Genomic DNA, 72,089 nt, shown 5'->3' on the forward strand with positions numbered 1-72,089 from the left:
ATTGAGTCTTACTTAATTTGGTTAGATCAAAAATCTAATTAGAAATGAATATAAACTTGAATTTGAATGGAACAAGAACATCCCATGCACAACCTTTCACTGCACCCTACTTTTTTCCATGCGTGAAATTGATTTTCATATAGAATTTTTTGCACCCAGAAGGTGTGTGACACCTTCTTCTAATTCTCTTTGGATTAAGATTTGGTTTGTTTAAGTTTGACTTTGAATTGGTTTGAAATCAAGCTTAAACTAAGAGTCTAAGTTTTGTGGGACTCTTCATTGCCACCGACCAGCCTTATTTCTCACATGCAAATAAATTTTTGCATGATGTTTTTTGCATCAATCTAAGTTGTGTCATTCTTTTTTTTAAGTCACTTATGTGTAAATTAAATTTGATTTAAAATAGAATTCAAATTTGATATGAATTTGTGATAAGATCAAAAGCTGTTTGAAGCTGAACTAGATTATCCAAACTCTACATGGGACGCCACCTTTAAGAAGGGTTGGTTTTTGTGTGCCAAATAACTTCAAATTTGGTGTGAGAAATTCTCAGAGAGGGTGTGAGAGATCTGAGAAAGAGGGATGGGCATCCGTGTGTGAGAAAAGAGGAAGAAGATCCTCTTTGGGGCGTGAGATCTAGGGTGAAGGTTCTAGGGTTTCCTAATTTCTATTTTGTGAGAGAGAAAAATAAAAAAAAAATTATTTTTATTTTTCCACACCATCTCCTCCTTGAAAAGTTCTTTCTTCTGATCTAGAGATATTTATTTGATCTGAAGAAAGGAGTCTCCATCAACCATCTAGATCCTTCATCGTGAGTTAGCACTACCAAGAAGGACGATCTACTCGGAGCTTCGAGTGGATTATCTGTAGAAGTTGGACACGTTATGTGGCTAATCGATATTAGAAAAGATCTTCTATCACATCCATCAGTAGTACTGATCGTCGATCCATGATCAGATAATGGGTTCTGAACTCATTGGATCAGATCTAAGCGTTAGATCTGATTCAGGGTATCGATATGATCGATGCAGTATTTTCTTTCGGATCAAATTTTTTTATGCAATATTTTCATATCATAGATCTTAGAAAGGTAGTTTAGATCTAATATAAATCATGTGTAGGAGATTAAATAGTTTAATCCACTGCTTTCACTATAAAAAAAAAATACATGCTTTGAACTGTCAGTTTTTCAACAATGATATTAGAGCCATGGTTCTATATGACATGATATTATATACATTTAGATCTATAATTTAATTTTAATTAAATTTGATATATGATATTTTAGATCTAAAATTAATTATAGATCAGATCGCATAAACTAAAATAAAATTATCCTGCTGTAAGGTTTATCCCTTACAGTACAAAGGTTGTCCTAGTTTGTGCTGATCTTTATAAAATCTGATTTTAAATTGAAGTATATGATATTTATTTATGGTGATTATTATCTAATTTTGATATAATCAAAATATAATAATCAGATTTGAAATAATTTAGATTAGATTTAAATTATTTAAATTAGATAATCTGAGTAGCGAAGTAATCGGATCGAGTTTGTCACTAGACTGTCCAATTATAGGAGGTAATATAGATTAGATCTCTCTTTTTTTCATTCAATTTGATCCTCTTATGATATGTAGGGGTACCATTGTGACTATATCCCATAAAGATGAATACGATAAGAAAATTTTACTTTTCTACAAAATCTTAAGATTGTGTATGTGATATATTGTATGAAAAATAGTTGCATCTAATTATTATAAATAAAATTTAAAATTATAAATATATTTAAAATAATTTTAAAATAATTTATGATTAATTTTATTATTATTTATGCAAAATTATTTTGATCTAAAATTATTGTAATTATTGTAGTTCGCCTGTTGAGTCGACTCAATTTTATTTAGATTGACTCAGGATCTTGGTTAGTTAGCTATATTTTTGTTGAACTGACTTAATAAAATAGACTGAAAATATGATTTATAATTTATCATCGATGAGTCAACTAAATCTTGAAACTTAGTCGATCCATTGTGATGAGTCAGCTTAATCCAAGAGTGAGATGATTCAAGTTTCAGATCTAAATAATCATGCATAAAAATTAATTATAAAAATATTTTATAAAATTTAAAATTATTTTCAAATATCAAATCTCTATCTACAGTTCCTAACTTAATTAAGAATTAAGTTGAATATATGAGATCTAGAATTATGAATTAAAGATCTAATGTCAATCGTATAAAATATAGGTGATGGGTTTATGGGTTAGCTTGATCAGGTCCTTCTAATTGGGTTAGACTCTAGGATTAGAATCAAAGTTTAAATAGACTAAATAGAGAAATTGATTAAGTTTAATCAAAAATTAAATTAGATTAAATCAAGATTTTTTTAGAGTCAATATAATAGTTGTAGTTGGTCGAGTCTATGTCTTTGATTAGACCTAAATAAACTTTGATCTCAAGCTCAGCAGTCGAACCCAAATCCATAAGTTGATCTAGTTAAAATTGATTAACCAGTTGATGTCTAAAATAAGTTTGACTATCTTGATCGATGATTTTTAATTGAGAGCTACTCATATAGATTGAGTCTATGATGAGTTAATGGCATATCACTCCCATCGATCTCACTTATCTGACCAATATGGTGAACTAAATTTTGATCGGATCACTTAATTATTAGGGTTGATCCATGCTTACTAGAAAATCAGTTCGATTGATTTAGATGCCCCTAGTTTGACTTATTTTTATTCTCGACATGACTTGATGAAGTCAGTGGAAGGATTGATGACTTGTCAGTTGGATCGGATTATTTCTAGTTTATCCTAATCTAACTTCGTGAAGTCAGTGGGAGGATTGAGATTAGCTGATCTGTGTATTTAATTTTATAAAATTATATTAATTAATTTTTTTAAATTATTAGATTCATAAAATAAGTTGGTTATGGTGATTACTAGATCATAGCCTCTCATTAAGGTAAATGATAATAGGTCCATTATTTTTTATTGACATTGCAGACGCCATCCATCTAGTATTTCTCTGAATGATAGAATTATCATTCATCATATGATGACTCTGTTATATTATCTGATGAATGGTTGGATTGGTCGAGCCATACTCGGACCTGATCATTCATTAGTTAGAATCACTGAGTAAGTTTATATTAATAGTTGGATCTAATCAGGACTTTCAATGGAGGCCCATTGCTTACTGAAATAAAATCTGGGATGAAATTAATTACTAAAAATTATTTAAAAAAATAATTGATTGAGAACCTACCCACAGATGTACATGGATTGATCGAGCTATACTCGGATCTGTATGCAATCTGTATGGATTCTAGTACCCACTAAAGAATTAAAGTAATTTCTTGAAGGTAGAGGCTAACAATTCGTATAAAATAGTGAAAGAGTCTTTAGACTAAAATTCATATCTTTAAGCTTAATTAATTTATATACTAATTAAGTATGTATTTTTTATTCTTTTCATAAATGACCAATATTGTGTCGCTCCACTCACTGTTTGATAATGATGAGTTTATTGGATCTAACTTTGATAGCCAATATCAGAAGTTGAATATTGGTCTTAAGCCCAATGCAGCTAAAAAATTTAAAGCTAAACCGAGTCAGGCAGACTATGATCTAAATAGGTTAAAAAAAATGAATAACTAATTGTTGGTCAAGGTGCTTATATGATAACACCTTATAATTTCTCTACATGTGATACTACTATTTAGATATTAGATATCGAAAGTCTAGTTCATATATGCAATTTATTACAAGGACTTCAAATTAGTAGAAAATTTGAGAATAGAATGATGAGAGATTCTTAAATATAGAAGATGGAAGCCAAGTTTCAATTCTGGCTTTAGAAATTGTCGAGCTTGTTTTTAAATATAATAGTATCATTTTAAGTGATTATCACTATTGTCCATCTTTCTTAATGAATATAATCTCTGTTGGTCTTTTAACCAAAGATAGTTATAATTTATCAATAAAGAATTATTATTGTGATATCATTATGAATGATATTATAATAATGTAAGGATAATTAAGAAATGATATCTATATTTTATCACAATCTGTGAGTGTAATGTATATTCTAAATAAATATCTTAAGTTAGATAATATCATGGATGCCTATTTTTGGCATTGTAGGCTCGGTCACATTAACAAGAACAGGATAAACAAGTTAGTACAAGAAGATATCCTCAATATCAATGATTGTGAATCATTGTCGATTTAAATTTTTGCATGATATTTTTTGCACAAATCTGAGTTATGTCACCCTCCTTTTTGAGTCCCTTATGTATAGATTAAATTTAATTTAAAATGAAACTCAAATTTGATTTGAATTCATGATAAGATCAAAGGTGGTTTGAAGCTGAACCAAATTATTCAAACTCTACATGGGACGCCACCTTTAAGAAGGGTTGGTTTTTGTGCGCCAAATAACTTCAGATTTGGTGTGAGAAATCCTCAGAGAGGGTGTGAGAGATCTGAGAAAAAGGGATGGGCATCCGTGCATGAGAAAAAGAGGAAGAAAATCCTCTTTGGGGCGTGAGATCTAGGGTGGAGGTTCTACGGTTTTCTAATTCCTATTTTGTGAGAGAAAAAAATAAAAAAAAATATTTTTCTTCTTCTATGCCATCTCCTCCTTGAAATGCTCCTTCTTCTGATCTAGAGGTGTCTATTTGATTTGAAGAAAGGAGTCTCCATCAGCCATCCAGATCCTTCATCGCGAGCTAGTACTCTCAGGAAAGATGATCTACTCAGGGCTTCAAGTGGATTATCTGTAGAAGTCGGATACTCTGTGTGGCTGCTCGACATCAAGAAGGATCTCCTACCACATCCATCAGCAACGGTGATCGTCAATCCACGATCAGGTAATGGGTTCTGAACTCATCGGATCAAATCTAGGCGTTAGATCTGATTTAGGGCATCGATATGATCGATGCAGTATTTTCTTTCAGATCAAATTTTTTTGTATAATACTTTCATATCATAGATCCTTAGAAAGATAGTTTAGATCTAATCTAAAATATATGTAGGAGATTAAAATAGTTTAATCTACTGCTTCTGCTATAAAAAAATACATACTTTGAACTGCTTGTTTCTCAATAATTTCTACCTCGATCGCCATCGAATTTTTTAAGAACCCAACGAGAGGAGTACCGACCCGCTTAAGCTGTCTGACCAGATTTATTTTTTAGAAAGTATCATAGAACAACACATCAGCAGAGCTTTCATTATCAATAAGAACTCTTTTTACATCGTACTTTACTATTATCATAGAGACGACAACATTATTGTTTGAGGGGTTTGGATCTCCTTAATATTATTCGCAGAAAATAAAATAACATCTTCAGTTTTCTACCTCTTAGGAGATGAGTTATCAGTACCAGATAGGACGTTAGATATCATGTTGCTAACACCAGCAGTTGATCGATTATGGTCCTCAAAAGTTTCTTCTACTGGAAGCCTATACTCTATGGTTTTGGCCGATCTGATATATTTATCAAGATAATCTTGGTGGACCAAGGTCTCTATCTTATCTCATAGCTACTTGCATTCCTCTGTGTCATACCCATAGTCTCAATGAAAGCGACAGTATTTCTGCTTGTCTCTCTTCTCTGGAGGAGCCTTCAAAGGATCAAGCCTTCGAAGATACCTTTCTCCTTCTATTTTCATCAAAATCTAACCTCAGAGAGTGGATAAAGGGGCATAAGAGTCAAAACATCGAGGTGGACTTCTTGACCACGTATTTTTTCAAGGTCGATTTGAGTTTTCAGCCTGCTGTACTTTATTATTCTCTCTCGATCATTTTTTTCTATTTTTATCCTTCTTTGCCTGCCTTAAGATGGCCTCCTCCTACTCGATTTGAGCATACTTACACATCCGATCAAGCATCTCATCATAGGTATCCGAGAAGTTCTTATTTAGAAAAAAGATCAGACAGTTGCTTCGGAGTCTCCTTTTCAAAGCAGACATGACAACTGATTCATTGAAATTTTTTACTTTCAAGATATCCGCATTGAAACGAGCCACATACTTCCGAAAGTCCTCTCCCTCCTATTGCTGATCAGAGAAAAGACTATCCACATACCTCAAATGAGATCAATTAGTACCAAAGTAAGTAACGAACAGTCTCCCGAGCTGCTCAAAAAAATAGATGGACCCTTGTGGGAGTTCGAAAAACTACACCCTCACTGCCTTCTTGAGGGTTGCAGAAAAAGTAATACATAATAGGACATCGGAAGCCCCTTGTAAAATCATGAGGGCTCTATAACCCTCGATATGATCCATTGGATCAGCAGAGCCATCAAAAGACTCGAAGGCAGACATTTTGAACCAATTTAAAATCGATTCATTCAAGATCTCATGAGAGAAAGGAGATCGGAGATTGAAACTATCTTTATTCTGAGATCGACCTTCTATCTGGCTCTCCATCAGACATCTTTCAAAATCTAGGATCTTATGCTCTAGATCACTCCCTCTTTAAACTTTGAGAGTACTAGGGGCAAATTCACTGTCAGCCTCATCAATGTGGTGTTTATCTTATTGGGCTGGTTGGGGGCTGTGCCGAGACAAAGCATTTAGAGGAGGAGCTTCCTTCGACTGTTGCTCCTCCTTCTTTTGAAGCTGTTGAATGGTTGTTGTAAGGGCTTGGACTTGCTGAATAAGAAAGCTGAACTGTTGATGATCAACAGTAATTGGTTGTTGTGGTGGCGCCTTAGGTGCTCCTTCTTCTGGAGCTGAGGGAGAGAGATGTTGAGCTCGTGCCTTAACCATCTTTTCCACAAAAAAAAATCAGAAAAATTTCTTCCTTTAGCGCCAATCTGTTGCTGCAAGGCTCAAAATCTGAAATAGGATGGATCGAACTGAATAAAGTTGGGCTGGAGCAATCCTTACGATCCGATGCGAATTACTCCAATCTACAAAATCAATCAAGAAATCGGATGGAGATTCTTCGATTCTTAACCTTCCGATGCTTAAGTCAGTTCGAGTCTTGAGAACATGAGTGGAAAAAAATGGGAGAGCAAGAAAGATCGAACGAAACTGGAGGAGGACTGGATAGGTGCCAAGATTCTGGTCTAGTTTCTTATCGACAGAGTCTCCACTAGTTTCAGAGAGCAGAATTTACCGATGGAGGATCTCTGACTCTCTATTTATAGAGGGATCGAGATGGCCATTCTAGAGTTTGTTAGACCGTTAGAGGAGTTTGTTAGGCGATTTAAAAATCACCTATAAATGAGCTGACGTACAGCTATGCATATGAGCTGGATATGAGATCATACATGACTGTATCTACCAATTGTATATGAGATCGTGGCCAGCTGTGGCTTGGTTGTAGAAGCCATCGTGGGCACTCGCAGAACAATTAAGTTCGTCAATATACTAGCTCACTTCGATAGATGACCGAAGTGAAATAGAGACTAGTCATAATAACCATCTCGGATATAAGAGACACCGCGATTTAGATCGATAAATATCTGATCTGAATATTCCTTTATCAGCTGAGACTTGTCATCCCAGAGAAAGAATACAGGGTATCTTTTATTCAGGTCGGTAAAATACCGACCTGAATCTGCTTATCGGTAAGTTGATCTATTGTAACTTGGTGCTTTGAGATTGATATCTCTTTAATCTTATATGATGATGCCACGTGTCTTAGGGCTGATTTAGTGCACCAACATCGATCAAGCCCGACATGCTGCCAATATCTAGCTAAACACTTAGATTTTTTTCGACTATCTCGATCCTGAGGAAATAGAAGCTGAACGACAGTTACCCAACGTGGACATGAATCACCCATATTCTAAGGATCGTGGGGCGTAATAATTTCCCACTGATTGTCTGTTACTTAGTTTTAAGGACAGTTAAGAAGGTAACCACCCACTAAAGATGATAATACCTACGTTCCAGATTCTAAGGAGCAAAAGCTGCATGATAATGCTACTTTCTACCCCATATAAAATGGTAAATAAGGGGACTGGGTAAGATTTTCTGGCTACTAAATATTCTGCTCTCATATTTTAGTTTTTTTGATCATTCTCTTTCTTCGATTGATTTAAGTATCGAAAGATCTTCTGCTGATCAACTTTCGATAAATGGATTTGGTTTTGTAGGTTTTCTGCCATCTAACAAATTAGGTACAATATCTCAGCTCCTGGCCAACCATCTCACCGGAGATTTGCGGCAACAGGGTTCTTGGGCATGCAAAGGGCCACCTGGTGACCAACCTTGAGGGGCGCCTCTTGAACCACTCTGTGGGGTGCGCCATGTTCCTTGAAGCGCACAAGGCCAAGACGCTTGGGGCCGGAAGACGCTTGGGTCTGGCGGTCAGGGAAGGCAATGCAAGACTCGATCAAGTTTCGGCCTTTGATCAGCTCTTCTTGGGGTTGGATGTGGGCCCGGGCGGCCGATTCCTCGGGTGAATCAGGACAGGGTACTTTGTTTAGATCGATGTTTAGAAGTTTGGCCATGGCTGGAGAGCAGGGAAGAAGAAGGCAAGCCAAGAAGACAAGCCGAAGAGAGAAACGTCAAACGAAGAAGCCGGAAGATGGTCGGCGAGGAATCAAAATGAACAGATTAAACAAACTCCTTATTCTATTTTTGTACTCCTTTTGTTTCACGGCCTAGAAATGAATGGGGGTGTATCGCTATCACTGTTGGAACGCGTTCACAAAGTCGGCAACCACCGTCGAAAATTTAACTGAATTCACCATCTCTTTGTCATATCACAAGCATAAGGTGCGATGTGAAGTTTACTTTTGTTAGTGGGTACCTCTTGGGACTCGTTTGATTGAAAAGGAGGGAAAAAATATAACCAATGAAAAAATTGAGAAAAATTTTATATTTGATTGAAATTTACAGGAAAAAAAAAACTAAAAAATAATATTTTTATGAAAATAAGATTTTCATTTGTCATAAAAAAAAAAATATATATTGGATTGAAATTAGATTGGATATGGATCATATACCGATATATTCATATTTATATTTATTTTATCTAATGAATAAAAATTTAGATACAGATATTATTTGAATGTCAAAATTTATATTCATATTTATTTTAAATAGATATGGATACAATTTAGATATTAAAAATATAGATATAATTATAGATATATCTTAAATAATTAAATTTTATAAATACAGAATCAAAGATATTATGAAATAAATGATAAATTAAATTAATAACATGCTTATATGATTATTTATTTTTTTAAAAAAATTAATAAATATTATATAAAATTATATAATATTATATGTAGATTCGAATATTTGGATATGGATTGGATAGTTGTCTATTCATATTCATATTATATCTTTTTTTTTTTTACGGATATGGATACGAATATTTGTCGGATCCTCAAATTTTTGTCCATATTCGAATTTATTCAAATACGAAAATAGATCCGAATGAATAATATTCATACCACTTTCACTCCTAATATATATACACACACACAAGGAATATCGAAAAGTCTAATTCTAGTGTTTGAGAATTGGGATAATTTTTTTTCAAGCATATCTTAAATTTTTAGATAGAATGAGGTAAGATATTTTTTTATAGAAAAAATAAATAAATATATATTTTTTTAAAATAATATTTAATTAAATATAAATTATTCTAAAATATATTATTTATTTATGGCCAATCAAATATTTAAAAATCATATATCTATGCATCATATACTTTAAATATCAGCTTCTGTAAAAAAATATTTTTAAAAGACTTTTTTTTTCCCGTAAGCTAAGTAAGTCTTTAAAGATTGAGATCGTAAGGGACTCACAATATAATGAGATAGGGCGCGAGCAAGCTTTCATCTGCCAGGTGGAAGCTTTCTAATTTTGAGGGAAGCGTTAGGGAAGTGATGTTAATCAAATCTTTATTCAAGACCAGCTACTGGAACGACTATAAATTACCACCCGAAGGCTACGTGCCCATGCGTTTCTACCCATCGCCTAACGGGGCGGAGGTTTTTTTTAAAAAAAAAGCCATGGCTTTTGTAACAGAGAACCTACCACGGGACACCTGGCGAGCAACAAAGTGCTTAATTAAATTAATCGGAGTCCCTTTCGAGGAAAACTTTGTTTTGTTGCTCTTCCCCGTTGGCGCAGGAGCGAAGGCCGGCGGAGGCCACACAGCGTGCGGCGTCTCCCATCCAAATATTTCTCTCCTCCCTCTCCCCCTACCCAAAAAACCCTCGGACGGTGGCGCGTCGGCGGAGGATCTGCGGATCCGTGACCTAATTTCATACGCTTATCCCCTTCCGTGCTCACTTTCCTCTCTGCCCGATCGGAAATCCTACTCAATTGGCCGCCCTGGAGACGCTAATCGGTCCCTGAACTAGCTCTGATAACGCTTCCTTGGAGCTGGTGCGTTTCATTGCCTCATAGATATTTCAATTTCTTCTTCTTCCTTTTTTTCAAAAAGAATTCCCTCAAAATATGCTCATGATTTGATGTCATGTTGATCTTCTAGCTGATTTGATGCGTGAAAACTACGCAATCAAGTTACTGATTACTGAAATTTTTTTAAATGGTTGGCTGAAATTGTTCGGAGAGACACGTCGTTACTGATTCTACTTTCATAGATCTCCTTCTCTGTTTTGGTGACATTGTGTCGTAAAACAGTTTTTTTTTTCTTTTAATGTAATGGTAAATATAGTCGATCCAGAGCTCAGAGGTTTTTTTTTTTTTTAATAATTTTTAGATGGTTGTTCATGGATGAATCTTTAAGCTGATTTGAGCATCATTTCATTCATGAGAAGTATGATTCAACGTGCTTATTTTCATATTGGCAAGCGAGTTGATTTGATTGCAGTACGTTATTTATATGACCATCAGATGTCGTATGGGGCAAGGGTAACTCTTAAGCAGATTAGTTAGGGAAAGTGTTAAGAAACTGCTGCTAGATAGTACTAGGTGGTAATGTTATTATAGTGTATAGACTGTATTCTAATCTTTTTGGAATTAGTACGAATCTCATTTAACTTTCCGGCTTCAACATTGTACATGAGAAGCCTCCATCTGTGCCCTAGTGAAGGGATGAGAGAGCGAAGGGGCTACATGTCCAGACCCTCTCTGTTTTCCTCTATTCCATTATACATTGTGTGGCTTTACCCCAGCTACAGTCCGGAGTCTCCTGACCCGTTCCTATTACATTTAGCTTAACCCGATTTAGCTGGGCTGAGCTGTGCAAGCACTCATCTGAAATAGGCAAGATGGGTGATGCCTAACTGCCTAGACTGATGCCAAATTGACTGGGCGAGCATACACAAATCATGCCATTCAGGTGGCGGTTGCCAAGGTGTTGAAGGGCAGCCTGGGATTCTAGGTGGTTGCCTGTGACAACTAAGTTGAGTGAGTTCTTGAGATAAATATCAAGTCTTAAACAAGTTCAAGAGGGTAGGGAAAAATTTTCGTTGCAGTTTTCTGATCTGTCTTGACCTTGAAGACGAGGATGTCTGGTGTCATCAACAAATTATAAGAGGCTGATATTGTTAGAAACCCATAATGGTGCCTATGTCACCAGGTCAGTAGAGTGTCTTGCTGAGATCATCAGTCACCAAAATGCATAGGAAAGGGGAAAAGGATCTCCTTGCTTAAGTCTACAGTGACCATTAGAACTACCGATTTGTTGTTAGAGAGAATAAAGTGAATCCATGAGTAAATCCTCTTCTTTGTGGAGCAAGAGTGTTGTTTAATCTCACAGGCAGTAGAGGAATTACCATCTTTGGAAGGAAGGCCTATCGATAGGATCCAATTAAATCCAGTGGGAAATATTTCGGCCTCGGAGCTAGGTCTTGGCTTGCATTCACTCACTGACTCACTCATTTTCATTAATCGTTATCTCCTGCGCTTCTCCCTTCTAATTTCCCCTTCACCTGGCTTTGTCTCTCTTGTTCATTCATTTTCATCTCTATAAAATCACATCTAAATCATGTTTTCGTTTCTATTGCATGAACACTAACCAGTAAAGTTCTGTTTTGCAGCTTTGAAATAGACACATCAGAGTGTGAAATACAGAAGCTGGATCGTGGAGATTTATCAAATAAATATAAAGAGTATTGGACATAAAAATTAGGAATGGCACCTTTAAGCAAAGCAGATAGGAAAGCAGCATTAGATGTTGCAGCATGGATGTTCAATATAGTGACTTCTGTGGGACTTATTATGGTTAATAAAGCTTTAATGGCCACACATGGATTCAGTTTTGGTAAATTTATTAAACTTCTTGATACCTCATTTCATAAGCTGTATATCTTGTTTTATTATGTTCATAAGACTGCATCACATTTGAAATTGTTAGTTAATCTTACCTGAGGATTTCAGTCTTGAAATTTCAAGCACTCAACTGTATTATTTGTCGTAAAGTTAACTGTTGGTTGTTTTTTAATTCTATAATCATATATACTATTAAACAGAGCATAAAGGAAGCTATGCAAAAATGTGTTTCTTCTGAAGGAAGTTAATAATTTCTTATATTGAATTAGTATAATTAATTATTACATTTGATTTTTGTGCTATGAAGTTATTGTTTTTTGTCCCAATGTTAGCATGCAGCGTTTAAATTGCTAGCTGTTTCTATATGGCCCATATCTAGAACGATCCCCACCATGCTGTGAGTTTACTTTGCTCCAACTAGTATACATTTTCATTTACAACTTATGTTTTCAGTATGTTGTTTTTCATGGCACGTGGATTTATATGAACTTATGTTGTTTTCTAGAAGTTAATTACAGGTTTATGGACTATTCACGTGGAAGAGATTTTTTTTTCCCCCGTTATCTCTGTTTTGCTTTTTAAATGTAACATTCCAACTCTCCATAGCCTTGGCTCAGCTGGTTAGAATCCCTCTTCACCTGTGATTCATGTAGGTTCAGACCCTAGTGGTATCATCCACAGTTTCACACCCTCAAAAAACAACAATCGCTGATGATGTCTAGGATGATTAAAATATGTTTATTTGTTGAAAACGTAACTTTGCATTAGTATAAGGTAGTTAACATTGACCTGTAAAAACACTGAGTTGTTGTATATCTCAATGTAGTGATTGTAACTCTTTTTATAGGTTATTATATTACTAATTCTTGGTGTGTGACCAGTGCAAAGGGTTGGTGCGACAGTAAAATTTCTCCATTGTGGCTTGAAGGTTACGAATTTGAAACATCGAAACAGCCTCTCTGCATGTGGGGGTGAGGTTGTGTACATGTGAACCTCCCTAGACCCCAAAGTAGTGAGACCCTCCTGCCCTAGGCCGCGCTTTTTTTGTTTGTGACAAGTGTCAAGACAATAAAGCATGCTACATGATAGGGCATGCTACAGCTAGTTCTGGACAGGGGCTGACATGTGCATGATATGTTATATCCTTGCTATTAGTTTCACTTTGTTGTGGGACTTCAGCCCTGCTTTGCACTGTTTTATTGTGGTACATGGTGCAAGGTGCGGTGGAAGTCATGGTGCTGGCAAAGGCATGCAGGTGATGCCAACATCCCTTGTCTTCCATAATGCTGGCTTGTTTCACCTTCTGGATTTCTTGCATTTGGTCTTAATTACCGACGTGTGTTGCTACCATACTAGCCAATAAGGTCCTTAAAAGAGTTAAACCATGTAACGTGGACCCTTTGGTTCCACTATCGCTCCTCCACCTGATGTTGAGACATGGGTATGGTTGTTCAAGAGAAAATTCTTAGAGATTAAATAGATCAGATGCTTAGGCACATGCCTAGTGCCAACACATGTACCTGACTCTAACGTAGCATAGAAGGTAAAAGGCATAGAGAATGCTGCGGTCATGTACCCAGTATTCCTATTGCCGACATAACTTCCAGGATAAGCTGTGTGTAAAACTATATAACTTGCAGAATACACCGTGGAAGGTCTTGTATGAGCTGCATTTGTCCCGTTCTTTCATTTTTTTGGGATCTATACTCCTCTGTCAGACTATAAAATTTTCTCTGTGTTGATGTTATTCTAATCCTCCATTCATCATTTCAATATTTTGATTTTGCTATTGGATTGGTCCGAATGATGCTGCTTTTTATATCTAACAATGGTGTTAGTAGCAATTAGGAAAATCATAAAATCAGAGAATGAAGCTAAGCTGTGCGAATCTTGTAAGAGCTGCTGTTGAACTACTACTCTTCTTCCTTATGTTTATTTTTTATGCTTCTGTTATATAAAAAGAGATTTCCAAAATTTCTTTTGGATATGCTATAGCCTCAGATTTGGATATGTTCATTCGTTCTAACTGATATTCTGTTGTTGTGTCATGATTATCTTTTGCAGCTACAACTTTAACTGGCTTGCATTTTGCTACCACAACACTCACGACAGTTGTTCTTAGGTGGTTGGGACTTGTTCAGGCCTCCCATTTACCTTTGCCTGAACTTTTGAAATTTGTCCTTTTTGCAAACTTGTCAATTGTTGGGATGAATGTGAGCTTGATGTGGAATTCTGTGGGATTCTATCAGGTCAGTAATGGTTGCATCAGCTATGCTTGAGCTACAGGAATTTGTAAGAAATCAACAGTGTGACATTTTCTTTCCTTCTGTTGCATGATCATCAGATAGCAAAGCTGTGTATGATACCAGTATCATGTCTTCTAGAAGTCTTGTTGGATAAGATTCATTACTCCCGAGACACCAAGCTCAGTATAGTGGTGGTTCTCGTAGGTGTTGCTGTATGTACTGTTACTGATGTGAGTGTCAATACTAAGGGTCTGATAGCAGCCACTATTGCAGTTTGCAGCACCTCATTGCAACAATATGTAAGTGCCCTGGTGTATCAGATAATATTGTGTCTTTGTAGGATAGCATGGTTTTTTTGATGCTTTTGCTGAAGCTTTAATCATTCTTTGTGCGGCTTTGCTAAAATGTTTTGAATTTCTCTGGATGTTGCAGGAAACAAAGATGTCCTATAAACATTTTTATTCTTTCCATTGAATTTTTACGATCAGTTTCTTATATGAATTTATCAAACTATTCCTGCTCACCACTGACTACTGCTTGTTTTTGTTATCTGTCTTTGGTGTAGTCACAGTTCTTCTTTAAACAGCCGTGCATTCAGAAATGATTATATGCAACTCATCAATAAAGACATACCAGTGTTATATTTTGATTTGATGATGGAACCGGATAGAATAAAGTTTTTTAAGACTGTGTTTGCTATACTGAAGTATAAGTTCTTTTTGTGACTGATGCATTTTCTTATATGTTTTTTTTGGTTGAAGGACACAATTCTGAAAGTAAATTCATCTTTTACAGAAATTTATAATATAAATTTCTTTTCCTTCTCATGTAGTATGTTCATTTTCTTCAACGGAAATATTCACTTGGATCATTCAACCTCTTGGGTCACACTGCTCCTGCCCAGGCAGGATCACTGCTGCTGTTAGGGCCTTTTCTGGATTTTTGGTTGACTAATAAAAGAGTGGATGCATTTGCTTACAGTGCAGCTGCTGTGGTAAGTACTGAAATGTGTTTAAATCCTCTTAATATTTCATATAATGTAATGCCTTCATGTTCTTAATTTAAAGGGTGGATCTTTTGCTTCTGTACAAGTCCTTTTGTTAAGTAAAAGAACCATGTCTATGGTAATCTATGTTTTAAGCTCTTGAAGCAGATAGACATTCAACAACCAACAGGCATCCTAACATGTTGCAACTCTATGGTTGTGTATATGGTGCATTCCACATTTAAATTCTGTTCATGCAAGCAAGCAGCTAAAAAGGCAACATTTGCTGTAGAGAGGCACCAAAATCTAAAATAGAAGATTGAACAAGAAATTGCTTTTTTTTTTTTTTATTGTCTGTGAGGAAATCAGGCAGAAAAGGACTGTTGTCAGTGCTGGTGAGCAGAAAAGGATGGCTGTTGGTGCTGGTGATTGTTGTGGTGACGGCAGTTACGAAGGTTTGCTCGCTAGTGGTGAACGTTGTGGCACTGGCAAAGGTGGTTTAATTGGTGATTGGTGGTTGATGGCAGCATTAGCAGTGAGCATGATTGTGATGGCGGGGGCATTCTTGTGATCTTAAATGGCAGTAGTGATGGCAGTGATGGATACAGTGAAGTTGGTTCTAGTGATTCCAGTGGTAATGATAGTGGTTTATGGCTGTGGTTGGACAAGATCAGAGCCTGATAAACTCTCTAATAGTATATTCCTTGCATAAGCATCTTGTCTTTTTTCCTGGTATGTGAAAGGAGATAACACAAATAGCATATATTTGATTTTATTTTCTAGATGCTTTCTTTTCCATTTTCTCTCATAATTAACAGAGGAAACAAGCTCCTATCTGCCCTTTTCTCTTTTTCTTTTTTTTCCACAATCAGCCATAGTTGAGAACGCAGATTTTTTGGTTCTTGCTTTATGTATGTCTGATAGTTACACAGTTGCTGCGGTAGGTGTGCTATATGTATGCAATGCTATTTCTATAATTGGTTATGGTCCTGATTATCTCTATCATGTACCCTCCTGTGCCTCTGTTCACCTCTTTTGCACATACGTGGACTCTGCTGCTTCACTAACAGTGTGCACTTTTTCTCTTTATGCAGTTTTTCATCATCTTGTCATGCTTGATTGCAGTTGGAACGAACCTTAGCCAATTCATCTGCATTGGCCGATTCTCAGCAGTGTCTTTCCAAGTCCTTGGTCACATGAAGACCATTCTTGTCTTAATCTTGGGATTCATCTTCTTCGGAAAGGAGGGTCTCAATCTTCATGTGATTCTTGGCATGATCTTAGCAGTGACAGGGATGATCTGGTATGGAAATGCGTCATCAAAGCCAGGTGGGAAAGAGCGTCGAAGTTATTTGATGCCAGCTGACAAGTCTCAGAGGCATGGAGTGCTGTCTGAACGAGGAGAGCATGATGAGAAAGTATGAAACGTGGCAAGCAGGCACTTTCATTCTCCACCCTAGCGCGCCCTCTTTTTGAGGGCTCAATAGAGGAAGCATAGCTGGAGCAATAGATTGCCTCCTAAAAATTTGACCAGGTGGGGATTTTCTTTCCCCTTTATTTTTTTTTCATATTATTTTTTCCTTGATTTCTGATACAAATGCTGGTTGTTTCAGCAATGATTCCCCCATGGAAGTTTACTTTATTTTCATTTACACTTATAGCTTTTTTTTTTTTATGAGGAAATACATATATGGTACTCTTCGTTATTTTTACCCCAACATATTTAAGAATTCTGGGCTATATTAACAGTTTGTTTAACTTGTCACAAGGCCTTTTCAGACATCATTTTATTTAGTCAAGTGCAATTTATTTGAGAATGCATTCTTCGCCGGGTGGATCAGTACTCTTGTCCAAAAACATACATGATTAACTTCAATAGTCATTAGAGTGATCTGTGATAATTAAGCCAGGAATCACACATAAAGACCATAATTCTATCCATTCACCAATAACCAGAATAACGGCTACGCTGTCAATGTTTCACCTGATGATGGTTAGAATTTTATTCAGCAGTCTTGTAATTCAAAAGTACGTGCTGTCTGCAAAGCATGGAAATGCAATTCCTACAGTTTATGACAGTCGTATGGTCATCCCTTCAATGCTGGCTTTTTTTTTTTTTTAAAGTCGGAAGATTATTATCAGATCATAACAGTGATTTCTCTCTGCCGTTCACATAGCCCCTCATTAATTGCTCTCTAGTCTTTGCTCGGCCCTCTTGGATCAGAAGGAGGCACTCGGCTGGAACCAACAATAAATCTTCAGGTTCTCCAGGTTGGTCTCTGGTCATAGCTTTCATGGTCTTGGGATGGTCCCGGTGCCACGTGGCCTTGGGCGGCGATAAAATCGGCATATCACAGTATCCGTCTGCAAAAGAAAATAAAAACATTGAGGAATTAAGGTGTTGAGAACTTAAGAAAATCAGCATAACATATGATGGTGTGCAGCTAACCAGCTTCGGATCGCTTTGAGGGTTAACAGGTTGCTGCGACTCCAGGGTACTGCTGTACTCCTTCAGCAGCCACTCGGTTCTCTTCCCCTCGCTGAAATATTCAAGTGATCTCTTGTAGCCAATAAGGCCTTCGTTTTCCACCACAATCTCCTTCTCTTTACCGACAGGCCTCCATGAACCATTTCCCGTTTCACGTTTGAATATGTTCTCTCCTTCACGTTCTCTCTGAGTAAAGAAGTACCACCCATCGTTCACATTTCTGTGTTGTGTTCCTGTAAAACTTAAGGTATGCCAACAGATGAGAAACCCCTTTCAATACACCCAAGTTAGCGAACGAATTTCGTCACAAGCGGGGAGAGAGGATTACTTGTAAGTAGGGGTGCAAATAGGTTAGATCGGGTCACGAATGATCCAAAATCTAATGTGGTTCTTTGATTGGGTCCTAATATTGGATTTAAATCCAACCTAATAAAAGATCAAGCTGAGTTGGATTAGATCCGTGGCCAAAATCTTTAACTCAAAATTTTCGATCCGACGAGTTATTCGTATCAGGATTGAATCCATGTATAATCTGACTCTGACTCAAACCCAAATCAAGTTCGGATCGGGACAAGATCAAATATAGCTAAATACATCTTAATTAGCATAAACTCAACTATTATTAATCATACTAAACAGGCAATAAATGATACTACTCTCAAAACAATTTAGATTATAAAAAAATAAATAAACGTATCCTTATGTTAAAAGTATTGCTTATATAAACCTTAAATCACAACTCAAAGACTTAAACGGATTTGGATCCTAACAGTATACCAAGTTCGTGTAGGATTGAGTCGGATCAAAATTTAATAAATTTAGACTCAATCCAGAAATCAAACAGTCTAATTTTAAAAGCTGATCCGGCCCCATAGATCCTTTAAAGCGAACAAGATTGGGTCTAAGCGGGTTAAGTTGGGCGGGTTCATGTATCAATTCAGGCTGCAGCGTTACCTGTAAGCTCCTCTGGGTTGTGCTTATAAAACTCTACTTCCCGGATGAGGTCGAGAACAAAACTTTGCATGGGTAAAAGAACCGTACAACAACTTAGAATGTCAGATCATCACAGGTGTTTATCAGGGAAAGGAAGTGGTCAAATGGATGATCCAACTTTGATCAAAGTCCAAGCAGAACCGGTTGCATGGGAGTTAAAAGAACACACCAACAACCACCTTCAGATGAGTTAAGAATTATAATTAATGAAATCCATGCATTCTACTAAAAAAGCCAGATGAAACCAAAAAAGAAACACCAATATCACCAGAACAATGACAAGAACCAAGAAAAAAAAATAAATAAATAAATCAGAAGCTGTTTACCCACAAAAGGATCTAGAGAATGATGATCAAACCATGTCTATGTGCATGCGGATAAATAATTATGATCTCAAGAGAAAGGACTTGTGCTTGACATGCATAAAGAACTCATCACAAAAAATTAGGTGTTGGGTATAAAATACCCCTAGTCGAAGTTTACGAAAGGCCGACCCTTTCAGGACTTTTTCGTCTTCCGACCTTGTGTGGCGTCTCTCTGAAACCCCTCGACCGTCCGGACTTCTCCGACAATGAGCTTCAGCATTCATCTACCGGGTCGCCTCAAAGGCTCTCTGGGCCTCACTATCAACCGACCTTCTACAGTAATCAACTATCCTCCGAATCCCTTCTGGACTTCTTCCAGCCGTGGACGACCCTACTCCGAACTTCTTCCGGACTTCGTCAATATCCGAGCTCCTCCGACAACGAGATTTCTACGGTAACCAGACTCCATCTAAGTTTCTACGGCGGTCGACCGCCTTCCGGATTCCAACCGAGCTCCTGCGAGAGCCGAACTCCCACTGCAGACGGTCTACTCTGGATATCTACTGTAAGCGAATTCCATTCGAGCCTCTACCATAAACGAATTTCTTCCGAACTTCTATTACAGGTAGACTCCGACCGAGCTTCTCCATAGCGGGTGGATTCTGGACGAACTTCTGCAACGGGACTGGCTCCACCAGTCGGGACACTACTTCGAGCTTCCACGACAACTGATCTTCATCCGAGCTCCTACAATAAACGGCCTCCTTTCGGCCTTCTGCAAGAACCGAACTCCATCCGAACTTCTACAGCGGATGGATTCCGGACGAGCTTCTGCAAGAACCGGACTCCGTCCGAACTTCCACAGCGGATGGATTCTGGACGAGCTTTTGCAACGGACGGGCTCCAGCAGCTAGATTTCTACAATGGTCGATCGCCTCCGGATCCCCCAGACTCTTCCAGCAGACGAGCCTCCCCAACGCCATCCGAAGTCCACCACCGGCCTACCTTCCGCCAGATTCTTCATGAAATCGGACTCCTCCGGTGGATAATCTTCAGACGAGCTTTCGAATCAGGCAAATTTCAGATGGATTTTTCTAGCAATCGGACTCCTACCAGACTTCGCCAACAGAAAGTCTTCATCCGAGCCTCTACAGCAGATGGTTCTCACCTGTAGCCTCAGCGCCCAAGGCCTCCGACAACAGTAGACTCGTCAGCAACCTCAAAAGCATCCGAGCTTCTCCTAGATCGACGAGATAGAGAGCCATTCCACTCCATCAGACATCCCAGTCGAGCTTCAGCTGATAGATCCGAACTCTCTGGCAAGCCACGACAAGGGCCACTACCTTACTCCACTCTCTGCAACGGATTCCACGCGGCTCCACCACTCTCTGGCAAGCCACGACGAGGGCCGCTACCCTGCTCCACTCTCTGACAAGTCACGATAAAGGACACCACTCCTCATAACAAACTCCACGTGGCCCTGAACGGCTTCCGACGCCACTACTCTCCGTAACAAACTCCGCACGGCTCTGAACGGCCCACTACCAGACGGTTATAGACGTCGCTGTCAATCAGTTACGCTCTCCGTCTATAAATAAGGACCCTCAGATACGTTCTTCTCTAAGTTCAAAACTCTATCTCGAAACTCTACTAAAATTCTCACTCGAACACTCTATTTTTGTTGAAGCAGAGTACTGACTTGAGCGTCAGAGGGTTTTGTCGGAGCACCCCCACTTCCAGTTTAGACTTTCCTTGCAGGTTCCGACAGCGGCCGCGGTCATCCTAGCTCCAGCTTCTCCGACTTCGGTGAAATTCTGCACCAACATTAGGCAAGGTTGAGAAATCAAAAGCTTCAAAGAAAAAAAAAAAGAAAAGAAAACCCTCCCATCAACTGAGAAAGATGATGATAAAAAGACCTAAGAATATCGAGAAACCCAAAATCTCTAGCAAAACCCTTTTAATAAATGATGATAACCTACCATCCACGAGAGAGGGGATGATAAAAAGACTCCATAATGCCAAGAAAACAGAAAAAGCTCAAGCAAAATCCTACATACCATTAACAAAAACAGATGATGATAAAGAGACTAATTGAACTAGAAAAGATCTATAAATTAGAAGAAATTGGACCAAGCTTCGAACTCGTCGTCCATGGAGGTGGGTGGGTTCTCACTCGTAGTTCCGGCCTGGTTGTCTGGTAGGAGCTGGTTCTTCTGGTCTACCTCCGTTGACGATGCCTGCTTCTCCTCCATTTTCTTTCTTGAAACCTCTTTCTCAGGGTGTATGAGTTACAAGTTCTCTTGGAGTGGAGTTAGATGGAAATGGGTTCTCTGTCTTAGATTCTGGCATGGGTTTTATATACTCTCATATTATCACTTGGTTATCTTTGAAGAAAATCTCACTTGGTAAGTGGGACCCGCCTGCATGCCTATGGTACGCACATAGCTGGACTTTCGGCCGCCCCTCATGTGCTCCCAGGGTGCTACGAAAAGCTATCATGAATTCTACGAATCTCAAAGATATTGTTGTTCATTTTTGCAGATAACTAGGTTCAAATCATAAAATGAAAATTTAATAGGGGTGACAAAAATTGACTCAATCCACCAATTAGATCCATATTTGATCCACCTTAAATAGATTTGGATTTAAATTAAACAGGTTTGGTTCATAAACAGGTCAATTTGTTTAACCTGTTTAATAGTCGGATCAGGTTCAAGTTTCACATATCTAACCTGCTTAACCCGTTTAATCCGTATAAATTTTAAGTTGGACCAAATTAGGTAGCACATTGTTAATTGGGCCAGATTGATTAATGAGCCTTTCTGCGACGCATAATGTATTTTTTCTCTTTTCGAATAAGCTCATGCGGCCGTGACCCCTACCTCCATATTGGACCGTGTCAAATCTCACGGTTGATAATGCGCCATGTAGCCCACGCTACCCCTTGGATTAATATTACCTCACCTCCTTCATTTCCACTCCCCGACAGCGGTCTCAAAGCACCCAAAAACCCTAGCCTTGAATCAAGCTCATCCCATGCCCGATTCGCATCTCTTCCTTCACCGGCATCAGACTCCTTTTGCCTTCATCGGCCTCCAGAACGACCAGGGCATTAGCCTCATCGGCTACTTCTCATTGATGCTCGTCACCCTCGTTGTCTGTCCTCGCGACGCCTGCACCTCTCTCGCACCTGTGCGCTCCTTCTCCCATGGCACTGTCGAGCTCATCCCCGGTGGCACCATCTTCGGTGACATCCTCTGCCTTGATGGCCGCATGGAGAGCCTCGCCTTCTGGCTCACCATTATTGACATCATCTTCATCACCACCATCTCCTGATTCTGTGGCACCGCCATAACCCAGTCACCGCCTTCCCCAACATCCCCTCCGGCAATGACTCATACAACTACTTCAAGGGTGGAGCCAAAGGCCGGGAGGCAGCCGAGAGCTCCGATCGGGAGGAGGGGTGAGAGCTCCAGTTGGGAGGAAGGGTGAGAGTGCAGCCAAGGCAGAGGGGCAATTGGGTGGAGATGCGGTTGCCGACAAGGGTAGAACCACAGAGAAGAGAGCAGGTTTTATTTTTTTTTATTTTTTTAATGGGTTATAAATGGGTTAGGTTTTATTTTTTTAACAGGTTATAAATGGATAGTAAACAGATCGGGTCGGATGATCTGTTTATTAAGTAGGTCGGATTTAGATTTTAAAACCTGATGTGTCTAAATAAATAGGTCAGGTTCGAGTTCAGAATTTTTTGACTCGATCTATATCTGACCTGGCCCGTTTAGACTTGATCCAACCCAATTGCCACCCCTAGAATTTAGTTGGTGTAATTAGGGGTTGCTTTACAAGTTGACTTCTATTTTATGTTTGGCTACCATTCTATTCAATCACCAAACTCAATTTAGGTAGAAGTTTAGAATCCCCACCAAGAAAATCCATCTGTAACTCCCAAGTTTTGTAATGAGTAATGTAGCTTAATTAAATTTTTTTTTTAGTGCCTACAATTTGCTCTTGTGTATAGCTTTTATTGCATAGCTAACCGACCTCTAGCCACATGGCATCATCAGAAGGGCCAGTATATCTTTGATCTGGAAATTATATTGACTAAGTCTATTTCAAGCCCAGGTCAGTGAAATGCCGATATGATTTAACCTTCAATTTGGCTACATACCAATCTGACTTGATCTAGATTGACTCTTGATGGAATGTTGTGTTCAGCTCAGCCCTCTACCGATCTACAGACAAGAACGTCAGTCCTGAATCGATGTAACTTAGAATCAGATATACTGAATTGGTTACTATACAGCTTTGCTATAGCTGTCTTCTAACCATATTACAACTACTCTTCGTATGGGGTAAACAACTTAAGATCTCTATACAGCTGGTCATTTCGTTATAACAAACTAACAGCCTAATAAATTCTTAATAACCTAACAAACTTTTCTAGTGGCCTAATCACCTAAGTAAAGCCCCTCTATACAAAGAGGGGTAGAGTACTCTTCGAGGGAAGGTCATAACACATAGAGGCCAGACTCTACAGAACTCTTTTTCTCCACCGAAGAGAACTTTGAATCCTCACCCTTTCTACTCAAAATTATTCTTTCTACCTTCCATTTCTCTATTTTCTACTATTTGTTCTCAAGGCCCCAACTAATTTAAGCATCGAAAGATTCTAAATTGAAGGATTACCAATCGATTTTATGAATTTTTTTGCAGGATCTTTTGTGGTCTTTACCAACTCAACCCTTGGCGTCTCTCCAGCTCAATTTTAGGCCAATCTCATCATCTTTTTTCTAGAGCCTCGCCGCAACAGATTGGTACTAGATGAAGAATCCCTTTTTGTCCAAATTTTTTTTTTAAATGGTGAATAGGAAGGCACACCCGCACCATCTTCTCCAGGAGGTGCATCGGAGACTACTCAACCCCCAATTGTAGTTGATCTATAATAATTTAGTCTTCTAATTCAGCAAGTTCAGGATCTTATTACTGCAGTATAACAGCTCCAACATATCACAGAGTAGTAACAAGAGGCAGTTCCTCAAGAAGCTCAGTCTCAGCATACTCAATAACCAATCCATCAAAATCCTCATCATGATCATTATTTTACACATACTAATCAATCTTTTCAAGGAGAATCTACTCCACATAGTAGGAAGCCATATTGGAAAGAACGTTTTGAACAAAAGATTTCATATCTTAAAAAGAAATTGATGGAAGTGCAGCTTGGGGCCTGCTTCTAGAGTGGGAGAGATTTTAATCTGCGATCCCTTTTCTCCTAAGAAATCCTGAATGAGTCGGTTCCTTCCCAAGTCAAGATGCCAATGATGGAATCATTTGATAGTTCTCTGATCCTCTGGATCATCTTGAAAGCTATAGAGCTATTATGAGGCTGCAAGAGGTATCTGATGCCCTATTTTGTGTTACCTTCCCTATCACCCTCAAAAGATTTGTGAGGATCTGATTTTCTGAACTCCAATCAGGATCTATTTCCTCCTTTGAACACTTGGCGAGGCTGTTCGTCACTTATTTCGAAAATAACCAGATTTAGTTAAAGAATACAAATAATCTTTCTACTATTAAGCAATAGGAAAGTGAATCTCTCCTAGAATATGCAGCGCACTTTAACATCGCCACATTGGAAGTAAAATACTTCAATGAGTCTATTACAATGGTTGCTTTAAAGTAAAGACTCTGAAGTAATCGTCTGATCTTCTCTCTCAATAAAAATTATCTAGACACCTACGAGCAAATGCTAGTTCGAGTTCAGAAATATGTTCAAACTAAAGAAGAAGAAAGCATACTTCGATAGATGAAAAAGAAAAAGAATGAAAAAGAATGATCCCGTGAAGAGGATCTATGGGGATCGACAGGGGAATAACTTTGGCCGACCTCAAAAAAATTTGAGGTCAAGAGGCCCACATCTATGTTTTGATACCTACACCCTTTATCTACTCCTCATGCTTAGATTCTGATAGAAATTGAGGACCAAGGATATCTTCATCAGTCCAACCCTATAAAGGCTCCATCGATGAAGAGAGATAAAAGAAAATACTGATGCTTTTATTGAGACCATGGTCATGATACTGAAGAATGTCAGTAGCTTAAGGATGAAATTGAAGTCCTAATTCATCGAGGTCACCTTGGCAAGTATGTCCAAGATCAAGCAAGTCAAGTCATTGGACAATGTCAGAAGTCCAATGATGATGCTAAACACAACCGACCTACTGCAGGGTCATCAACATGATTTCAGATCTTGGCAGGCTTCAAGAGGCATCTGAAAATCCTTCCCCAAAGAGGTAGTGTACTGAAAATGTTATTTTATTTTCTGATGAAGATGTTCTAAGAGTTCAAACTCCTTATCATGATGTTGTTGTCGTCTCTATGACAATAGCAAAATATACTATAAAGAAGATATTGTAGATAATGGAAGCTTTGCCAGCATGTTTGTTGCCCAGAAATATAGCAACCTAAGAAGGAGAGTGAATTCGGTTATTTAAAAATTTTAACTAAATTCTAAAATCTAAACAAATATATGCTTCAAGTTAATCCAACTAATATATTTGTGAAGTATTTGATATATGCAGCAATGGATTTAAAATATAAAAAAAGTAATGTAACAATTAAAATAATGTAAGATAGGAATAAAAAGCAAGAAAGACAAGCATAAGAAGCACAATACAAACACATAAATTTTATAGTTATTCAATACAACACCGCACCTATGTCTACTTTTTAAGCTCTCCTTGAGAGTTCTACAATAATCAATCTGATTACAGTATGTTTGTTTTATCCGAGATTACAAACAAATTTAGTTAATTTTTTGAGATTACCAACCACAACCTATACACTCATTATTTTTCAGATTCATAATCAATCCAGTTGATTTTATAAGCTCAACAACCAAAACCTAGCAAGTCCAATTTCAGACTTGGACAGGCCTAATCCTCAAATTTTTTCTCCTAAAGAAACTTATAAAGAAATAAATTACAAAAATAAAAATTTTAGCATAAAAAAAAACTTAAAAAAAAACTCTTTGAAGCATTGAGAAGTGGCTAAGAATTTGCTCTTTAGATGCTTCAACTTTCTTTGAATAATGCTTGAAAGGATGTTAAAGAAGTTGGAGAAGATTGCTCTTGAAAGCCCCCTGAATTCTGAGCATAAATCCTTCTCTTTTCTTTCTTTTCAATGATATGCAATAAAGCTCTCACAAAAAGATGTATTTCTTACTTCAATCTCCTTCCTCTTACTTTCCAATTTGATTCTCTACCTTTTAACATGCAGATCTAATCTAAATCACTTAAGGATTGATTAATATGCATAAATAAATTTCATAAATAGATATAAAATTTGAAGGAAAAATAATTATTTTAATCACTTTCCTATGATCTTACTAAGATCGGATCCGATGAATGTCCGAAGTTTCTATTGGAGCTGCGTAAGTATTTGACCTCTACTAGTATCCACACGAAGATAACTTGATCGAAGCATCGAGGCCATCGAAGTGCTAGCACCTTGCAGACCTCGCTCTTTGATTTGAATCTGAATCTAGTCTTATAGATCTCGAAGAACAGGACTGCAGCACGAACCTTTTGTGCTGATCTGACGGGATCTCTTCAGAATACCTAAAAGAGAAAGAAAAACTCTTCTTCTTCTCTTTCTCTCTCTCTCTCTCTCAAGCTCTTTCTCTCTCAAATCTAATCTGAAGGTGGGGCGTGGCGAAGAAGAAAGGAGGAGAAGGGGCGTGGAGAAGAACTTGCAGCAAGAAGGAAAAATTCTGATTCCTCTCTCACAAAATCAACTCCAAACATCCCAACCTGATAAGATTTGATCCAAATCCATTCAAATTCAAAATAGAATTTGTTTGAATTAATTCTTATCAAGAATGAGTCCCAACCCAGAAGGAGAGGCACCAACTTGCGCCTCCTCTTCTCTTCATGCGCACAAAGAGAAGGGGTGCGACTTTCAGTGCCCCTCTCTCCTCTTGGTCATCCAAATAGAGAGAGAATCTCAAAGAATTAAGAGCTTAGGTAGTCTACTTTGATTGAATTTCAAATTGAATTCAATTCGAATCTAATTCAAGTCCGATTCAAATTAAATTCGAAAAGACTGTCAATCATAATCTAATCATGATTGTAATCCCAGTCCAATTTGGATAATTAAACTCAATAAGTCTTAAATTAATTTAAATATAATTAAATTAAATTTGATTTAAATTAATTAAGACTTGATCCATAATTTGATTAACCCCAACTACATTGCAATACTTACAATTAAGTCCCTTTGCTAATAATTAGCAATTACTAAATATATAATCCTTACATAATTAGTGGTTTCTTAATTCAAACTATCAATCTAATTGATAATTTGATTATGATCTAAGTTATTTATCAGATCATACTCCTTTTGTATATGACTCCTCAGATTTTATTCTATCTGGTAATGAGATATATCGTGGTCTCCATCACAATATCATCGAAACTCCTTTCGATAGGTTAGAACGATTCCAACTTAATTCAACAAGGATCATTGATCCAAAAATAATCTTAGTGAGTTCTCACAATCCATCAGTGATGCCTGACAGCATATAGTGATAATCCAGCAGAACAGAAAGATAAACCCTTAAGTATAATTATCGTGTGATCAAGTTCTTATATTGAGAATTTCGACAGGACGCAGGTCATGAAAACTCATCAAATCCTAAACATCCGTCATATGTAAGACTTAATTAGCTTGAGTCCAATCGTGATCTCTATGAAAACTCCTTTTTATTATCATGCTGCTATAACCACAGACTTAAGGACTCAGCCTCTTAGATCGTATAGGACTACTCCTCAACTATTAAGGCCGATAAATCTTCTATAAGTACATTCTATTCTACAGCAAACCTACTGTAGCCAATGAATACTACAAAATTTTAAATGACCAAGGATCATATTTATGTGTTATCAAACTACAGCAATCCCACTATGAGCAATCAAGACACCATAGGTCAAAGAACTATTCATACAACCATAGCATCGAGATAGTGACTGAGACATCCATATGACTTCTCATTCTTGATCATGTTCAGTACCGTTGTTCTCTAACAACTACCTGCACCTTCGCTTCAGTATCTCTACACCATAGACTCGAGACTCATCTATCCAAAGAGAAACGATCTGTGCACCGATCTTGATGGATCAATCACCATCTTCATAATGATTCAACGATCGGGAGTAATTCAGGAGTTAATCTATAATGACACATGTTTCAAATTTTTAACTCTTGAAAATATGCATCATTGACCATTAACTCTTTGAACGATTCTAGGATACATTACTCTAGAATAAAAATAATTTTTTACTTTATTAATTTTAATTAATCAAGTATAAAAATATGTTCTGAAATTAATATGACGTGTTAGCCAACAATTGACTTTTCAGATCATACATCCAACACTTACTTTCCAATTTGATTTCCTAGCTTTTAATAGGCTTGATATTGGCTGAAGAATGAATTTTAGCCATTGAAATGTTTGGACTAGCCATTAGAGTAAAAAACTAGCTATTTAGAAGTGTGCAAAAAATTAGCTGTTAGTGCAGTCCCGTGATAGGGGTCAACTCCAGCTGTACTGGGATTGCCTCTAATTATTTTGATGTCGACTCCTGAACATTCTGAAACTTAAAATCTCTCTGTTTTTAGGTTGTTTCAGTGCAGTAATCGACTCTTAGCCTCCTAAAGTCGACTCCACTAAGCTAAATCTTGAAAAATCATCTTTAAAATCTTCGACTTAGCTTCTTTTGAGGAGATTTCTTCCATAGATGAATTCTTCAATTTAAGTATCTTGAAAATCCTATATTCATTCTTGAAATACATAATTACTACTATAATTATTCAAAATTTTAGAATCATCAAAATCAATCACAAGATCAATAATCTCTTTCTTTTTAATGATGGCAAAACTTTAAGTATATGCATAATAAAAATATAAATTAATTTATCAATATAATCACGAAGTGATCAACTAAGCATATGTAAGTATTTAGTCTTCATGAATACTTCAATAGATTTATTATAAATTCAAATGAATATATCATAAATTCAAATGAATACATTTATATGCTCATTTCATATGATTGTTTCAAATCAGCAAATGAGCATCTCAAGCATAATGAACTATATGATCAATCCATGCATTTTAAGCATATACTCAATATAACATACTCTCTCTCTTTTTAACGACATCAAAAAATACAAAGAAGGATTAAAAAAATGAATCATCAAAATTAATTTAAATTAAATTAAATCTAAAAAAATTATATCAACACAAGCATATATTCAGATTTTTATAACATCTCTGTCTTTTTGCACGTATTGAAAATATATATTAAAGAGAATAATATTTATCCTCTTTCATAAATAAAATAGATTAATTTGGGTAAATTCAGATCAAGCTTATTTTGATTGTTTTAACTCTTCTCCTTTTTGAATAATATAGATAAAACAAGTAAATTCTCAAATTCAGTTAAAAAATTATTTTAAGCTTCAAAGATCTAAGAGAGATAAAGCTTTTCAAAACTAAGGATTTTGGATAGATCATTCAAGGTGAATTATAAGATATATTTTGCTTTAAAAAAACTCATTTCTTCCTTTTCTTTACTATATATCAATCAAGTTCAGAAAATGTATTAATCTTTAGAATTTATCTCAAAGATAAGGATATAGTAAAGCAAGATAGGTTTGCTCTGATACTAATTGTAGGACCTTAGCCCCTAGCCAACTTTTCAAAATGCAATTGCCTGAGGAAAGGTGGTGTTTATTTATTTTTATTAATAGGAACAGAACCCCATGATAAGCATGCGGGCATGCATGAGTGGTTTCGCATCCGAACTGATCCATATTAAATTAGATTACACTCGAGCAGTAGGTTGGGCCGTCATATACCCTAGCAAGTCCTCAGGACACACTAACCCTCCATAAGGCCAGCGAGTCCACAGGAGATGCTAACCCCCCATAAAGCCAACAATTTCTCTCCAATGACATTCGGAAGACTCGAACTTGCAACCTCGCTCTGATATCAGTTGTTTTAATTATTGATTGAAAAAGATTAATCGATTAAATTCAGATTAACTTATTTTGATAAATTATTTTGAATTGATATCAATAGATCATACAAAATAAATCAAGAGAGATTTTTTATTTAAATTTAGATCTTTCTTTTCTTAAGAACTATCACTCAATTAAGTTCAAGAAAGATATGAAATTCTTTGAATTTATCTCAAATGATATCATATTAATTATGCAAAACCAAATTTGAGATAAAATATTTTTTTTGTTAAAAGATAAAATAATAAAATTTAAGATAAGAATAAGCTATGTGATACCAATTGTGAGAATTATTATATCAATTATAATAATATTCTCAAAAAATTTTGCTTGATACTAAATATTTTGAGAGTCAATCGAAATAGCACATCTTTCACATTTTTGAATAATAGTAGATACATTAAATAGATTCTCAAATTCAATTAGGGAAGAGCTTTGAGATTAAAAAATTTAAGAGAGTTGGATTTTTTTCAATGATTTGGGATATGCATAAGACAAACTTTATTTATTTCTTTTCTTGAAAAGTATTGATCACTTAAGTTCTGAAAGGATGTTGTTTTTTCAGATTCATCTAAAAAGATTTCATATTAAAAATATATCAAAGCAAAGTGTGGTATAAGAGCAAAATAAACTTGAGGCAAAGCATTCTTTTCATTCTGTCAAGAAATAAAGCAATGGAGTATAAAACAAAATTAGGTTATTTGATATCAATTATGAAATTAGTCTTCTTGATATCAATCATTTTAGTTTTGAAGTGATAAAAATATATCGATTCAAACCAAATAGTTTTGAGAATTTAGAATGATAAATCTTTTGAATGGACGTCAGTAAATCATTCAAATTAAGAAATTTTCAGTTATTCTTTCAAAAAATTATTTTATTCTTTTCATAAGAAGTATTAAGTAATTAAATTTAAAAAATATTAATTTTTTAGATTTATTTTAAACAATATCTTATCAAGAATATAGTCTTATAAAATCAGATTTAAGACAAAGACATTCTTCTCTTTTTATCAAAAATTAGTCAATAAAATATGAGATAAATAGTAAGTTATCTGATACCAATTAAATAAAACTAAAGTCTTCTTTAAGACACTTGATTTTCAGGTTCAACTCCATAAACATCTGACGTGAGGTATCTAAATCTACAAATTGAATTTTACAACGTCGATTCAAAGAAATTTATGTTCTAAAGTCATATTCTCAAATAACATACCCTTAAAAGGGAAATAAGGCATCACAGGTTAAAATCAGATTCAGGAGACCGGACCTATCCACTCTGAACTCAAATGGATGTACTTCTTAAGTCTCTACTATGAATATTGGAATTATTAAGATTGATTTATTTTTGGCCAACCATTCCGATTATTATCATATTACTTCAATGACTTAATATTTATTCATTATGTTGAGCCACATCAGCTTTATGATTAACCCAATCGAGGTCAGATGATGTTTATTATCAATCCATCTGAGGTTAGATATTATCTATTGTCAATAACTTTGATAAATTTTTCAAAATATTAAAATCTAGATCAGGTAAAAGAAGGTCGGACTGATCTAATGTGAAAAAAGAAAAGATAGATCATACACTTAAGAAAGTTTTTTCTTTCCAATGATATAAAGTGTATTTATAAAGTTCATATCAAGCTGAAACAAAAGTTTTAAAAGAAAAAATTATAGAAAAATTCAGGCATTGGCTTGAGATGGAGGAGCGGGAGTTGGAGTCGGATCTCGATCAGCCATTAGAGATCCTGTTGATATAACTTCGACGGCTTGGACCTCGACAGGAGGAGCTTCAACTAGAGGTTAAGGAGTCATCTCGGCAACCAGCTGAAGCGCCACAACAGCTGGAGTAGCATCTGATGTCGGCTGAGTGATGACCTTGGCTACCTATTCAAGAGCCACCTTGGTTGCCGCATTGATAGCCACTTTGGAAGTGACTTTGCTTAGATCAAGGTTGGGAAAGAACTTCCTCACTAAGTCTTTGCAGCTCTAGAACCCGAACTCAAATGCCCCTTCGAAAGCTTCAGCTACTTCATCTTAAAATGCCTCTAAAGTCTTATAGTCTTCAATGGCCCTTATAGCATTATCATTTCCCTCACAGCCTGTCGTTGGAAGACAAAGATGCTTTTATCCTGAGCCTCTACAATTTTCTCAGCACCCTTCAACTTAGCCTCTAGCTCGGAGATCTTTTTGACCTCCTTGTGCAGCTCGCTAAGTTTTCCTTGATGCTCATTTATTTTTCTCTAATGGTCCAGCAAAGTTTGTTTCTCCCCTTTTATTTGACCTATTTTTTTTCTGAAGCTGCTTCTTCATGCCCTTGGTAGTTTTGACTTCTTTGGTTATCTTTTCTTCAGCCGTCTCATTTTTGTCCTGCTCAACTTTGAGCCCTTCTTCTAAGGACTTCTTTTTTTTATAGAGCCAAATCAAATTCTCGTGTACTAACTTGAGGTCCAGCGCTACCTATAAGTGAGATCGATAAATAACCAACATGAAAAAGCCTGAAAGGAAAGTACTTAAGTTGAAAGAACTTACGTCGAGCAAACCGGTGAAATCATAATTTATTACTTGCTCAATTATGCAGTCTTGCCTCCATGCATCCAAATCTCTCTAGGGCCAAATTGCTGTAAGTATATCTCGATCGAGCCTCGGTGTCTCCAACAAAGATACTTAAGCTAGATTGATTCTCTCGATCAAGATAGAAAAGATAAAGGTCTCGATGGGCTACTGTTGTTGCCCCGATACCAAGTCGATCTTGCTAACGTCGGAGGCGGCACTGGAGAGGAACTTGGCCTTGATCGTACCATCACTTCTTTATTAGGTGGATGAGCCACCTCAGTATTGTGCCGATGTTGAGTCTTCGACATTGATAGTGCCATAAAAATTGGGGCATGACTTATTATTGTTGAAGCGGTTGGGGTTGGAGAAGATTAGGGAGCAGTCAATTTAAAGTTTGTTATAGTTTCATTCCTCCTCCTGGCAGCAAGTTGGTCCCCAAAATCTTGCTTCCTCTTTTTCACCTCTGCCAGCCTTTTTGGATTGAACCTCATGATTACTGTAATGAAAGAAAAAAAATTTGTTTAAAAAAAGAAAGAGAGAATGAAAAAATAAATAATTTGACATCGAACTCATCTTAGAAAGAAATTTGGCTGATGACGGCATCAAAAAGAGATTTGTCGGTCACCAGCTGACTTAGCTTGGATATGTTCATATCCAGCAGCTCCGTAAAAGCCTCTTCATCTTCAGGCAAGACTTTGTTATTGGAATTCTATTTGAGCTCAGGCTTACGCCAGCTACAACTGAAACCCCAAGGGATGCTAGAAAAAATGAAAAAAAAAATAATTTTTTCAATTGTGAATGGAAGAAGGAAGACTGTGGCCGAACTTACATTTAGGCTGAGATGAAAAGCACCAAGTCATTTTCATATGGATGTTTCTTTAGGACAAATAGTTACTTAAAGAAAGAAATCTTAAGATCTATGGTAGAGAATTGACAACAGATGATGAAAATAATGATAATCCTAATTAATAGCATTGGGACTTATTTGGATTGGATAAAGTCTGTAAAAATCCAAAATATTACTAATGAAGGGATGTAAAGAAAATTGAAATCTAAACCGAAGTATCTCATCATAAAACGCGACATAATTTTTTGAAGATTCAGTGACCTGGTCATCTTGACCTAGGGCTATAAGTTGGAAATCTTCAGAAATACAATACTTTTTCCTAAGTTCCTGAAGACCAGAGTCAGTAAGGATGGATTGCTCGATATTAGGACTGAAGTAATCCAAGAATCCCTTTATAGGAGACTGGATCTTTCCGACCTGAAGTACCGACCTCGACTGTTGCCCAAGGTGGAGTTTCCACTTGGAACTCGAGTTGAGGAAGGGTCGACCGAGATACTCAGTCATCTCAATTTTTTTTTCTCTTTATCTCACTATTGTTAGAAGACATTTTTTGACAAAAAAAAGTGGAATGAGAAAGTAAACAAAAAAAAAAGGAGAACGAAGATAATAAAACCTAAAAATCTAGAACTACACAAAAGAAGAAACTGAGAACAAAGAAATCTACCTAATAGATGAGAAAGGGATTCTAAAGAGGCTTCTAGAAACTCTTCTCCAGCTTCGGTGATTTCTTCGCCAACTCTGACGACATCACAAAATTCTTTCTTTAACTCCGATGATGCTTGAAGAGCTATAAGAAAAATCCGACAGTGCTTTCATGTAAGAGAAAATAGTAAAATGATTTTTGAACTGAGTACAAGCCTATATATAGAGCTTATTAATGGTTCAAATCAATCCTGTGCACCATCAGATCGGTGATACATGATAGTGATCCAGCGATTTTGAGAAAAGATCGTTCGACACATTTTTTCTTGATTACGCCACATGAGCCTAATCTGCGTGATGGCCAAAGTAACCAATGGCAAGGTGACACTTGGTAGATGAGCACTTGGGCATAATCATTTAGCTCCCTACTTTCTAAACCCCTCGTAAGCCACGCGAGCCGCATGATGGCCAAAGTAACCAATGGCGAGGTGACATTTGACAAACGAGCACTCGGGCGTAACCATTTAGGTAATTATGAGCTCCCAACTTTTTAAGCCCTCATAATTGCTAGAGGTGTGGATGAGTCGTTTCCGAAAAGCAGCATGTCGCTTCCAATGATTAAAAAAAATTAATATTATCAACCATCATATGATGTACTTATTAGTAGTGGCAGAGGTCGGATATGATCTTTTGGATTAACTTTCCACACCCAACGTGAAAAATACCACTTCGGATTTGGAAAGTGGGGGGCATGTGTTGGTGCAGCTAACCGACCTCTGGACATATGGCATCATCAGAATGCTAGTATATCTTTGATTTGAGAATTATATTGACTAAGTCTATTTTAGGATTAGATCATTAAAATGCCGATCTGATTTAACCTTCAGGTTGGCTACATACCGATTTGAATTGATCTAGATTGACTCTCGATGGAACATTATATTCAGCTCAATCTTCTATCGATCTACAGATAAGGACATCGGTCCTGAACCAATGTAACCTAGAATCAGATATACTGAATCAATTACTGTCCAACTCTACTATAGCTATCTTTCAGCCATGTTACAACGACTCTTCATATGGGATAAACAATCCATAATCTTCATACAGTTGGTCAATCTGTTATAACAAACTAATGGCCTAACAAATATATAATAGCCTAACAAACTCTTCTAACAGTCTAACGGTCTAAGCAGAGCTTCTTCTATATAAAGAGGAGCAGGGTACTCTCCAAGAAGAGGTTATAACACACAGAGCCCAGACTCTGCTAAACTCTATCCCTCTCCTGAAGAAAACTCTGAATCCTCACTCTTTCTACTCAATTATTCTTTCTGCCTTCTATTTCTTTGTTTTTCACTATTTGTTCTCAAGACTCCGATTAATTTGAGTATCAGAGGGTTCTAAGCCAAAGAGTACCCACTGATTTTAGAATTTTTTTTGTAAGATCTTTCGTGGTCTTCACCAAGTCAACCCTTGATGTTTCTCCAGCTCGATTCCAAACTGATCTCATCATCTCTCTTCTAGAGCTTTGCTGCAACAACTTTTGATCCTAGATTAGTATATATCTTCACCAGAATTATAGAAAAAAAAAAATCTGTATTGCCAAATTTTGGTTAGTCATTATTTTTGTTTCCTCCATCTGGATAAGTTTTCCCGAAGTTTTTCATGCCCTTTTTCCGAACAAGCGAAGTTTATGGGTTTTACCCATCTTCAAATACTCGTTCTTAGATGATCATACTGTGGGGCTTGGGTGAAAGTACTAAGTGATGTTCTGACATTTGAATTAGCTCAGCTGATAAAGCATCAGAGCAAATAACAGGAAGGTTTCAAGCTCAACAACTGATTTAAACAATCCTTTTCTTTTCTAAAAGAATATAATACGAGGTGTTACTAAAATTTAGTTAATAGTTGATGCATGTGAAGTAGTTAGTTCATATCTATAAATTCCAACATTTTTGTCTCAGTAAGCCCAACAGCTAGGCCTAAGCCCCCGTTCACTTAAGAGATGGGCTGCATTTCACCCAAAACCCATATTGTGGGTTGCTGTCAGTGGTCCTTCGAAACCTAAGGCCCAGTAAACAATGATATGTGGGCATTAAATATTAAATGGGGAGGTCCTTATAAAGGCTTCTTTTAGTATGTGCAAGGCCCATTCATTTAGGCCCTAGACAATTTGACTGCAAAAGAATCTTCAACCAAGAAACTACTTTCATGAAGTCAGGTTCCATTCTAGTTCTTTGATTCAAGCTTTAATAGCAAGCTTCCTACCACCTTCATGGAATCTGCAAGCTACCCTTACTTTTTATCAATGGTAAATTCTACTTTTTCAAATGAGTAAGACTTTTGGCCATCCTCGAAAGAGAGGGATCATGGCTAATGGTAGCTCTTTTTTGATAGGCAGGTCAAAGTCTTGATTGCTACATTTTTAATCCTGTAAAGATAACAGAGAGTAACCAAGAGCGGAGGACTTTCAACTGCTGAATGTAACAAGGGAACTAGAGGTTTATCCTAAGAAACTTGATTTCTTCACTTATAGTCAAATGATAGAAAAACAAAGGGAATGTGCTCATTTCTTCACTGTTTATCGCATCTGCGTTTGATACCAACTAATTTTCTTCATATAAATGAACTACTTGATCACCGCAACCATTTGCATTTATACTTGCATTTGATGCCAATCTTTTGTATATAAGGTTCGAGTTGTTCTTTCGTACGAAAAAAAAATTCATCTTTTTCAGCACTGTGCACCATTAGATTGTACAATAACTACTTCAAAATCTATGCAGTTAGATGAACTAGAGAGTTTGGAATGCTTTGAAATTTATGCATAATATGAATCAATAGTTGATGTCAGGAAAAAAGATCAATCATTCTTTTGCACGAAAGATACAACCTGAATCCTTGTCTATGTGTGTGCACATGTGAGAGAGAGAGAGAAAGAGAGCATGGTATGATGGTGCTTGCATCATAGCTTGCAATTTGAGCTATTAGAGACAAACTTCTAGCCTATGGGAGTGGATGGTAGAAACGTATGGAGAAGGGTTGTTCCATCACGAGTAGTTTGCTCTAGAAAGGTTTATGCCTTACCAATTCTTATACCTATTCAAATGAAACACAGACGTTTCACAATTTGCAAGCCACAAATTCACGAGAAAAAGGCCAAATAGTCCTTACGTAGAGAGGACACTGCTTCACCAAGACTCCTTGTTCCCACGACTCCACATGATTGAAAGAGAAAGGGCCTAAACGGAGAAGATGACGATGGGCTCCTAAAAGTTGGTATTATTATTATTTTCTTAACTTCGGCTCTCTGTCACCCCAACCACGCTTTACCTCTTCAACCATGCATAATTGGGTTGAGTTGATGTTCAATTCCCATCTTACCTGGAATTTTTTCTTATTCTAGTTTGGAGTCCATGAATTGTATCTGAATATGATCAATTTTCTTGGTCAAAATAAGCTAAATTTCATGCCCACTCATTTGCTTTGCCTATTTTTGGTCTACAACTAAGTCGATGCTGAACTTTACTAGCCAAACCTGGCATTTTTTATTCATATGATGCCAAAAAGTAAGCATGACAGTGGATTTAGACTAACTCGCTTATGTGTTTGTTTTTGCTCCAACCATGTGTTCTAATTAGAGAATCACGTAAAGCTTTGAGATCTAAACTTGGTCTTTTGAGATCCATGTTCGTTGTCTTGGTCGAGCCTAAAATATCCAAATGGCCGTCTCCAAACCCCAAGTCACACAACCCATTTGCCCTTATAGTGTCCTCAATAAATGAAATTGATGTGCAACTATAGTTGTCATGTTATCGCACTACCACCTTATGCGACTAGCACCAATCAATTTATCCATCTACCTCCACATTGATATGCGTTTTCTAAATCCAAAGCAAATGTGAGACATGCAACAGCAATCAAAACTGGTAAAAGAGCAAATTGCTATAATTTGTGGAGGACAGCAACATCATTGTAACTCCCTTGGAGTCATGCCCTTTGGCTTTTGAGTTCATGTTGTATTTTTTGCATGATAGAACGGTTGAATTTTTTTCGTGATCTTAATCATCGGATCATATTTTGCATAATTTTTAAAGCATAACGTCAACTTCGTGATTTATGTTGTAGATGAAAAAAAATAATAATTCATATTTTAAAAATTATATAAAATATGATCCAATGGTTGAGATCGTAAAAAAAAAAAAATCAATCATTCCCCGAGCATCCGGCCCTTTATACAATAGAAAACTTAATTGGATTTTAGGTGATTTCCACTGCGTTATCTTTGGATAGGATGCCTTGCTAGGGTCCAAGGGAAGAAGTTATCTGGTGCGAAATGGATCAGATCAGGAAAGGAAAGGAAAGGAAACGTGGACCCAGCCCGATGGGATGAAGAAAAAGGATATAATAATCTTATTAAAAAAAAAGAAAGTGATAGGACGCAAAGGCACGTATGTCGGTGGGCCCAGCCTCATGAGATTTGTGACGCTTTTTTGGATGGGCCCCATCTCAGGGGGCTCCTTGCTCGAGCCCTTCCACACGGCATGAAATTTTGGGCTCGGGTTGTATCTTTCTGGCGAAATAAGGATTCCTCTTCTTTCGCGACGTTGACCGTTGGATCACGCTACAGAGGGCTCTCAACGCTATCCGAATCCTTTGATACATGCGTCTGCACAGCTCTCGAACGGTATATTCGCGCGAAGGAAGGCGTAAAGATACAAACCCCAGTGGAACCTCGCTTGGCGACGGCCGCTGCCGGGCTGGGGAAAATCTGGAAAAAAGTGATGTCCTCATGGCCGCGTTGCGGTGGAAGGATGGGGAGGGGTGGGTCCTGCAATGCTTTTTTGCTCTTTTATCTGCTACAATGAGTGGGTCCTACAATGTAGCTTGGGACCCAGCTGACAACTACGACAACTGCTCATGGGATGACACAGTGGACCCACTCACATGATCAGTGGCTTCATCTAACGTAATCTTGCGGCTTCTAGAGTTCACCATTCCTTTTACGTTATCTTGAGGGGCATTGAGTGATACGAGGCATTTTTCTTTTTTCCTAATGGCAAAGAAGCTTTTTTGTCACTGTGCTCTCCATTTGCCAAGTGATAAATACAATGCAAGTTGCGTTTCAAATTTATCCTCCTTAATTTTCAGAAGATATGCACAACATCTTCACCTCAGCCCCATACCAAATCACATATCTAATATAATTTCAATAATTTTGAATATAAAATTTTAAATTTTGAATAGTATAAATTTATATTGATTTTAGAGATTCATTTATTATTCTTTTAATTTTTATCTCATCTGCTTGCAATTTTTGTATATATTTTTAGATATAAATATATATAATGACCATCTCATAAAATTGAGATAGAAACAGTTTTCTATACTATTGTTCTCTTTCTCACTGATATTATCATCAAAAACAAATTGTTGAGAGAGGCGTGCCAACTTCGCTTAGCTGGCAGTTGTTGGCGTGAAACACACTATCTAACCAGTATGAAATGAATTGTTTTGAGAAAATGAGACTGAAACCTAAACAACTCTTGTACTTGATACTCATGTTCAGGCACGAAGCAAGCATTCGAGCTAAAATGAATTAGCTATACAATATTGCATGTTATATATGTCATAGATGTTGCAATGGTTCCCTTTAAATTAAACTTCCACAACTTGGGCACTTTTGTACCGCTATGGAACATTTGGATCTATAATCATATGTTGATCTTTACAATGTTTCATAAGTTTTCATGATATATTCTAATGTACCATAAAAAAATAATTAAGACTGAACACATAGATTATATGATGAGTTTTTTTTTTTTTTTTAGTACAGATTATATGATGAGTTTCAAAAGATGTAAGCTAGCAAGCTTAGTTTCAAATGATGAGTTTCAAATGATGGCAACGTTGCTTACCGGTTGTCCTAAGCAACTGGTAGGATTTCGAAGGAGGGCTACCTCCATTGTTCAGTGCAAAACTACTAATACAACCAATGATAGCATCAATAAATATGTCAATTTTTTGTTTCATGGGACAATCCTTTCATCATCCAATTAGTGCTGAAAGACCAGAGTAATTCATGTAAGGTACAATATACCAAAGTGGGGCATGGAAAGCAATCCTAGATTGACAACTTTATTTAGGAAAAAGATGTTCCAATAAAAGCAAATGGTAACATGTGCCCGCTAGACATATGTATACATATTTTAAAGAGTAAATTTTACTTTAGTTGGGAAGAATAGGTGATAACCATGGGAGAAATAAAGAAAAGTAATGTCTGCGGGATTTTTGATAACAATAAATTCATAATTGCAAGACTCTTTTTGTATGAGGTCCAAAAGTGATGGATTTCCAATCTCATTTATCACATTCCTAAGGTGTATAAGAATCTTCTTCAGTGTTTTAATGAGAAAAGGCACTATATCTCCTTTCTAGCTAGATCTCAAGTAACTTCATTGACCGCAAAGGAATAAAAACTAGGAGGTTGATATGTAATTCGCTACAGTGCACCAGTAATATTCAAAGCCATGGTTTACAATGAAGTCCATTGTAACACCATAACCATTATTATGGTAGTTTCAAAAGCATTGGTTAGTTTTACATATGTATAATATGGTTTACTTAATTTCCTACCATTAACTGTGCCATTATCTTCTGTAGCTAGGGTTTACTTGTGCAACATGCACCATAACGCATATCCAATTTACATTGACTCGTATAGGATATATCAATCATATCTAATTAATTTTTATGTTGCTTTGTTAAAAGCTTTTCATTAATGCACTATCATGATATTTTTTTTTCACAATGATAAAATAGCATGTATCACAGTCTATTTCTATTTTTGTTCATTCATGCTCATGATTTTTGTTACATTTACATTCTTTTCACATGATTCTCATGTACAAAAAGGAGCATGCATTGATCTATTTTTGAATGTAATTATCCTTGACCTATTTGTTATTGTACATTCACATTAACTGCATTGTTGGTAACCATGGTTTATTTGTACACCATGCACAATAACACATATCCAATTTTTGTTGATTCACAGGAGATTTAATAATTGTATTTTCTTAATTTTGTACATTAATTTATCAAAAGCTCTCATTATGCATTATGAGGATCGCATTATGAGGATCTAATTAAGTGCATAATTCTAATTAAGTGCATAATAATTTCTCTGCAATGACATCTATTTTATAATAACATGTACTCACATTAATGATATTGTTATTTTTGAATTGTTTTTATGCGTCTTATATACCAAAAAAGAGCTAGTATTAGTCTAATTTTCAAGTTATTTAGAGTATATTCATACTAACTATGTTATTATATATGTTACATAATCATATTTTACTCCACGTCATGCATCATAACACATATCTAATTTTTATTGATTCACATAAAATTCATTGCATGCATTACTTTATTCAAAGCTCTCGTTATACAAAATCACACTTTCACCATCAAATAAATAATAATTTTTCCAAAATAATATATATTTTTTTGTAAAAATATGCACTATAATTTAGTTGTAAATTTTGTTCATCCACATTAGAATTATCATTTTTGTTATCTTTTCATGTCATTTTTCAAAAAAGAACTTAAATCAACCCTAATCTTTAATATAACTGCTCTTAAATTTGTCGTTTGCTCGCCAATTTATTCTAATTGACTTCACATTTATCCCATCATAGCTAACTCACATGGACATGCAATATGACAAGTGTCTCATTTTGATTGGTCGATCAACCTCCCATGATTCTCACACATCAAAATAGATATCATATCGACTACTTTTAGGTTGTGTTTGATGCATAATCATACAATTTTGGAAGACAATGTGGATTATTATAAGGTAGATTACCACCAATTAAGTTGCTAGTAATATTGATTATGGTGTTTGGTACATAAAGATAATATTGCAGTAAAATTATTAAGAATTTTGATTGACATATTTGATACGATAATCAGATTATCAGTAATATAAAATTAAATTTTTAAATTGATTTTTTTTTTTTTAAGACTAAACATCTTCTTCGTGGGTCATAGGCGAAGGAGTTGCGGGTGTCGAACGGGGAGGGGGGGTTGCCGCGGGTGCATTGGGGTGGTGTGTGGTGTAGGTGGGGGTGGGATGGCCTAGAGAAGTCGCAGACGATGAGAGGCAGAGAGGGGAGTGGGTGGAGAACCACAGGATTGATGGGAAAGGAGCGACGTCTAGAAGAGGGGTGAGCTACAGAGAAACCATAGGGGGGACAAGACAGGGAGTGGAGAACCATAGGATTGAGGGTGACGAGTGGTGCTAGGGGAGGCATAGTAGGGTGGTGTGTGACGGAGAGAAGCCATGGGTGTGGGGGGGTGAGGTGGTATAGAGAAGTTGCGAGCAGTGGGTGACGAGGAGGGGATGGCGTAAAAAAACTGTGGGGGAAGTAAGAATCGTGAGACTGAGATATAAGGACAGGGTGTGCTGTAGAGAAGCCACCCGATGGAGGAAGGGGTGGGAAACCATGGGACCAAGGGCGGAGGAGTGGCACTATGGGGGGTTTGTGCCATAAAGAAGCAGGGAAGAGAAGCAACAGATTTTGTATAATTTTTTTTAAAAAAAATTTATTCAAAATTTTTATTATAATAATATTTTTAAAAAAATAATAATCTGGATAGCTGTTCTTCTTTAAGACTATTTAAATTGCTACATAAAAAGTAATGTATGTTGTCAAAATAATTTAAATTATCATAACAGAACTATTTTAAATTGCTGGTAATTCAAAGAAATTGCAGGCCACTAAATGCATGGTAACAATTCAGATTGCCAGCTAGCAAACGCAATCTTAACATTTCCGTCATGCACGCTCCAGATCCTAACCATACGTACATCTCAACGGGACGGCTCCAATTAAACTCCAAAACACGCTCCAGCCTTCGTGCATACACAAATCTCCTCCGTGTGCAAAATTCGTATGGCGTCGATATCTCTGAAGCTCCTGAGACTCCCACCCCACGTCTCCTGCGGATTTCGCTCCCGGCCTAAAAGAAAGCAAGATGATCCTCCCGGGACCCAAGCCCAGCACCCAGAGGAACACTAGCGCTCGTCCATGCCATGGATCCCGTGCCTCCTACTCGTGGGTTTCTTTCCTGGTGCTCTTGACGAAATCCGTCAAATATCAAATTAAAATCGAAGCAGGTATCCCCCAGTGCTACTAGCTTAAGCAGCCACGTTGGAACTAACCGTCCAACCGTTGGATCACTGAACTGAAGCTACGTAATCAGACGGTTGATATTTTTTATGGGGTTCAGTGTTTTGTTCAGCTATCCGGTTCCGGTGGGTATTTATATGGCGAAAGGGGGAGAGTTTAAAAGTGGTTTAAAAAGGAGGGCTTCGTAAAAGGAAAGTGTGAAAGAAGCGTGGGTTGGGCGAGGGGGATCGTGTGGCGCGGCGTTTGATTGGGTCCGTCCGAAGCCACGGGCAGGGGCAGAAAGCAAACAGAGAGAGAGAGAGAGAGAGAGAGAGAGCGAGCGAGAGAGAGAGAGCGAAGAGGTCGGCTACATTTCACTTTCAAATCTCGAGCTGGCTTCGGTAAATCTCTTATCCTCTCGCTATTTCGTTTGTTTTTGCGAATTCGTCGGATCGATGGCGAATTGGGGTTTCCAGGATTTGAATGTGCTCGGTTTCGCCATTTGCCCTTCGATAGAGGCTTTGAGTTATTTTTGGTTTCTGGGTTGGAGGGACGGAGGGGCGAGATCGATGAGGTCAGGAGTTTGATGGTGGGGGTGATTCGTTTGGTTTGGTTTTCAGTGTTTTGATCTGGGAAAGTTTGGGGTTGAGAGTGGGAGTTTGGTTTCGTTGAGTTCCTGTTTTCTGGTGGATCGGAGCGGGCTTCGCTGTTTTATTTGTTATTTTTTTTAATCGAGGTTTTTCGCTGGGACTTTTTTCTTATCTCGTATTTTGTTTTCGATATATTATTGCTGAACTTGGAGAAGTGGGTTAGGGTTCGATTGGGAGTTCGGGTTGAATTTTTTCGTTTGGTTTTTTTGGAACCGGGTTTGGATCGGTCTCGTTTCATTTTGTTTCGTTTCATTTTGTTTCTGTAGATCTTTTAGGATCTCATGATGCTTGTGGAAATCTTTTTTGGCTCTCCAAGACAAACTTAGTTTTTGATGACCAAAACTGGATTTTTTTTTAATCATTTTAATGCTGTCGTAGTTGTTTTTTTTGGAACTTTCTTTAGGCTCTTCAATTAATTATTCAAAATACTTCCTTGTCTGTCTTCCTAGTCTGTCTTCCTATCGTTGGTTTCCTTACTTGCTTGAGTTCTCCCTGCCTTTATGATTTTTTTCAGTGACTAAGCTATATTTTTTTAAATCAGGTTCTGAAAAATGAATCGCTCCAGAAATGGAAGTGACAACAGACTGGTTCCAAATGACCAGACTGATTCACCTTCAATCGATGAAGGTAGTAGTGGAGGAAGAGGCCAAATTTTGAAGAAGGGACCATGGACATCTGCAGAAGATGCAATTTTAGTTGATTATGTGAAGAAGCATGGTGAGGGAAATTGGAATGCTGTCCAGAAGCACTCAGGGCTGTTTCGATGCGGCAAGAGCTGTCGTCTGCGATGGGCTAATCATCTGAGACCAAATCTTAAAAAGGGTGCTTTCACACAGGAAGAGGAACAGCTGATCATTGAACTTCACGCCACGATGGGCAATAAATGGGCCCGGATGGCTGCACTTGTGAGTTCCGTTTGCTTTTAATTCAATCAGGGTTATGGAGTGTGCTTTTTTATGCCTTAGCAAAGTTTTATTTTGATCTGATTTAGTTCATGTATTATCTGAAATTTAGTCACTGGGGCAATGTTTATTAAAGGCTGTATGTGTCAATCATCCATGTTTTTACATATGGATAGTTTTTCCCCCAATAGAAACACATGGACCATCCAATTGTGTTAAAAGACAGTCATGTTTCATGACTAGGCTAATCAATTTTTACTAGGCTAATCAATTTTTTTAGAGATTAAGATTTTGTGTGTCTGCTCTGATCCTCACATAAGTATCTTGTCATGAGTGAGCACTACACTGTCATCAGCAATCTTACACCCTTGTTCCTCTCATCTACTTTCCATTGTCAACTATATGTCATTAAATGCCACATGCCATTCAATTATCTCCACTCTAAATATCATAGTTACAGAGAAAAGATTCACAACACTTGATGGCAAGCTGATAGGACCATAGGCCTGCACTATGCCCCTAAACGACTAGTTTCTTATGGTGATAAACAGCAAACGAGATTAGGCGAGATTTCTCTCCTTAGTTTAACATCGGATCTCAGTCCACTGGATTGCTTTTTTTGCCTATATGATCTTTTTTTTTTTAAAAAAAAGAAGAGAAAACTCTAAATGGGGTTTCTCTATCGATCTTTTTCCTAAAAATAATAAATTTAATATATAATAGTTGAAGAAGATGCACCAGCTCTACTATTTTTTTCTTACAAGATGATTAAGGCAGGCAAGCTAATAATAGTTATCATCTTTGCAGTTATCCAACCATGTTACTTTTCTTATGATTGACATAAAAGGAAACATTTTTGGGGATTCCTCCTTTTTTTTTTTTATATCATGCTTGAACTTTTTAGGGAGCCAGGATTTTTTCTTTCTTTATTTGTTTTTTTTTGGGAAGGGACACCAATTACCACTAAGATATGTATTCTTAATATACCGAACAACTACTGTTCTTTATACTGGTCATTGTTATTACTATATTTTATGTCATTTCCTCCATCATGTTGCTGGTTGTTTTTGTGAAAGATTTTGTTTTTTTGTGAAAGATTTTGTTTTTTTGTTTTTTTTTTTTTTCTGATAGTAAACCAACTCCTCTTTGGATATTTCATAGCACTCTTTTGATTTCTTGGTAGTATTTCAATAATTTGTTAAATTGAGATATTTGTGCCCACCTACTAATTCTTAGATGGGAAACTTATCAGCTGCAATAAGAATGAGAGAAATATATTGTTGCATGATTTTATGATTGAATGTCTAGGAGAATAGCTTAGAATTCATATATTTTGTAATTTTGAGTTAGAAAAATGGAGAAAGAAGATTGAAGAAAAATACATGGTTGGAAGATTGGTGCTCGCTCATTCTTCACTTCTTTAAATAGAACAAGATAACAACAAAAGCATAAGCATATAATGATTAAAGAAAAAAAGAATGATGCTCTTTGTCATCTGTACTTTCTCTACTTGCCTGTGATTAATGGAAAAATCACTGCGAGGAAACAGAAACAAAAATTCTCCATTTGACCATATAAAGGGAGAGGAAAGAATTTATTTATGTGCATTGAACTTGTTCTCTTACATAAGAGAATAGATACAAGAAAGAAAGGTTCTCTTGAAAACAAAATAATGATTGCTCGAGTTCATAAGTTGAATGTTAATACTGCTTATTCACCTAGATTTTTCTATCAGATTTACAAGTTCTGGAATTGCCTGTAAGTTGTTCTTCTCTTGTCCTCTTCCTTTTCTGTTGTCTTTGGTTTTACCAATATTTAAGAATATTTATTGCATCGTTGATTCCACTATAGTTAGAAGTTGAGCTGATTAAAGGAGCTACATTACATTTGTACCTAAGATTGGAGAACCACCCTCCCCCCGAAAAAAAAAAAAGAAGAAAAGAAATTTTAGATCTAAGGGTTGATCAAAGTGCTAGACCTTAAATCTTCATGAAGGCCAACTAATAGCTAATGGTTAGAAGGTTCTAGAATTCTAGCAGGGGGCAACTGACCCTCCAGTTCTCCTAGCTCTGCCCATGATTGGATTGACATTGGCTGAAGAAGCATGTAAGATTTCTTTTGTGTGAATCTGTTAAAAATATGTACTCCTCATGGGGGAAATTCGTAACAAGTAGATGACCACACATCATACTCTTGCCATGGAAAACTTATGCTTTCAGGGTGCTATAGTAAGCGACCAACTTTTTCTCCACTAATTCTGGGCTTGAGTTTGTTATGCTACAGGAAACAAGTTTTGGGGATGATGATTGGGGGACCAGTTTAGCCTCTATATCGACACTCTGGCAGGGTATGGACTTTCTTGTACACAACTTGCTAAATGCTAATTCCTAGTCTATTATCCTTGGCCTCACTGAGTGGGTAAGATTGTCTTGTGTTTAGAGTTATTAAGATTGTCTTGTGAGCTTTTGTTTTCTGGACTTTGGAGTTGCCGTGTGACTTTTCCAACACTGCCATGATGGTGGAGTTTGTCTTATTGTGGTGAAAGGAAAGCAGATTACCTAGTTTAAGGCCCACAGTAAGTAGGGTTGGCACTGGATCAAGCTGAGATGTATGAGTTGATTTAATTATCAATGGAGATGGGTATGGATATATCTTGAATCGGCTTGGCTGGCCTGCATTTGGTATTGCTTGCGCCGTCCAACTAGCGGACTACTTTGTAACAATGATCTTGTTCCAGTTTCAAGTCCATAGCCATAGTGCATAGATTATAGTACTTCTTCTTTCTTTTTTGTTGAAAAATCAAGGACGAAAGAAGATTCATTGGAAACTCTTCAATAATAAATGAGAAATTTCTTTAAAAATCACAAACATACAATGCGAATGTGTTAGTTTAAAATAAACAAAGAATAAGCCTTGTATCTGATTCTCTTTCTTGATTTTTATGCAAATTTTTTGTACGCACCACTGATCAATAGTACAAAACTTGAAAGGGAATCATGTTCTATGCATAAACCTGTTCTATGTCATTTTAGGACTAGGTAAAGTAATGTTATATAATTAGTATTGCTCCAGGGTAGACTTCTTGCTAATCCACAAGTAGATGGTTTTAGGTGGGATTCAGCATACCTGCTTAGAACTATAATGTTATAATCCTTTTCTGTCAAGCATCCTATCCAAAATTTATTGTAAATTGAGGTTGAAATGTTGGTCCTGAACTAGACATAGCCTAAATTCTGCCATTCCCAAACTTGATCCATAGGATGTCAAGCCAGGCCATGTACAATATTGACATGAGAAGATCAGGTGATATAGGTATGGACTGTGCATGCAGTGGGATGCTATTCTAACCGAAAATTATCTTCTGGTGGCTGTGGCAAACTTGACCTTACCAGGTGGACTTGATGAAAGTGTGGGCTTGGAATCATACTTTAATTACTCCACTATTTAAACATCTTATGACAGTAATGTGGATTTATGATGGTAACATAAGCTTTGTAGTGAAGATTGAATCTGGATCAGGTTTGGTGCCCCTGGCTCTTCACCCTCCATCTGATACTACCTAAAATCAGGCTACTGTTTGCTAACTCAATTGAATACAAAAACAATGCATACCCAGCCTCATTCTCATCAGTCAAACATCCCACCCAAACTCAACTAATTGTAAATTGAGGTTGAAATGTTGTTCCTGAACTAGATATAGCCAAAATTCTGCCATTCCCAAGCTTGATTTATAGGATGTCAAGCCAGGCTATGTACAATATTGACATGGGAAGATCAGGTGATATAGGTATGAGCTATGCATGTAACGGGATGCTACTCTAATTGAAAATTATCTGCTGGTGGCCATCACAACTTGACCTTGCAAAGTGGCCTTGATGAAAGCATGGGCTTGGAATCGTACTTTAATTACTCTACTACTTGGACATCTTATGATGGCAATGTGGGTTTATGATTGTAACACTGCCTTTTGGAGTCAAGATTGAATATGGATCACGTTTGGGTTCCCAAGTCTCTTGACCGTTCATCCAATACAACTTAAAATCAGGCTAGTGGTTGCTTACTCAGTTGAATGCAAAAATAATACGTGCTGTGCCTAAGGTGCAGCCAGAGTCCAGTCCACCCTTGCTTATCTGTCAGAGCTTGCTTTGTATGCATTACAAACTGAGAAAAAAAATTTACTATGGCCTAGAGCATGTTTCTGAAAGTATTTTTACCTTCATCGTGTCTGAAAAAAATTGCTGATGTTCGATAACATAGTACTGCAAAAAAGGAAAGAAAGAATCATTGTAGATGCCTAGCGACCTGGAAAATACTCCGACTGAGCTCGATATTGTTCGAGGTGGAACTAGCTTGGCATGCCTGACCTCATCACCTCGGATATTGACTACCTAAAGGCACAATCATGCCAGCCCAAGAATGTCAGCAACAGTCACGCCCACAGCCATTATCATATGATTCAAGCACTTGTAACCTTCTGGGGACGTGGTTAGCCATTATGGCCCATTTAACCACAAACTGGCCGTTGATGTACAGTTACTGCATGTCCCGCTTATCGCAGGAACAGCTACCGACCTCCCTCTATAAATAGGGGAGGGCAGGAGAATCTCAGGTAAGTCTATAGACACTTGTTTTATAGCTCTCTTTCACTCTCATTCCTATATATCTCTTCCATTGTTTGCTTAATTCTAACTGACTTGAGTGTCAAAAAATCCCCCATTGGAAAAACTCCTAAGACTTTGTTGTAGGTCCAAAAGTCAATCGAGTAGCGGCAACCTTACTGACCTCAGCTTTTCCTCATCCCTACTGACCTCAGCATAACCTCAGAGTTCAGCAGCAACATATAGTATACATGAGAAGTTCTATAATCTGTCCAAGACATAGAACAAAGGAACATAAGAGGATTCATCAATTTTTCTTAAATGAATATGTTGTTTTTTAAGCACAACATAAGATATATGTGGTTCACTGAAAAATCTATATGAAGTTTATTGAACCATGATTTGGTGAAGCCTCTTTATTTTGTCGTAGAAAAGCTATTTTCACAGTTTATTCTTGATTGCAAATAAGTCTTTATTTTGTTGTATGCTCTTGGGCAGTTTCCTAGGGTACTTTTTTAAATCTTGTTCATGATTATAGTTTACTGAGTTTTTCTTAGATATTTCTTTAATTTGTTCTGCAACAAATCTCAATTTTTCCCAGTTACCAGGACGGACAGATAATGAGATAAAAAACTATTGGAACACCCGGATCAAGAGACGCCAGCGAGCTGGTTTACCCCTTTATCCTCCTAATCTGGGTCTCCAAGCTTCAAGTGAGAATCAACAAAGTCAGACTGCCTCGGAGTATAGCACTGGTGAAAAACGGCCCAATGATGTCCTGCAAGGAAACTGTTTTGATATTGATGTTATACTTAACAATTCCAATGCCGATCAAGGGGCTTTATCTTATGCATCGCCATTTCCAGATATTTCAGTGAGCAGCATGCTGAGTCAGGGCTTTGGATCCCAAGATAATAACTTCATGAATCCAATGTGGAACAGTGCGAAGCGGCTTCGAGAATCTGAATCCGTACTTCCTGACTTTCATGGTACTGTCTCTTGTGAACTTCCTACATGTGAGCTATTTTTACATGAGTCTTCTGAAAAGATCCACCGGACCTTTGGTTTAGGTTATCTCTATGATCCAGAACCCAGCAGCAAGATCATGGTACCTTTTGATGGTGCAGTCCCTGGTAGCCATGCCCTTTTAAATGGCAATTTCTCTGCTTCCAGGCCCCTTGGTGGGACTGTGAAGCTGGAGCTCCCTTCACTCCAATATCCAGAAACTGTTCTTAACAGCTGGCTTGCTTGCCCTTCTCCACCTCCTGATGAAATTGATACCTACATCCAATCTCCTCCAGCGACCGTGTTAGTGCGATCTGAATGTGTCTCACCAAGGAACAGTGGTCTATTGGAAGCGTTGCTTCATGAGGCGCAGGCACGCAAGATTCAACAATCTGAGGAGAGCTTAAGTTCTGCTATTACACAGGGTGACATGGTAGAAAGTTCGGGGTTTAACCTTTGGGAGGCAGAATGTGAAGAGTATAATGATCCAATTTCGCCCTTGGGCCGACCTGCTGCATCTGTCTTCAGTGAGTGCACCCCTCCCATTAGTGGTGGTTCACTGGATGAGCTTCAGCCTTCTAAAGCACCTTCCTGTAAGCATCATTTGTGCTTTGAAATTTAAGCCTTTTTTTATAATTAAATTTAAGCCATTTTTTAAAGAGACAAGGTCATTCAGATATGGTTCCTGCAGGTTCAGACATCATGGTAGCTGCTGATAAACATGTTTTGGCCCCAAATATGGGAGATAGAGGCATTTTACCCTGTCCAGATTTCTTAAGGCCTGATGCTTTACTTGAGGGGTCAGATTGGCTTGAGAACTCTGAGGATGCTAAAGAGCACTCTACCTTGAATGATAATGTAGTGACAGTTGTAGATGAAGATTTCTGCAGTGAGCACAAGCAACTACCTACTGGAATGTCATCTGCACTCGCTCAAGGATTGGACCTTGACTCATATCTATGACAACATGCCACGTGCATGTCAAATGTCTGAATTTCGGTCATTTATGGGACTTGCTTCAGGACTTGTTTGCCATTGGTTGTTCAAATATGACCTTTTCTTAATGGACAAATGGTCAGGCAGGAGAATATATGTGGCAGTATGTTTGGTTGTTGCTGTCATTTTCTAGGGTTTGATGATGGCTAAGTCTTGCTTGTCGGCATTGATGCACTGCAGGTGGTGCAGTTACCTTGGATGAACTGTTGGTATAGACTTTTGTTATGTTGTAGTTACTTTTGAAACTTGGTCCGAAACAATTCAACTATTTGGGATGCCATTGTTTAATGGTCCCTTTTCTGTGTGGTTTTCGGACAGTGGAAGATCTTTTGCGCTTTGCTGCTGATAAGGATTAAGCATTGAAGTGTTGCTTGCTTCGCCATGAGATTGGCTTGGTTTGTCTTTTATTGTTTCCCTAGTTTGAAGATTGTCTTTCAAGCATGAAATCATTCATATTAAGTAATATGGTTATTTTGCTTCTCACAGCTAGTAAGAAGATTTAATTCCAGTGTGGCTTCTGTTTTGTTTAGGATTTTTATCTGCTGCATAAATCTTTCAGCTGTAAAGACACGCAGATTCTCTCTTGTTTAATGACAGTTCTGCAGTTGTTTTGGCTTGCTAGTATTTTGAGGCCCCTGCTAAAATCTGATATCTGATCAGTATGGCCTCTATTTATGAAGAAAAGTGGTGCATTTGTGCTTGTTGCTTATGGTTTTTGCCATCATCTGTCTGCATTATGGATACTCTGATGTGGATTAATCGCTTTGCTGTTAGGTTTGAACAGGCTTTATCATAAACATGCTAGGTGGGAGGCATTCTGAGTTGTCTTGCATCACTATTTCCGTAGCCGTTTTCTATCAACTGGCAGGCCGTCAGCAGCCGGTGAGACTATCTCATGGGTCTAAAAGGACAATAACGTAAGCAAGATTTGCTGTTTTGGTATTGAACTTTGTGTCGTGAAATTTTATTTGACGTATGGTATGCAGTATGGTACTGGATGTTTGTATCGGTTTAACATACCGGTATGCTACTGTACGGTATGATATAGATGGTATTTAGCGGTTCGGTTCGATATGGTATTTCATAAATATAAAAATTAATCATGAAAAAGAAATTATATTGGGCAATTAGGATTAGGGATAGATAAAATGATGTAAAATGAAAAGCCTCTCTTACTCCAACGAGCACAAGGCCCTTTAATGCTGTAAACAGTTTGGTTTGCTGCCTTGAAAATTAGCTCAATAACTCTAATCGGTCTTTGATAATTTAGTAGTTTTTTATACAAAGTAAAAGTAATACAATGGCAAGTTAAGGGTCTTAAAATCTCATTTATGGTCAGTCAAATTTTAAGTTTTAAAAAATTAATCTTTGAAGAATGTAGTGGTAAGTCAAGAATCTCAAAATCTTATTTATAGTCAATCAAGTTTCAAGAAGGCAATTCTTGAAAAAGAAGTCAAATCAAGAATCAAAAGATATTTTGAGGATTGAGAAATTAACATCGGAAGTTTCTCTTTATTTAAATTTTTAATTCTAGCTTTATGAGTCATTAAAAGTGCGCTGTTTAGATTATAAAAGTCCTAGTACTAGAATAAGATGGGTAGATTTGAATTAACTATCTTGAAAAAGATAATATTTGATATAGTTTGTATCTTGTTATCCTTTTACTTGTGAAGTGGAATACAACACCATTCGAGTTTCATCTATTTTTTTGTTTTCTCCCTTATCATTTGGTATCAGAGCTTGACTACGCTCTTAGCCTTTTCATTTCTTTTCCCATGGCAGCAAGGGGAAGAAGAGGTGGACGTAGCTGAGGTGATCTTATGAGGGAGAATGTGGGTGATGAATGTGATGCTGAGATTCGAGAACTTCGAAGATAAGTGGAGGAGTTGATCTTACGTTTTGAACGTTAGAAAGCTAGAAGTGAACGAAGTTTCAATCGTGGCTTTTCCAATGATGATTCAGACTAAGTGAATTCTTTTGCCAATAGGCGAACTCAAAATTTATTTAAGAAGTTCGCACGAGATGACTCCATTAAGATTGATTTGCTAGAATTTCATGGTTGTTTATCACCCGAAGAAATTCTAGATTGGTTAAATGCTATAGAGAAATTCTTCGAGTACAAAGACATCCCTGATAATCAAAAGGTGAAGCTTGTTGCGACAAAGCTTCGAGGCTATGCATCCACATGGTGGGATAAGGTGCAAGAGATGAGATTGTGAAAAGGGAAGCCTAAGATTGCTTCTTAGGAGAAGATGAAGGTAAGGTTACGTGAGAATTTCCTTCGTTCAAATTTTGGTCAGATTATTTTTATGTAATTCAACACTTTGCAGCAAGACAAGAGGAGCGTTATTGATTATATAGAAGAATTTTATAAGTTGATGGTCAGATGCAATATAGAAACAAAAGATCAACTTGTGGCCAGATATGTCAGTGGGCTGAAGTTACCTATTATAGATGAAGTGTAGTTGCAGCAGATATGGAGTTTGAATGATGTTTACCAATTAGCTCTAAAGGTGGAGACAAAACTCTTTAGACGTGGAGCAAGGAAGTATGCAGATGTTCAGAGCTTTTATCCCTTAAAAGTTAAATCTTCTAGCAAGAATGGTTCAAAAAAAGAAGGTAGCAATTCAATTCCAAATAGCCAAGCTAAGAGCAAATCCATTACTTGTTTCAAATGTGGTCAATCTGATCATTATATGAATGAGTGTCCAAAAAGCAAAAATGATGCTTGTGCGAATTTTGTGAATGAAGAAGATGAACAACAAGTTGAAGATGTCAAGCCAAAGTATGATAATAATGTTAAACAAGAATGAGAGGAGATTGAACCAGAACATGGAGAATGCTTGGTGATTCAGAAGGTTCTTATGATCCCAAAATAGAATAATGAATAAGACTAACTATGACATAACATCTTCAAAACCAGGTGTAGGGCCTACAGGAGAGTATGTTCCATAGTAATTGATGGAGGCTGTTTTGAAAACTTTATTTTTTAAGAGATGGTGGACAAGCTCAAACTCAACACCGTGCCACATCCTTATCCATATTTTGTCTCATGGATAAAGAAGGACAATGAGGTAAAAATTGATAAGAAATGTCTTATTTCATTTTCTATGGGTAAAAATTATCATGATGAAGTTTGGTGTGGTATTGCTCCTGTGGATATTGGACATATACTCTTGGGTAGATCTTGGCAATATGACAAAGATACGATATATAATAGCAGAAAGAACATGTATACATTCATTATTGGAAAAACTAAAATTATTCTTCTATCATGTAAAGACATATGTGTTTCCAAACCTTGTATAAAAAGGGAGGAAAATGCTTTACTTACCTTGTCATAGTTTGAGAAGGAGACCACCCATAATGATAAAATTTATATTTTCGTGGCTAAAGAACAAATATAGCCAATGAAAGTTTTAAAAAAGGTTTAGATTCTCTTAGAAGAATTTGGCGACATCATTCCAGATGAGCTACCTAGTGGTCTTCCTCCATTGAGGGATATCCAACATCAAATTGATCTGGTTCCAGAGACTGCTCCATCCAATAAAGCCCATTATCGGATGAGTTCAAAGGAGTACGAAGAATTTAATCGTCAGGTGTAGGACCTCTTGAACAGAGGCTGCATCAGGAAAAGTTTGAGTCCAGTTGCTGTTCCTGGCCTCTTAGCTCCAAAGAAAGATGGTTCTTGGCGTATGTGTGTTGATAGCTGAGCACTTAATTGAATCACCATCAAGTACAGATTTTCAGTTTCAAGAATTGATGATATGTTTGATATGCTTACTGGTACATAAGTATTTTCAAAAATTGATCTTAGAAGTGGCTATCACCAAATTCTAATCAAGCCTGGTGATGAATGGAAGATGGTGTTTAAGACACATGAAGGGCTGTTTGAGTGGCTTGTTGTGCCATTTAATCTATCCAATGCTTCCAATACCTTCATGAGGGTAATGAATCAAGCTCTTAGCTTTTTCATTGGATAGTTTGTTGTTATTTATTTTGATAATATTCTTTTTATAGTCAAAATTCATCTGACCATATTGAGCATTTGAGAGCTGTTCTTATGACTTTGAGGAGAGAGAAGCTTTATGTAAATCTCAAAAAGTATTCATTCTTGACCACTGGCCTAGTTTTTCTAGGCTTTGTTCTAACTCCTATAGGTGTGATGATGGATGAAGAAATGATTGAAGCTATTCAGGAATAATCTATTCCAAAGAATATACAACAAGTGAGGAGCTTTCATGGATTATCTTCATTCTATCGCCAATTCATTAAGGATTTCAGCATCATTGCAGCACCTTTGACTGATTATCTCAAAGAAGAATTTAAATGGATAGAGGAGGTAGAGAGAAGCTTTAATCTTGTTAAAAAGAAGCTATCCACAGTATCAGTATTTGTACTTTCAAATTTTGAAAAGATTTTTGAAGTTGATTGTGATGCTTCTTATGTTGGAATTGATGGAGTCCTTAGTCAAGAAGGTCATCCAATCGCCTTCTATAGTGAAAAGCTAAATGAGACAAAAAAAGAAGTATTCCATTTATGATGTTGAGCTTTATGTCATTATTCAAGCTCTTCATCATTGGAGGTCGTGTCTCATTCAAAGAAAGTTTATTCTTAACACTGATCATGAGGCTCTCAAATATGTTAATTCTCAAGCAAAGCTAAACAAAAAGCATGCTAGCTGGATCTCTTTCTTGCAAGAATATACGTTTATGTTGAGGCTTCAGAATGAAAGGTTGAATAAAATCACTGATGCTTTAAGTAGAATGATTTTTCTCTTAAATACGGTGATTGTGCAGCTGGAAGGAGTTGGGTTCATACGCGAATGGTATGCAAAGGATCCTGATTTCAAAGAAATTTACCAAAAGTGCAAAGAAGGCAGATATGAAGATTATTTATTGTATGATTATTTTCTGTTTAAGAGAATATATTTGTACACTCCAAGGTGTTCTTTCAGAGAATATGTTATTAAGGAGCTCTATTGTGGCAGACTTAGTGGCCATTTTGGTAGAGATAAAACTCTTTTGCTGGTTAAAGAAAAGTATTTTGATCAAATCTTTACCATGATGTTGCACAATTTGTGAAGAAGTGCCATATTTGCCAAACTTACAAAGGCCAAAGTCAAAATTCAGGTGCTTATATGCCATTGCCTATTCCTAATGCTCCTTGGGAGGATATTAGTATGAATTTTATGGTTGGTTTGTTGAAGACTTAAAGAAACATTGATTCTATTTTTGTAGTGGTTGATTGATTTTTCAAAATAGCTCACTTTATTCCTTCCAAGAAGATAATGGATGCTTCCTATGTTGTTGATCTTTATTTCAAAGAAGTGGTTAGACTCCATAGTTTTCCTAAGTTTATTACTTCTGATCGTGATACAAAATTTTTTAGTCATTTTTGGAGGAGCTTGTGAAAAAAATTGGCACTAATTATTCTATAGCAGTGTTTATCATCCTCAAACCAATGAGCAAATGGAGGTGGTTAATAGATCTTTGGAGAATTTGCTTCAAAGTCTTGCTTCAAAGAGGCCAAAGTAGTGAGATTTGGTTCTTTCCAGAGATGAGTTTGCTTATAATTCAACTGTAAATCGGTCTACAGAAATTTTTTTTTTTTGAAATTGTTAATGGACGAATTCCTACTCATTATCTTGATCTTGTCAGTACTCCTGCTTTTTGTAAAAAGGCTGATGATTTTTCCACCACTATGATAAGAATTCATGAAGAAGTGAGGAAGTAGCTTGAGGAAAGTAACAAGTCTTACAGAGAAGTAGCTGATGTTCATAAAAAAATTCAAATTTTCAAAGAAGATGATCTTGTATGGATTTATGTTAGGAATGAGAGGTTTCCTGCTAGTATATATAACAAGCTCAAAGAAAAGAAGATTGGCCCTTGTAAGATTTTGAAGAAGATTAACAATAATGCATACAAGGTTGAGCTGCCAGCACACATACATACCCATTCAACCTTCAATGTTCGTGATTTATTTGTTTACCATAGTGAAAACGATTCTGAACTCATAGATGAGTTCTTTTTACCAGGAGAGGATGATGTAGTGGCAAGCCAAGGGTCTCAAAATTTCATTTAAGTTTTCAAGTTCTAAGTTTCAAGTTCTAAGAAGTCAATCCTTGAAAAATGTAGTGGCAAGCCAAGGATCTCAAAATCTCATTCATAGTCAACTAAGTTCCAAGAAGACAATCCTTGGAGAAGAAGTTAAATCAAGAACCAAGAGACGGCTTGATGACTAAGAAATCAACATCGAAAGTTTTTTTTTTTATTTAAATTTTTATTTCTAATTTTATGAAGAATGTGCTGTTTAGACTATAAAAATCCTAGTACTAGAATAAAATGGGTAGGCTTGAATTAACTATCTTGAAAAAAATAATATCTGATATAGTTTATATTTTGTTATCCTTGTGAAATGGAATACATCACCCTTCGAGTTTTATTTATCCTTTTATTTCCTCCGTCATCAAAAAGTAATCAACATATTTATATTTTTTTTGGTAGAATTAACGTATTCATGTTTGACATGCCTTCTGTGAGCATAATATCATCAAGATAACTAGAATATATTATTTGTGCTAGGGGTATGATTGTTGAGTCTTGTTAGATTGAACTAAAGATCAATCCATCATAAACTTGAATGCAAAGAATAGAAAAAGAAAAATCCAATAATGAAAACCCAAATTTGAACTCTGTTGATGTTATTAAGGATTTGGATTTTTACTTGGATACGGCTATAGTTCTACTTCTCTCCTAATCAGTTTACGCTACAAGCGAGCCACTCACGTTATAAGTAAACATGCACTTTGGTGAATAGACATTATCGCAAACCATTAATAAGAAGACCCCACGACCCAAACATCAACTTAACAATGGCTCACTAAATTAGTCAATAAGAAGAGACGGCTAGAATTTTAAGCTCTAATATTTAGATTATCTTGGAATTCACCTATCCAACTCATATTTAACCCATTAAATATAAAAAATATCAATAAATAACATTTAGCATCTTGTTGTGGTGTAGAGAGGGCTTCTTTAGTCCCACATCGATTATAAGTTAAGAGGAAATATGGCTTATATGGATTGAAACATTCTCTCCCAACGTGAGGCATTTTTTAAAAGATAAAACCGTGAGGCTTTAAATGATCCAGGCCTATTGAAGTCTAAAGATCCACTGAAGCCTAAAGATGGTTATGAGTCAAAGCAGACAATACCTCACGTATGTGGAGGCGGAAGCATAAGCTAACTATCTTAGCCATTCGACCCCTGAGATGTCTTTTAAAGGATAAAACCGTAAGACTCTAAATGATAAAGACCCATTGAAGCCTAAAGGCTCACTGAAGCCTAAAAATGATCATGAGTCAAAGTGAACAATACCTCACATATGCGGAGATGGAGACATAAACCAACCATCTGAGTCATTCGACCCTTTAACTCATGACTACAACACATCTTATATTAGTTATACTGCAAATAATATATTTATTTATTAAATAATAAAATAAATTTTGAAAAAATAAAAATATATTAATTGTGACAGTTTTTGGTTGCCAGTTCATTGGTGGTTAGTGGTTATTCTGACCATAGTCATATCGTCGATGGCTGAAATAAACTTAACCCATAGGGCTCTTTCTTCTCCTATATCTAACCGGCCAGTTTAATAATTATTTGCTCGAATATTTATTCATTAGACCAAAAATCCCTTTACCCTTTTTTTTTTTTTTTTTGGTAAGAGGGATGGTTCCCTTTAAGCTGCATCCTTTGGCACCCATGACAGACTGGGAGGTACAAGACTTAAACCCCGGATCAAACCCCACCCTCCTCCTCCCGACGCGATGCTCCGCTGCGCTGCGAGAATGGCGGCAATCTTTCGGAAATCTCCGCTCCCGTTTGAAACCCTCTCTCTCCCCAACAAACCCATGTCTCGCCTCCCCAATCCGACCCCAATCTCTTCGATTTTGGGTCGGAGAAGCCATTCGGGCGTCCGATTTCCATGCTATTCCCTCCAATCCTTGCCCAATTCTACATCTGGTGGTGGTTTACGGGATATGGGTCGTCTTGGTTTTGGATTTGGGCCAAAAGATTTGGATTTTGTTCGGGTTCGAGTGGTTTCGGTTGGTGGTTCCGGTTCCACCGGTGAGGGTGGTGGCTATAGGGGGTGGGGGAATGGGGGCTCCGGTGGTGGGGCTGGTAATGAGAGGGGTGGGAATGATTGGTTCTTCTTCTCATGGTAATAAAAGTCTGATCTTTTTGTTACTTTCCCTCCTTTGTTAGTTTGTTAAGCTGTTTAGGATTTAATTTTGTTTTTGCCGGTTAATCTGTAATGTATGTTTATAGATTTGTGGAGTGCCTTTTTTTTCCTTTTGCTTCCAAAGACTGCTTCACCATCTTTCCCGCAGTTTTGTGTTATGAGAAATTTAGAAGTGGAAAAATAAGGGCTTTGATGGTCTGGCAGTAGGCATAATGCGTCTATGGCTTGGGTGGTCTATCTAATTGATATGAGGGTCTCTTCTGAAACTATACTCTTTTGAGCTTTCTACTTCGCAAAAAAATTATTGATTTTAACGGTTAAAGAAAGATTATGAAAGCCTTAGTAGACGTTGGAATGTCCTCAAGGAGATTTGTATCAGTGGCCATATGTGTGGATGTCATGTCATTTTATATCTTTGTCTGAAATTTTATAAATTGGTCACTTTTATCTCGTCTGCGTCATTGACTCATCTCTATATAGTTTTGTGGACTCAATTAATTCGTACACACACACACACACACGCACGCACGCACGCGCACGCACGCACGCACGCATAGAGAGAGAGAGAGAGAGAGAGAGTTCAACCATCCAGTTCATTAACACGAAAGTCTTTTAGCATATAAATTTACTAAGACCAAGTCGACACACTTTCTACTCTAATTATTTTTTTTTTGGGGGAAATTACTAGCCATTCACTTACAAATAGATAGAAAAAGTGCAGGTCATAACAGCTTTGTTTAAGTTTATTCAGGTACATGATGGCACTTGACAAATATCCAGTGACAACTAAAGCTATAACATCTGCATTTCTGACTCTCATTGGTGATTTAATTTGTCAGGTATTTTTCTCCTTTGCTAATGTCTCTAAATTGTTTAATAAGTTTTCCTTCCATCATTTGCTGGATACTAGCGATTCGTCCCCTCTTGCATTGCCCTCATGCATTTTTCTTGCCTTTGCTACTTAACTGATGTATATATTAAGAATAGGTTGTACATGATGTTGGTACAATGTCAATGTATCCATAATGATTTCTGATTATGATAATTCATTTGAGACATGCATGATTACCATCATAGTATTATTCATAGTTTTCAATTTCAAGAGCTAACATTTTGCATCTATTAACTTATATTATATTTTCATGTGACTAAAATTTGGCATACTTTTCTGTTTCATGCATTTTGCTTTTCCCAAATATCAGTATCTTGCATTTTCATTGAAAGACTGCTCCTCGGATTTTTAACAGATTATCTGGTCAGAATTTGTCATTTAATGTTATCAGATGAAACAACTGGAGGTTATTGGTTATATTTCCATTTTTTATTAAGATAATGAATATGTCCATCTTGGAAAAATTAAGTTGCTGTTAATGTACCATCCTATTTACCTTTTAGAATCCATCTTCAATGCTTTTAGACCTGAGCATGATGTCATATTTTAATAGAGCATGCTGAGCCAAAACGAATTTGATAATCACATTTATTTTGTCATGATAAGCTTTGTTATTAAATCGTATGGTAGGAGGTAACTTAAATATCTTGTGAATGATGTTTAGTATGATGCCTGATTTATGTGAGATAAGTTGTTGAACTGCTGATAACGGAATAGGCCTCTAGGTGCTAAAGAGTAAGAGAGGATTCTTGAGACAATTACTCAAGTCGGTTTTTTAAACTAATTTTAGACTTCATTGTAGAAATAAGCAATGGATGATGCACCTATGAATCTTTTGTATTGTCTTGGTATAATTGTTCTTTAGCAGCATTGAGGTATTGGTTCTTTGGATCAGTGGCAGCAACAAACCCTTATCCTTTTATTTATTTATTTATTTTTTGTCTGTTGGTGGCTTGAACATTAAAGATGCTTATGCAGGTAGTCACATTTTGCCCTTTTTTCTTATTAATTTCTACTAATACTTCGGTTTACCATTTAAAATGAATTTAATTAACTTTTCTACAGTCACAATACATGACTCATCGACAAATGCATAGATGTAGAAAGAAATGAATGAATTTAAGTCACCTTGAAATAAATCTATATGTTTTCTTATTCAGAAAAAATGGATTTGAAAAGGTCCAGTATAATTCAAATGAATTCAGCTTGTTATATGTCTATATTTCTGGGCCAATTCTGTTAATTTATGCTATTTATTCACTTGTTAATAATTATTTTTTCATATTAAAAATGCTTTTGACGAGCAAGAAGATAAAATAAATTATTCATATTTGATGTGTATCTTACTTGTTTGGTCAAGGCAAGAGCATATGATACCATTTTATGAAAGAGCAATCAATCATGTATTGTTCATAAATAGGAAATCTTTGCATTTTCAACAGTTTTAGTATTGGAGGTTATTTGTAGGTTTACGTAATGCTAGAGGCCCTAACAATTCACCTAAAGAGGTTGTTTTGGATATACATATATCCATGACATCCAAAGGCAGGAGCAAGCAAGCTATGGTCTTACTGAATTATAAAAGTGGCAAACTTTATATTTTTCTCAACAAATACTTAATATCTAAAATCATATAGGCAAAACAGCAGAGGAGAATCGATTTTTTTAATTTATAAGTATGTAATTGTCAAACAATCAAGCAAGGTACCCATGAAGGAGGGTGGAAGGGAAAGGGCTGAAGAAAGGAACAAGGATGGTCTGGAAAGTGCAGACATATGGGAGTCAATGTCGTGCAGATCAGAAAGTTGAATGTGCTTGAAATAAACGGAGAATTGCTGGCAAATAGAATCAGCAGTTCTCTTGTATGACAACCTTCAATAATAAACCACAAAGACAGCCAAGCTATCAGGATTCTTTGAATAGAGAAATTATAACATCTAACATAGTAGACTTCTGCAACTCCATATAATATTATGGTTGCTTAGGGTGAGGAACATAATGAAAGTAGATAACACATAAGAAACCTACCACAAAGAATCAAAATTCTCCGAAGAGAGAAATGCTGACATTGATTATACTAGATTTCTTTGCGTCAGTGTTTTTAGGATTTCATAGTGAGGAACATCATGGAAGTTGATGACACATAAGGATAGATCAATTTAGTGGAGGCGTTGGTCCTTGATCTTTCATGATGTTAAAAAATTATTAGATATGTCATTGTTTCTTTAAGTTTTTGGCTTCTTTTACATATCTTTTGCAGGATTGAAACTGAGCTATAATTTCTTGAAATATTCTAATAAGTTGGCCCTTTGTCTTATAACTTGTGCTTCCTAGTGGATATGTCCGCTTTTCATTTGTCTCTTGTCATCTGGCATTTTAATCCTACAGAAATTTTGTAGAGTTTTCCATGGTTGTGTGGATTTATACTGTATAGAACAAAGGAGAAAATTTCTTTCACCCACTTCTGTCTAGAATTAACAGTAGGCCTTTCTGTTGCCCAAAATTGTCCTTCAAAAAACAAAAGGGAAGGTAAAATGGTGCAAAAGCACCACCATTTCATCATTAAGTAATAATAAGAAAGGTGTCGGTGAAGTTCCTCAGAGGGGAAGAGGGGAAAAAACCAAAAGTGCAGAATGAAGAAAATAGGAAGGAAAAAAATAGAAATACAAAAATTAAAATAAGGAAAATAAATAGAAGACCAGACAAGGGGGAGGACAGCCCAAGGAGGCTCCAACAAAGAAGACCAGCCACTCAATCCAACTCTTAATGAGTGCAATCCAACTGAACTTGTTGGGTGAGACTCTACACATCAGGCCAACTGTCCTCCTCATCTTGTGTAAGATCTGAGCAAAGGTGATCATAACACAGCTGGCCCTGTGTGCCTGGTCTGTATCCCAAAAGTGTCTTTACCAAGAATTCTACATCAAGTCATTGTGGATTGACCTTTGCTTGACTCGTGAAGCTACCTCAGCAAACATGGAAGAAAGCCTGCATAACTAAATGCACTTATTCATTATAATGCATGCAAAAACATAAAGCAGATGTTAAAAAGGGTAACAAAACACTGACTAGATTGATGGATTACAGGGGAAGAAACTAAACAAGATGGAACATATAGTGATATTGGAGGGTGCCAAAGGGCCTTGGTAAAGCCTTTAAAAAAAAAAAAAGCATTTTGTTACTCTCATATTGCAAAAACATAAATGAGAGTGCTAGTTCTTGACTTCTGACTACATATTGATACGTCTTACTCCATAACTTACATCTGTTGTTTCATGTTGCCAGCTTTTGATCGATCAGGTGTCAAAATTGGATTTTAGGCGAACATTTGTGTTCACTCTTTTGGGACTTGTGTTGGTGGGTCCCACATTGCATTTTTGGTATTCATCTACAACTAAGGCTTTCTTCACTTTTGCAATATTCAGATTTATCTCATAGCCATTCTGGTATTGGTCTTGAGACAAACTTAGTTATTATTGCTTTTTCCTGCCTTGCTTATATAGCTGTTATTTGAAGGCTTCAGATCTGTTAATCTTATTCTAAAGTTGGTGTACTTAATTTGATGATTGATTTGCAGGTACTTGTATCTAAGTAGACTGGTGACGGTGCCTGGAGCATCAGGTGCATTCTTACGCCTTTTGCTTGATCAGGTAGGTGTTTGTCTTTCTTCCCAATAAGGTGCATTTGAATTTCGGTATGACTTACCTGAAACGGTAGGTGCATTCTGGATCTTATGATACCAACCACCTCTGGTGCAGTTTGTATTCTCTCCCATCTTCATAGGACTTGTCTTAACTTTACTTGTCACTTTAGAGGGAAGGCCTTCTCATATAAAGCCAAAGCTTCAGCAGGTGAAGTATTAATTATTTTAGTCTTCAAAGCAATTTGAACATTAGAAACTGATTTCTCTTTATTGCTTTCTACTTTGTTCTCTGTAGGAGTGGTTTTCATCAGTTGTAGCAAACTGGCAGTTGTGGATCCCTTTCCAATTTCTTAACTTTCGATTTGTTCCACAGAAGTTTCAGGTTTGATAGCTGACTCTGTTACATCATTACAATCTCAGGCTTTCTCATCTTTTCTTTTTCAAGTACAAACCTTTCCAGACAGGCATAAAATCCTACTTCCTAGACAGGCAATATTCACCTGGAATTCTTGAAACTTTCAGCATGCATGAATATTAGTCTATATTTGATTGGAAAACTATCTCAATTGTGAATGAAACTATACTAAATATAAGTTTTCTTAATTTTCATAATTATGCTTCCCCTTTTGAAGCTTCCTTTGTATTGTCTTTTCTTGCTGATATACTTATGATTTCAATGCCAGGTTCTTGCTGCGAACTTTGTGGCTCTTGCGTGGAATGTGATCCTGTCATTTAAAGCTCACAAAGAAGTTGTATTGAAATAGGTATCTGTTTTGCACCATTTCTAGTAACTGAGATACAAATTGGAAAAAATTCTTTTTTTTTTTTTTTTTTTGGGTTACAGCGCCCCCCCTCCCCCCACAAGAAAAAAAAAATATATTTTGAAGATACTGTTTACAGTAACAGTAGAGTCCAGATTAACCATAAAAGACGACCTGATTCCATTAGAACAGCGCATCAGTCTGTGAGACAGACTTACTAACTAAATGATATCCTCAATTTTCTTAGAATTAGTGAAGTTCGCTTTTCAGCATGGTAGACCGGTAGTACACTTAGGGAAGGCTATTGGGTCGGATATTGGTCGGATCAAAAAATTGTCAACTTGAACCCGATCTATTTATTAAACAGGTAACCCAACTTGACCCACTTAACCCATTTATTAAATGGGTTAAACAGGTTAAATGAATTTTTAAAGGGTTAAACGGGTTAAGTAGGTTAAATAGGTCAGGTTAAATGGATCAGAAATAGGTTAAACAGGTTAAACAAATCTTAAATAGGTTAAACGAGTTAAATGGGTTAAACAGGTTATCTGACTCAATTCAACATGAATATTAAACGGGTTAAATGGATTAAAGAGATCAAATATCTGAAATCCAAATCCAATTCAAATATTAAATGGGTTAAACAGATTGACTTATTTATGATCCGAATCTATTTAGCCTAAATCCAAACTTGTTTATGACGGATCAAACACAGGTGGGGTCGTATTTTGTGGGCCTTAGGTACACTCTATTTGTGGCAAATTAGATTCTATTTGGAGACTTGTTAACTAACAAGTTAGTTGGGATTTGTGTTTAGAATGCTGAAGGGTGAAGAAACAAAGCCTAAACCTATTGTCAAAGCATGTGAAATCTACTTAAGAGCTTACCTATTTCAATAGAATTATCTATATTAAAATAACATGGGCATTGATCGCTGGCATTCTCATCCTTTGGAGTTCTTATTTTAGAAAGTTTTGACATTTGATTCAATTTCTTTAATGCGATAATAAATAATTACCAAAAATTTCCATAAGTGAATTTGTAATTCTTGATTTCTCATAGAACAAGTTTTGTTCATCATGTGGACAACAGAAATGTCTTTTATTAAAAGTTCACTTGAGCTTAAGAGAAGTTTGCAGCCACAACTACCATTCTCTAGGGCTTTCTCTCCTGTGTCCACCTGAAGCTGTGCATCTTTTGAAGTTCTTTTCAGGTTGATGTGTGATAATGGTCCAGAAAATGTATGGGGAAAGGTAGTAAACGCACATGACTGTCTTCGTTCCAAAGAGCCACACGTTCTCAGAAATCACCTCAAAGAGAGTAATGTTATCTGAAATAGATTGTTCGTGATATTTCACTTTTTGGGAAGCATATAGGGATCAAAAGGACATAGCACTGAATTTTGACAAAGGAGTCAAGTCTATGCTTTGGTACATAGATGGAATAACAAAGATATCTCACAAGGGGGAAGATTAAAACATTACCACTTGAAAAAGATCTTCATTAATTCGGAGAAACAGGTATTTGTTGAATGAATTATGATAATACCTCACACCTTTTAGGATGTTTAGCTTGAATAATTCTTTAGGCTCTCTTTCTTGGTCTTATTTGTCAAAAGCTTTCTATTAAATATGCGGTTCATTGTGGAGCACAACATTAAGGACTGAGCAGAATTTATGATTGGCTGTTGTCCTGACACCATCCCTCTGGAAAATTGGTGCCAAATTTCTGCCAAATGGGGCCTGCCATTGAAATCATAAGGCTAGTTGACTGCCTTATTAGTCAATGTTTTAGCTCATGCAATCAACGAGCAGCCTTCTAGGATTCCCTTAGTCTTAAAAGGAGTCTAGACTGTGGGCAGATGATAACTATTAACAGATTTGAGTGTTTTCATCTTGAAGGCACATGCAAAATTCAAAATATGTCAGTCCCATATTTTTTCACATATAAGCCACACTTTCAAAGCAAACTTAGGGAGCTTCCCTCCCCAACTAGCATATTTGTTGCTCTTTTTGGAGCCTATTTGATTGCAAGTAGGAGTTAGAATTGAGTTTGGCAGATGTGACTTAAAAGAAATGAAGTTCCAGTATCAAGTGTTTGGTGTGGCAGAAGTAGGGTTCTGTACATAGAATGTCGTACCAGAACCGTCCGGTACATCCCTTACCATACCATGTTGGTCTGGTACCGGTATGATGTCTCATACCATACTAACACTCGGTACGCCATTTTGTAGCATACTAAACTATATATGCATACTACAATAGGATGGTAATGGTATGGGGTTTGGTATCAGAACGGCGAACCTTGGTTTTGTACGTGACAAATTGTATAATCAAATGTTGTGAAAGATGGTCCAGTTAAGATTCACATGCAATTACCATTGCACATATATTATGGCTCAAAAATGGTGATTGTAAAATCTAAACATGGGTTCTTTCAGATTTTTTAGTATCAATTTAGACTTTTTTTGTCAAAGACAAGAAATCAATGTTGCTCCCTAACACTTTGGAGGCATATGGGAGTCATGAGTTACTGTTTTTCTAAAACATCAGGATTCAAAAGTATCACTGTCACATGACTTATCTTTTGCACATACATATCATTTATTTGACCTCCATGAACTCGATTTCTATAACTTTTTTAACTGTAAAAAGTAAGAAAAAATTAGGAGTTATCAAGGAGATTAAAAATAATGAACATGTATATTTTTTGTATATTCATGGGATTTGGAGGTATTGCTGCTAAATCATTGTCTCAGACTTTCCAAAACATGAAATCATGCCATTGTGAAGATTATTTACCAATATACAACATGCACAGGTATTGATGGAGCTTGGATAGAGTGTTCAATGTATCATTAAGTATGATGCTTGACATGAATTTGATGTCGGTGAAACTAGTAACCAGCATGATCAGGCAGCTTCCTTGTCAAAAAAGAAGAGGGGGAACCCAATAACTGATGCATTGATTTCTTGTCCCAATAAATTGTAACTGACGCCTTGGTTGCAGGAAGGACAAAATTCCTATATTCAAACTGCTTTCATCTCTTTTGTACACTCTGAGAGATATTCCTGCTTCCAGTGAAGGCAAATTGCTGCCCATTGTTGCTTCTTTTGCCTGTGCTTTTGCTTTTTTCCCTTTTGTAGTCCATTTCACATTACGAGTTCATCAAAATAGAAAGTAATAAGAAGAGACTAGTTCTTTTAGTGCACAATTTTTGCTTTGGAAACGGGCAGCAGGCCGAAGTATATGCACAAGTCATCCGGTCCAATTCCAAAGACCAGTTTGGCATGTTCTAAAATTTTGCTACCTGTAGGACAAAATTTTTGTCTGATATCAAATAGCAATTTGCTTGGAAGCATATGTGGAAGCCAGTTGGCAAGTTTTAGTAAATTTCCTGTCTGACGCTTATAGTTTGGCAGGATGAAACTTGGTCTCTGTGTTAGCATCATAAAACAGGATTTTTTTGAACTTATTTTGCAGAAACAGAAGGATGGTTCTCTGAATCTGTCAATCGAGTGGAAATTTAAACTGAGACAGGTTCACTGTCAGCAAAATTAGCTGACTGGGAGAAGATAAAATTGGCCATCTGGCTTTTTTTTTTTTTTTGGTAAAAGGCCATCTGGCTTTGAAGCATAAGGTCAAGGTCCATCTCAGTCATTTTGATGGGTACTTTAATTCTTTCTTAGCCAAAACTATGGTTCTCTTTGTATTTTATGATTTCTGTAGCTGATATAACTGTAGATTGTTACCTTCAGATACTTGCAGCTGATGTACTGGCTATCTATGCCAAACTAGTTTAAGATTGTCTTTTCCTGATGTATACGAATTTTAGTCCAATATTGGAATCTAATGCTGGCTGGTTCACGGTACAAAGCTACCACCACATGGTCGGGAGGGTAACCTATGTTTTTGTATGAATAGGTTTGTCTATTTTATGGCTCCTGGAGATAAATATTACTAAGTGAGAAACATGGTGTCATGGTCATAGTCTCTTGGTGATCAAGTTACAAAGTTGGGAGGGCAGAGGTCTACGTTGAACTTCATCTTATCCAATCACAAGTTGGATGCTTTTCAACTTCATTCAGCACATTCTCGAGCCCGCTGCGTGTTTTGCTATTCCTTAGCATATTTGTACAACCTCTTGATCATGTTGTGTTGTTTCTAATTTGTCAAGGCCGGTCGTTTGAGATGGCTAAATGCCAGAGCGGTTGTCATCTGCAGTATGTTTTGGAACATTTTGTGGCTTTGAGATTTGGAGGATATATCCTACATCAGCAACATGTATATAAATTGGTTGAAATTGATGTCCTCGAGCTATGGTTGCAAGGGAGATGGTTTTTCTTTATTTATGATATGGAATTCTACTTTTCTAGAGGTTGAGGGTTGTATTTGCAGTCATTAAAAATAATTTTGGATCTAAAAGCAAAAATTTGAATTAGACGAAAAATCATTTTTTAATTTTATTTTAAATTTTTATTTAGTGCAATTATATTACTAAATTTTTAAATTTTTTAAATTTAGATTCTGATTGTGATTTTGGTTGGTTTTCCACGATGGAGTTATGACATGATTTATTTATATAGTAAAATTTTGTTTATGTAGTAAAAAATGATGATGAGTCAGAATGATGGTTTTTATTCTTCAAATTAAATTTTTTTTTAGTTAGAATTTTGATTCATTTTGATAAAAAGCTCTCTCATCCTCTTGGCATTTGAACATTGGCGACGATCTTAACAGAGGTGGTGTTGGCCTTCGGCGACGAGCATCGGATCTTTGATTTTGGAGATGTAGCTAATGTTTTTAGTTTGTATTAAATTATATCATATATATATATATATATATTATGATTTTAGATATATTGTATCTATAATTTCTAATTCTTACATTATAGATTTTTTAGCTAATTTGAAAACTAATGCAAAGATTGTTTTAGTATCAAATATTAAAATGATTTTGAGCAGAAATTGACCCAAAGCATTAATGAGAGGTGAGTAAAATGGTGAAGCTGGGATGAAAGGAGGTTAGAGTAAATAGAATTGTATTAGCTTTGCTCTTTATCAATTTAAATTAAAATCTCTTTTTTCTATTTCAAGGAGGTGGAAAAGAGAGATGATAGAAGTTCAAAAAAAAAAGGGATATTTTTCATCTTTCTATTAATAGAAATTCTAGATGGAAGAAAATAGAAAAAAAGAGAGAATTTTTAGAATTTTTTTTTAATCAATAAAAAAAGGTCACGTAAACGGGCCGCATGTATTATATGACAACCTAATTACGGCAGGCTGATGGAAATTATAATTAGGATGTGAATTAAAGAAATCTGAAAGTTTGATAATTTGATTTTACTAAATAAAAATTTAGGATAAAATTAAAAATTTTTAAAAAAATTAAATTTTTTTGTATAATTAAGTCAAAGTAAAGATATATAACACCTTGCAAATTTTTGAGAATGTAAGAGGATTATGTTCACAAGATTAATGATAGGTTCACTCAAAATCATCTCAAACACAATCCCAAGGTTTGCCATTTGTGGCACTACACTGCGTTCAGATGGATACAATGATGCTACGGGCTATTGTCACATGAATCCACATATCAGTTATGAAATGGGAATCAATAAAATACTTCAAAGTTTTGCTCTGAATTGTAACCATGAAATCCATGCAACCGTCAAAATTGTAAATTATAAATTTTTACGACAGGAAGAACTATTCGTGTTCTTGTTTGGCTGTTGTAGATTTGTCCTCCAAATTCTTCAAAAACAAAATTGTCTTCAAAATTTTAATATCTTAATCAAGTAAAACGGTATAATCATGACTTGGAAATCGATGATGCTATTGCTTATCCACCAATTCTTTGCAATATGCCCCACACAAGTTGTGCTTGACTAATGAAGGCCCAAAAAGGCAAGAGAGGGATGTGCAATGTCGTTATTCCTGCTAATCAAGGTTTAGGATGCCATAATCTACCTTCTATATCCTATGTTTCTCCTTGTCTCCTCTCCTGGTCCCATTTCATTCACATTAAATTTCTTGTTTGGTAAGGAAAATTAAATGATACTTCTCATGTGAAGAAAATTGTATTGTGTGTACAAACAAACATCACATAATTATATCATGATCCGATTCGAGGACATAACAAGTACGGTAAAATCATCAGCAAAATAGAATTTAGATATCCAATCCACCATTTTGTTGCGAAATAGCATATCAAGGTTACCTTCCAGTCCACCTCGATGGAGTAATTGTACCTAGACTAATCTGGGCTAACAGAGAATTAGGATTATCCATGTATCTTGGATATGTCCAACTTCTAGTTTGTCAAGAGGTTGCACCAAGATAAACATGGAGTAGTGTTGCTGCAAGGTTTTGGAGGAGAGATGAAGAAGTCGATTTTGAATCGAACTGGAGTGCTGAAGAGGATCAAGTCGACAAAATCCATAGGTGATTCTATAAAAGAAGTCCTAAAATCAGTAGGAAACTTTTCGATTTAGGATCTTCTGATGCTTAAGCCTGTCGGGACTTTGAGAACAAATAGTGAAAAATAGAAAAGTAGAGAGTAATGAGTATAAATTGGAATAGAGAGATCTCAGATTTTCTTCAATGAAGGAATTGGAGAGAGTTTAGTAGAGTTTGCACTCTGTGAGTTCTGATTTATGACTTACCTCTCGAAGAGTAACCTGCCTTCTTTTATATAGGGGAGGTCAATTAGCTGTTAAGCCATAGAGAGCATTTATTAGGCAGTTAGTAACTACTTGATTTGGAAGATCTATTTGTTAGACCATTAATTTGTTATAACATAATAGCCAATTGTAGGGAGATCGTGGATT

The 72,089-nt window shown here is 36.5% G+C and overlaps 4 protein-coding genes across 6 annotated transcripts; 3 read left to right on the top strand and 1 right to left on the bottom strand.

Annotated features, from left to right (window-relative positions):
* The first annotated feature begins 10,198 nt into the window (after positions 1-10,198).
* Positions 10,199-17,148, top strand: LOC105032077 (UDP-rhamnose/UDP-galactose transporter 6). The gene is made up of 6 exons (XM_010906424.3): positions 10,199-10,381; positions 12,001-12,224; positions 14,297-14,481; positions 14,577-14,777; positions 15,311-15,472; positions 16,558-17,148. Exons 2-6 carry the CDS (start codon positions 12,095-12,097, stop codon positions 16,885-16,887), a joined length of 1,008 nt encoding a protein of 335 aa, XP_010904726.1. The 5' UTR covers positions 10,199-10,381; positions 12,001-12,094; the 3' UTR covers positions 16,888-17,148.
* A 607-nt stretch (positions 17,149-17,755) lies between these two features.
* LOC105032095 (NAC domain-containing protein 2-like) lies at positions 17,756-21,501 on the bottom strand. The gene is made up of 4 exons (XM_073245182.1): positions 21,380-21,501; positions 18,906-18,997; positions 17,913-18,184; positions 17,756-17,827 (listed from the first exon to the last, which is right to left on the bottom strand). Exons 1-4 carry the CDS (start codon positions 21,499-21,501, stop codon positions 17,756-17,758), a joined length of 558 nt encoding a protein of 185 aa, XP_073101283.1.
* A 22,272-nt stretch (positions 21,502-43,773) lies between these two features.
* LOC105032078 (transcription factor GAMYB) lies at positions 43,774-52,207 on the top strand. The gene is given in 6 exon segments (XM_010906429.4): positions 43,774-43,961; positions 44,752-45,115; positions 50,312-50,699; positions 50,781-51,308; positions 51,407-51,671; positions 51,673-52,207. Coding segments are annotated over 5 exon segments (1,707 nt in total). The 5' UTR covers positions 43,774-43,961; positions 44,752-44,761; the 3' UTR covers positions 51,845-52,207.
* Positions 52,208-59,433: 7,226 nt separating this feature from the next.
* Positions 59,434-69,393, top strand: LOC105032080 (protein sym-1). 3 transcript variants are annotated; one of them, XM_019846170.2, is made up of 8 exons: positions 59,434-59,943; positions 60,716-60,803; positions 64,142-64,236; positions 64,434-64,506; positions 64,615-64,707; positions 64,795-64,881; positions 65,183-65,263; positions 69,185-69,393. In XM_019846170.2, the coding sequence occupies exons 1-7, from the start codon at positions 59,549-59,551 to the stop codon at positions 65,261-65,263; spliced, it is 912 nt and encodes a 303-aa protein (XP_019701729.1). In that variant the 5' UTR covers positions 59,434-59,548; the 3' UTR covers positions 69,185-69,393. The 3 variants fall into 3 exon arrangements, with proteins under 3 accessions (XP_019701729.1, XP_010904733.1, XP_010904732.1); XM_010906431.3 differs by lacking the exon at positions 69,185-69,393 and adding an exon at positions 68,744-68,882; XM_010906430.3 differs by lacking the exon at positions 69,185-69,393 and adding an exon at positions 68,081-68,371.
* The last annotated feature ends 2,696 nt before the right edge of the window (positions 69,394-72,089 follow it).

The sequence above is a fragment of the Elaeis guineensis genome, chromosome 10 (assembly GCF_000442705.2).
Source record: "Elaeis guineensis isolate ETL-2024a chromosome 10, EG11, whole genome shotgun sequence".
In the NCBI taxonomy this organism is placed as follows: Eukaryota; Viridiplantae; Streptophyta; class Magnoliopsida; order Arecales; family Arecaceae; genus Elaeis; species Elaeis guineensis.

Coding starts and splice junctions, on each gene's coding strand:
- LOC105032077 (XM_010906424.3), top strand. CDS start 12,095: ATGGCACCTTTAAGCAAAGCAGATAGGAAAGCAGCATTAGATGTTGCA. Junction 14,482..14,576: donor ATTCTGTGGGATTCTATCAG/GTCAGTAATGGT, acceptor CATGATCATCAG/ATAGCAAAGCTGTGTATGAT. Junction 14,778..15,310: donor GCACCTCATTGCAACAATAT/GTAAGTGCCCTG, acceptor CTTCTCATGTAG/TATGTTCATTTTCTTCAACG.
- LOC105032095 (XM_073245182.1), bottom strand. CDS start 21,501: ATGGAGGAGAAGCAGGCATCGTCAACGGAGGTAGACCAGAAGAACCAG. Junction 18,185..18,905: donor CAACCCAGAGGAGCTTACAG/GTAACGCTGCAG, acceptor TAAGTTTTACAG/GAACACAACACAGAAATGTG. Junction 17,828..17,912: donor CTCAAAGCGATCCGAAGCTG/GTTAGCTGCACA, acceptor TTTCTTTTGCAG/ACGGATACTGTGATATGCCG.
- LOC105032080 (XM_019846170.2), top strand. CDS start 59,549: ATGCTCCGCTGCGCTGCGAGAATGGCGGCAATCTTTCGGAAATCTCCG. Junction 64,507..64,614: donor TACGCCTTTTGCTTGATCAG/GTAGGTGTTTGT, acceptor CCTCTGGTGCAG/TTTGTATTCTCTCCCATCTT. Junction 64,882..65,182: donor TTGTTCCACAGAAGTTTCAG/GTTTGATAGCTG, acceptor TTTCAATGCCAG/GTTCTTGCTGCGAACTTTGT.